This window comes from Dunckerocampus dactyliophorus, chromosome 5 (genome assembly GCF_027744805.1).
Source record: "Dunckerocampus dactyliophorus isolate RoL2022-P2 chromosome 5, RoL_Ddac_1.1, whole genome shotgun sequence".
Lineage (NCBI taxonomy): Eukaryota > Metazoa > Chordata > Actinopteri > Syngnathiformes > Syngnathidae > Dunckerocampus > Dunckerocampus dactyliophorus.
The window spans coordinates 9,683,446-9,755,534 of record NC_072823.1 but is presented as its reverse complement, the minus strand read 5'-3'; positions in this window follow the sequence as shown (position 1 = coordinate 9,755,534).

Genomic DNA, 72,089 nt, shown 5'->3' with positions numbered 1-72,089 from the left:
GGTGGAAAGAGAGCGAGGTTTTTCAAAATCCCAGGTTAATTAGAAAAGTTCCTTAAAAGTTTTCTGCAGTGGAAAAGGGTTATTAAGGACCCAAAACCAATATGACATTCATGCAAAATCAACACACAGTTGTGAATCACAAATCCCAGTGTATTATGCAGCTGTGAACACCCCACCTGTGCAGGTCTGCAGAGGTGAAAGGAAAGTGGTTGGAAAGAGCTGAAAGATGGAAAGTGTAAGGTCGTGAGGAAGAATTTCATGGCCATAAGACAGCTTCTCAATTTTGATGCCCTCCCGCGCAATTTATGTAGCGGTGAAGCGTAGCTTGTCCCACTAATTGTGGTGCCCTTTGTCAGGAGATCCATCAACGCTACACCGTAATCCGTGCAGCGATCCTCCAAAATGACAGCGTCAAATGTCGAATGGTGTCTTTGTCAATGGCAGGCTGTGATCCCCCAAGAATGGGAGCCATTTCCAGTGCTCGACTACATCATACAGTACAGTGGTCCATATACATGCTTCATTTCATCAAACTTCTCTCTTCGTGTGCAGCCTCTCAAGTACAGGAGCATTATGATTGTTCTGCATTCAAATAGCTCCAATATTACACTTTGCATTAGCACCCATAAAAGAGAAACAAATATGAATTCATACCTGCAAATGACCATGTGACCTATAGAGATTATCATAAAGGTGAGAGTCCACAATTGTGACTATTAATGGGTCAGGGAACATCCTTAATAAAACCCCTCATATGTTTGAATCATGTAAAGCTGAGCAGGCCAGCATCCCTCTATTATGACCAAAGAAAGCAAACCGCATGAATACCATGAATACCAACTTATCCAGGTTTGTTGCTTACAGCTCTTGTCCTTCCGTTCATAGATGTGTTTTGCTGCTTCTGACTTTCTCGCTTATGAGAGTTGGACTTGTTTACGTTACCTTTCATTATTCATTTGTTTGCATCTTATTTAATTGGAAAATAAAGTTTGTGGAAGTAAATACACACCTTGGAAGTGAATGGGGGTTGGGATGCCTTATGTCTGGTGACGTGTGGAATGCTTATGTTTTGTTGTTGGAAGCACAAATGAACGTTATGGATGTAAAATGAGTGTCACCCTCGATGTGCTGCTTGATAGACTGTTACGTGGGACGATGTGAATGCATGTATGTGTGTGTGTGTGTGTGCACGCCGCCGATGATTGAGCCTCGCCATCACATTTACATACCTTTTGAAATGACGACGGTCTTCTCTTTAAGCCGTAAAATTCTGAGGTCTTGCACACTTGTCTTGGTACGATCTATCGCCTTTCTCTTTTGTGCAGCCCGTGTGTTTGTTACGTTGTGTATCTCTCTACAACACTAATACAAACGTCCTAAAATGGCACCCATGGCCCACAATGCATTGCGCGATCACGTGCAAGTATCGCAAGATTTCGTCTTGTACGCATGATCCAAGAGGGCGGCGTAAACAAACAACCGGATGGTACAAGCAGGCGAACACAAGCCAAGGCAAAATTTTTGCAAAAATGGTGGTTGTTAACTGAAAAACACACTAACCTGGGCGGACGTTAACCGAGGTACCACTGTATATAGTATTCTCGTCACTAGGTGTCAGTAATGTTACACCGATGAGACATGACATTATATTACATTACCTTCCCACTGCATGGAGTCAGCTGTGGCATGTCCAACATGACATAGCGTTATCCTCTCATTCAGTGTGGAAGTGGTAAGTTTTTGGCTTCTTACTTTGTCCTTTATCCTCCACTCCATTTGAAACCCTTTCTTACGTTTAGAGTAACAATTTGGAGGCTAACTAGTTAACTTGATAGCATGCTATGTTTAAAGTGGTGGCTGTGTCTTGTGTCCCTCCAGTGATCCCGTAGCCTGCGCATTACACTTGGGCAAAGTGGTGTAAACAATGAATAGTAAGAGTAACTATAGATGTGTTATTTCATTTCTACAGGGCGCTAATAATGGTGAAAAATTGGATTTAGAAATTGTACAGATTTTCTATGATCAAACTACAAAAATATGTAATTTATTAATATTGAAACCTACTTTCCAGAAATTCAGTTATCGCGGTTGCGTTGCAACCAATTAACTGCGATAAACGAGGGAGGACTATACAATAAGAATGAAAACAATTCACCCATGGCTCCGTTTACCTTCGGCCATTGTTTGAACAGACTGAGACACACTGAACAGTGTGTCGCTGTGCTTATGCATTGTGCACTTTACTCAGGCGGACAAAAAAAATAGTGCCCACCAACATTCTATCAATTAGACAAAATCTGAATAATTTAGTTTCTTTCCACTGTGTTCCTGTTAATGATATACCTTAACTCAAATGACTGAACTATCAAAAGTATCCATACTTTGATTTGAGGATCGATTTTAGAGTATGAAGACCTGGTATCAGAAGTATCCATATTTGAGTATCAATCCACACATCTCTAGATTCGGTGCAGATAGTAAGAGTTAAAAGCATGGATTTGAAGAGATCGAGCAAACTAACTTGTGAATACAAGAACTCAGGATAAGGGTGAGACAGGGAGAAAGGAAAATTGATCAAAGAGAAACAAAGAAACTAAATTGGTGACTCAGATGGGGGACGCAAGGGCAAGCCTGAAAGTGATCGGTAAGCCACTAAAGGAAGAAGACGGCAGACTCGATAAGACCGAGCAAAACTAATAATCAGACACAAGGGAGCAAACAGAGACAAGGAGCAAAACAGACTAGGGATCATCAACAAAAACAAATCGACCAACAGTCCAACAAAAAAATCAACAATCCTGCCAAAGACTAAAACTATAAACTCTTTTAGCTAAGCTGTATTGAGCAAATGCAAAAACAATTTTCCAGTCACATTATCAGAGTAAGTAATCTTTCAAGATGGAACAAGCAAACACATTGATCTTACTTTCCACATCAGTAGCTTGGCTGTGTTTTCAACCCACAACTGGGATATATGAGAAATTACAAATATGACAACTGTCTGACGCAGGTTAGTTCTGAGGATAGCTCTTTCTGGATCAACGGTGCTTACATCAGTCATCAACTACAATCAATTTTCTAACAAATTAGGCATCTGCTTACGAAATGCCTGATTTGCAAGTGTTACAAAAAGTGTTGCCTTGATCTCTATCTGTCATAAGACTAAAATGCTACAATTACTGGATTTTTCCATTATCTTTCTGTGGGATCTGTAAGTCAGGGTGCAGATGATGAAAGCCTGACAGTATACCTTTTTTACCCTCAATGATAAAAGATATTAAATTGGAATTATAGTGACTTGGATGTCATGGTGATTATTAATTATATATTATATTATTTAGTATTTCCTCACTTCAGGTGAAGCTTTAGGTTGCACTGAACAAAGAGTCGGTTGAATAATGTTGCAGGCAGCAGAACTTTATCCACAGCATCTCCTGAGTCTGGTGTTTTTAGGGCCCTGGTACAAATTGGAGTGTGTTTCTAACAGTCTGGGCAGAAACTTGTACACTAGCAACATGCTGGAGGTCCATTTGTTGCAATTAGAGCTGTTCCCCTTGCACAAAGAGCAGATCACAGTCCTGCGGCTGAGTTGTTGCCCTTTTACAGCAGTCTTCACTTGTCCTTGTTTTTTGGCTCGACTCCCATTATCTCCTCCATGCTCTTGACACTGCACTCGGAGATACTGTAAACCTGGCTGGGACGCATATAGACAATGCCATCCTTAGAAGTTACACTACTAAAACAACTTCTGTGAGCTGCAGATATCACCTTACGCTACCACTATTGGTGGGGGTACTAAAAAATGCAGTATTATCCAGGAATCAATCAGAAAGCATGAGAGGGAAACTGCAAAACTCTTTCTTAATAGAAGCTGTCTAACTGATGCTAATAGCCTTTTTTTTCTTTCCATTCTGTTGAGAATAGGGATGCTCTGATTAGGGGATTATGCTACCGATTCAGATCCTGATCATCCAGGACTGAAATCAGCAATACCAATACCAGTCACATGGATTAATTGTACATTTTTGAAATTTATTTATGACCAGTGCTATTGGCCATATGATATCAAAAAAGGAACCGAAAAAAATCACCTTAATTTAGACAAAATTACATATCACTTACTTTTTGAAGAGAACATTCATCACTCGTGAAAATTACAGAGACGTCTTCTTTAAGGAGACTTTGGATGTGAGTGTATATTGGTGGAGCTCTAGCAGGACTTCCAGGTGAGTGAGAGAGCCGTCGGCGAATCCGGTGTCTTCCATCGCTGAGAAAGGCTGGTCATCTCGTCCGATGAATTCAATTATTTTTGGGTTATTAGCTTAGCCTTCTGACTGTCACACACATACGGGCGAGTGTCCACATGGCTGTGTTAGCTGCCGTTTCACTGATGATCACATTGTGAGCCTCGGAAACTCACCATACTCCGTCAAGTGTTTGTTCTTCAAATGTCCTATTAAATTAAAGCTTTTTAACATGCTACCCCGCGAGATAGTTTTTGTGGCATGTGTTGGCATGTACGTTCCACACAGCAGACATAATGTTTTTGTTTTGGCATGCCTGCGCACTGTGAAGGAAAGTGGGAGGAGGACGCTGCCCAAGACGTTAGTTAGGTAAACACAACACTGCACGCATGGATCGCTGCGGACTGCAATAGTACTAGCCATCGGTGATCGGCTTTTGTGATCAGTGTTGAAACGCATTCATCAGCATATGCCCATCATGTGATTTTTCATGGAAATCGGCCGATACTGATCAGTGGAGGATAGATCGGAACATCCCTAGTCGAGAATAATGCAATAATCAGAGAAAAACAAACCTCAGTTCTCAGTGTCATACAGTACAGCTTGTGTGTATGATACATAATATATTTTCTGCCATTATTGAAGAAATATTTTCCATTTGCACCACAAATGCATGTTTTTGTTATTCACTGACTGTTAAAGAGCCAACCATTGCTTCATTACTCTGAATTACTGGGGAGAATCATAGTGGCAGTAAGGTGTAATCACAAGTCAATGACTTCCCACAAGGCTGCTCCATCCCAGGATCACTGATATTAAGATCACATTGGAGACATAATGAAATTTACTTGCTCCATCAGCTAATGCAACACAAATCCATTTTTGCTCAAACAGGAAGGGCCACATACATTATCTTGATGACCACACAGAGTCAAGGGGGAACGACTAATGAGACCAAATGGAATTACTGCCCACCTCCATTCTGAAAACAAAATAACCCCCCACCCACAGCACTCGAATTCAGAGTTCTGAACACTGGTACAAGAATAAACCTTCACATCACCACTCAGCTCCACAATATGCTTTCCTGTCATTGTTCAGTCTAGCGTTCATGCGCTTCGTCAGGATACACATTAGTTGATGGCTCATCAAACATTCTTCTTTCTGACATGCGTGGACTGATAAGAAACCTGAAAATATAGTACATATTGAGTTACTGACTTTGTGGTACATATATAGTGAAATCTGACATTTTAGAATTCTAGAATTTTAGAATTCTTCCTTGGTTAAAAACTAGGACTGTCAATCGATTAAAATATTTAATCACCATTAATTGCATGTTGTCCATAGTTAACTCATAATTAATCGCAGATAGAAACAGGTTTTTATCTATAATAAGTGTCCTTTTGAAAGATTTAAAGTCTTTAATACACCTATCTAAGAAATACTGGTTAGTTGGGACAGCCGAATGCCAAGGTACCACTGTATAGATGACAATAAAACATACCTGCAGTGCTGCAGTATGGAGTTCTCCAGCTGAGTTCAGCAAGTGGCATTTGAGACTCGATGCACTCCGTGACAACTCAACTCACAGCGACAGTAAATACAAATAACTTTGGTCTTGTTGAGAGAGCCATCTGCCAGAAGCTAAACCTACCATTCAAAATACCCTTTTCTTTGCTCAATATTTGTTCCCATTTGTGGCTCAACGTCAACTGCCACACCGCTGCGGTTTGTCAAACTACGATGTGGGCCGAGGGTCAAACAGGGCGTGTTTACGTTAAATCACGCATCAAAAAAATGGTGGCGTAACAGGGAATTTACGTTAACTCGTTATTAACGCATTAAGTTTGACAGCTCTATTAAAAACGAAAAAAAAAAAAAAACGTGCACTTGGTGACTTTTCTTTTCCTATCATAAAAAGAACAAGTCAAGGCAAAAACAAAAATGAGAAAACAGTCATGATAAATGCACATTACCAAGTATCAAATTCATAACTAATCATATTCAATCGTGTCTATACTTTGACCTCAATAAAAAATACAATTTGGAAAAAAGACTGACACATTGATTTCAGTGAAAAGTCAGCGACCAGTCCAGAGAGTACCCCGCCTCTTGCCCAGCTGGGATAGGCTCCAGCATATCCGCGACTCTGAGGACAAGTGGTATAGAAAATGGATGGATGGATGGATGGGTGGATGAAAAGATGGATGAAAAAACTGCATTTTGCGACTGTAATGATATTATAATACCTTTGGAAGGGTCGCCACAATTTAGTGCAGATTTGTGGAAGGAGTTTGCTTTATGAGTTTAGTTTCAAGTCATTATATAGTGTATGCTACATATGCTGCCATCATTTCAGCATCACTTAATTGTGGTGATCGTGGCTGGTGAGGCACTGACCTCTTGGAGTTTCTACTTTCAATTTCAACCTTTCAACTTTTAAAACTTTTAATTTGTGTGCTTTAATAAATGTTAAAGGAAAACTGCACTTTATGGGGGGGATTTTTCCCACCATCCACATTGTGGCCCACCAGATCCAGCAGGTGGCTCTGCTGTGAAAAAAAAGGACTGGAGTGGAAGAGTAGCGACTGGAAGTTGGAACATGATATTTTTTCAATCAAACGAGTCAGACAGATGTTTGATTGTTCAGCCCCGGTAGAGGTCAGAGGTCCTACTTCTGTCACTATCAAAAGGTCCACAATGAGTGTCATAGTCAGAAATGAGAATTATGAAAAATTGCTGTGTCTAACGGCCAAATCAATATTTCTGCAACGTCTTATCCCTAAGTGTATTGATCATAATGACAAACTAATGGCAGATCAGTAATGACTGCTAGAGCTGACAACTGTCAAAGTGATGGCTTCATTCTTTGAGGCTAGATTTGAGTGGACCGGTGACATTTCACAAATGGCACCCAGATGGACAATCGGGGAGAACAATGATGGCTGTTCTGTTGAAGAACGCCAGCAGTAGGTTCCCCAAAAATATATACACACACACGCACACACTATACCACAGGATTGAGTCTTACATTTACCATTTTGAGTGACAGTTTACAGTGAGAAGTACAGCAAAATGCAGTGCACCATCAGTGCTCAGCTGTTGCACTCAATACGCCCTAAATGGTGACTGCTAGGATAGCAATGGACACAAGATGCAATGAAGTGGCAGACTGCGGGACCAGACAACTTTATATCAAGCTTGTGTCTTTACATTAGACAATGTGCATTGAATGACAGGAAATGACAAGCAATGAAAGGCAACAACAACGAATGACAGTGACAGGTGAATGTCACTAACAGCTACCGATAAGCCAGATACTCGTTGAAGACGAGTATCCGTTACGGATAATGCATTTTTGCCGAGTACAAGCATGATACGAGTACAGCTCGTCATTGTCGGTAAGCGTGATGACGGAAAATCCTCATTATGTATTCACTCTTCACGCTCTGTTTTTGGCCAGTTACATGCACCGACCGCCCCTCCCTAGACATAAACACAAATGCACAGCAACATAGCATCTCAGCTATCAGCAGTACACTAAACACATTGAAATAGCATGCTCACAATATAGTGAATTGGTGGAAATGCTGACGAGGCTAACTTAGCTCAGCAGTTATTGACCAGCTCGGCGACTGGATGCTTAAGGCACACAACACAATACAATATCACGGTGCAAACAGCGTCTAGCACTGAAGGAATGAGTAATAACCAGGTTACTCACACACTACCACAGACGTACACTTTTAGTTGAACATTAAAAACAAGGTCCGCGTTACGACAACTCTCAAAGCTCCGCGGCTGCAAAATTGTTCAGGCAAAACAATTATACAGTTCACTCATACAGCATGACTAAGCTGCTGAACAGGACAGCTAAAAAATGATTATGCTTTAAATCTCATTGTGTACAATGACAAAAAAGGCGTTCTATTCTATTATGTGTTATCCTATCACTGAAAACATGACATGGAAAGCAGGAAGTGAACAACATGTACTGTACAAGAGGTAGATTGGATGGGGGGTAGGATTAAATAAGCTTTGCTTCTTCCTACTCCTTTTGGACATGTGGAACTGTTAAAGAATGATTCATGAGATGTATTCCATTGTAACCTTCATGTTCAAATAAACTAAACCAAACCAAACCAAACCAATTCTTTTTTATTATTCTATTCTGAAAAAGAGAGGAACTAGAGATGTCCGATAATATCGGCCCTCCAGCGCGCAAATGATGACCTCATCAAACCGCCTCTCAAGGTTGTAAACAATCATGGGCAGGTAGTAGCAAGCTAGCTCACGCCTTCCATTCAATCCATTTTTTATAGCGCTCAACCTCACTAGTAGGAAATTTCAATTCCTGAAAGTAAACTACGGTAAAATCTCACACTGTGTGTGCGCGCTTGATTCAAAGAATCCGTGGGGACGTCCGTGAAAATGCTGCGCTTTCATATGATATTGAGTGTATTTTCATTCGTATACATGTTTGTTAGGTAGATTACTTCTTCCTCTTCAATTTCATATCGGATTTATACGGAGTGTTACGACTTACAACAGCTTCGAATGTTAAGCCAACATTAAGCCTTTACAACTCATGGATCGGAGCTTCAGGACAAGATAAAAAGGTATGTAGGATATAAATTCACTTTAATATTTATCTGTAGATGAAATTTCATTCAAATTTGATGGTACAAAATATGTTCATTTTGGAATTACTGTGTACTTGCAATTCGTAGTGTGCCGTGGAAACGAATACAGCATGCACTAAGAGTGCGGGGCATCCATGAAAACGATGATACTTGATTTTCTTCCCTGGATTTTGTGATGATCAAAAAAATGTAAATGGCTACTCTGGTGACTTTTAAAACAAGTGTCACAGCCTGAGCCTAATCACAAGTATTTCTCAGATGTTTTACAATGTTGTACAACGTTGTTTACAGCCACGTTGAGAAGCTAATTGCTGATGTTGTATCCATTATCTTCACAAACGATATGTGTTCATTTCACAACAGGAGATACGTATGTGATGTTTCACATAACGGTATCGGCTGATATCGGTATCGGAGATTGAGAGCTCAAAATATAAATAAAGTGATTATCCAAAGCATTTTCAATACAATATTGATCATTTTTTTAAATTAAATCCTTGTTTCGATGAATTGAGAGGAGAAAGTGGATACTTGTTGAGCATGAATAATTAACAGGCAATGAAAAAAAAACGGAAAAATCTTATCATATCCAACAGCTGCACTGAAACCCTGACACCCCCACACCCGTGACTGGAAAAGAAAACCCCTGTCCATGCAGTTAAGCTGCTTATAAATATTTGTAATTAAAATAGGGAGGGAAAGCAGTGAGAGTGGCATCTTTATCACTGGAGACACTGCTGCTGCAGGTGTCTTTCATGGCTAAAAAGGCAGTTTGATCTGACAGCCCAGGACTGCGCAATCAGTTTGTCGCACCAGGCAGCTCCTTCCCCATCCTTCACTTCCCCTCCACATGCACTCTCACATGTTCAAGAGTTCATCAGCAATTTGTTGAACGTTTTCATCTATTTCTGCCTGGCTTCTTAAACATCATCAGTGCAACCCTGTTAATTATTCATCAACAAATCCCTCATTTATGCCTCAACAAAACTTCAATGCCTTTGTAAGGGTGTCTACATTGCAGACGCTGTCATTTTTCAACATTGCATCAGCATATATTTGGGCTTTTCCAAAGTGACCATATGATGGTTTGAATTGACAGATTTCCATGCAGCTATTGAAATGTGGCGGATAGACCAACAATTTGTTGTTTCTTCAGACATATTGTAATGACTACACTACAATTGTCTTGGAAAACTTCAATTACCAGTTTGATTGACATCATTACACTTTCTTCTTTGCTATTAAATCAAACTCCCTTGGAAGCTCATCACTCTTTCATGATTACAAGTTAAGTATAGCACATCATGCTTGGGCATAATAACACAGTCTTGTGCAATGTCTTTTGCCTGAAGGGGTGTTATCTCAGTGGTGCCACATGAGGCTGCCCATTCTTTGGCTTATTGTATCCTACTTGCAACCTAATTTCGTCTTCTTCTTAAGTCTCATGCCAGTACGGCATTTAGCCCACAAGAGTGATCAGAGATCTCCAGCTCACATGGTCTTGGCAACGGGGGTCTCCTACAGCAATAAGTCTATCTGCTGGAGGTCTTGGTCGGCCAAAAGCACTGCTCCAGCTCACTCGGGTGAGGTGGCCAGTAGGGCAGTGGAGAACGTGTATCAGCCAGCAAAAAGGGAACTGGGCAAGGACATGGAGGATGTTGACCTGGTTTGTTCTGCAACAGTACTCCTCACCGGAGATGTGGTACCACTGCACACCCTTCATGGTTCTGAGGGCACTGAACTCAAAGCCATGGATATGGGAAGCCATGGTCCTGCAGAGTGTTCAGGTCTCTGCCCGATACAGGAGCACTCGCAGGACGGCAGCATTGTAGACCTGGAGCTTGGTGCGACGAGAGATGTCCATAGTGGTCTCCAGCGGCTTTTCATGACACCAGCGTCTGTTCAACTCGGGTAGTATGTCTCCCGTGTTACTGACCTCTGAGCCCAGGTGAACAAACCACAAAATAAATTCAGTGGGCTCGGAGCCAAAGACGATGGTGGATTGGGTCAGGACATGCAGCCCCAACTTCATTGCCTTTTCATTGAACACAAGAAGGGCTCCCTCCAGCTCTGCTTATGAGCAGCAGAACAGGGTGGTGTTGTCTGCGTAGTCCAGGTCGGTTAGGTCATAGTCATAGAGCTTGACTCCAGGGAAGCAGGTGCACACCGTCATCATCACATAGCAAATAACACAGTTAAACAGGTCTGGTGCAGCCACGCAACCCTGGTGGACACCAGCGGTGTTGGGGAACCAGTCGGTCTCGCTGTTGTCTGCACGAACACAGCTCTCAGTGCTGTCCTACACTGGAAGAGACTGATTAGCTTTAGTGGAAGGACGAGGGTGCGGAGGATGTTCCACAGTGTGCTCGGTCAATCGTGTCAGGAGGCGTCTGAGAGCTGAGATGTGGTCGTGGTTGATCTGCTTGGCAATCGTGCCTGCTAGGTCTTGACATGACTGTGGGCAGAGCTCGATTCAGGAGGATCCTGGTGAAGATTAAATCCAGGAAGTTAGGTTCAGGAGGATCAGAATCCCCCTGAACCTTATTAACCTCAACTAATTTGAAATCTACGATAATGACTTCTTAAAACAGTAGAGCACAGTCTGTAACCAAGGAGAACATTCCTAATTTGAACCAGTACCATGCTGTGCATCTTCGCAGACACGCATCTCCCTCATACGCATGGAATTTGCCATTAAAATTAATGCTTTATTTACAAAGCAATTTTAGAACATGTCAATGAATCATGGAAGTTTCTCAGTGCCCAAAGACCCCAAGTGTTGGCCTAAGAACAACACAGGTGTGTAAAATTTTAAAGGGTAAACACACAGCTACGCACGCATATAAGTCTATGTTGATAATCCACGTAGAATCCAATACCAAGCAACTAAAAAAAAAATTAAAAAAAATGTCCAAACTGCTCAAGCCTAACGCAGGATCAAAACCAGAGTTTAGTTTAGTGCTAGTATAGTTCTACCGACAGCTAAAATGCAGATTTAATTTGTAAAGTCTGCCACAAACGCCAATCAAACATCTGACAAAGTTTATGGTAGCTATACGGGAAATAATAACTGTTATTGCTAATATTCATGTGATTTGTAGTGAGGAAACTTCGCAGTCACATTATTAACAGATACCCCTTTCCGGGTACATGTTAGATCTGAATGATTCAGGAAAGGACATACAAACATGGCAGCAACATCATTGCATGTAATTTTGAACACCTGTGCTTATAAAACTGGTTAAAGAATATGATTTAATACTGTGCCCTCTGAACGGTCAAACAAGATGCAAACCATTCAAACTGATCAATGGTTTGAGAAATTATATCTTAATTTACTCCAACCCAGTCACATTTATACTAACTCAGGAGTAATCTCACCAATGCAACCTTAAAATGATGTGAAAATGCACCTCCGAGTTGTTAGATGAATCGATTTCTTTCAGGAGAAGAAATAAGAAAATGTGTGCATGGGTGACAAAAAATTGTCAATCCATAGTTACATCAGAATTTTATGTATATTATATATTTATAATGGTACGTAGTTAGTTATTTATTTATATATACTTTTTTTTTTTAGATGTTTATATTTTTTTCCGCACTTCAGATGGGTATCAAGAAGAAAGGTTGCACCGTGAACACGGTGGCTGTGTATACGGACACAACATTACATCTGTGGGCTCCACTTGACAGGAAAGCTGTGCTGCTTGTCAACTGTGATGAATGTGTACTCCCTCAAAATACATCAGAGAAAGGAAAGAAAAGGTTACAAAATCTACAATTGTGTAGAATAAGGATGTTGCTAGATTCCATATCCCCATCTCTTCTCCATCATTCCTGATGTTTTGTCTTGCAAGAATTATGGGCGCTTTCTCTTACTGGCAAATTGCTTTTATTGCACTCTTATCCCACTCTCGGGATTGTTAGCAGCCATTTGAGTGTGGATGTGGGTGTGTACTATTCCATACAGTAAGCGTGCTAGAAGTGCTGACACCATGACATTCAGCGCCACTCCTCCTGGAGCTGACACAAGCATGTTCTATCACCCGTGCCTTGTCTCTTGTTTTGTTTGACATAACTGTGCACCTGTTCATGTCATTTCATGCTAGGAATTGAAGTGCAAGAAGCAGCTGGTTTGTTTTTTGTCTTATCTGATGACAGTTGTTATTAGCTCTGGTTACGCTTGTGTTGCTTGCCAGTGACACAGCTATGATTGATACTGTCAAGTAAGGCAAACTTTCACACTGCCAAACAAATGGGTGCCCTCCAAAATAAAAGGAAATTGAAGATGAATATCAAGCACTGTTGTGAGGACCCATCGCAGAGGTGCCTTCTATGTGTGACCTGACCTTTCAAGAAAAATGTGTTCCGTAGTTCTCATCACCGTCACCTCCCACCATCTTTTTCTCCAACGTTTTGTTGGATTACATTCTTCCTCTTTTGCTACTGGAGCGTAAACTTGGTGGCAGAGTGATCTTATTGTGAACAACCCAAGGGTATGACCCTGAGGGGATTGATTGAAAGACACAATATTAGAGGCATGAGCTGAAACACAGACCTGAAACGACATGGAGCTCGAGGACTCAGCTGGTGGTGTGGCAGACTTATCATCCAAGGTGCTTCCAGTTGCAGAGGCTAAGGTCTTACACGAAAAAAGGTAAATAATTGTACTGTAAAACCTTGGTTTTCGTAGTCCTTGTTTTTTGTCAAAAACCTTCAAGAAAATGTTGTCTCAGTTTTGTTTCAGTTTTTGTACAATATTGCACTTAACTACTCTGTTTGCCCTGTAGTGTCTTGGTCCACGAAATCGGTGCAGGAGGTCTGAATCAACAATAAGTTCCATGCATTCATCATTCTCAGGGGTGTCAGGTCACGAGATGAGACGATACACGAGATTCGGTCTATGAGAAAGAGACAAGATGAGATTACATAACGGAACTTTTAAGAAAAGTACAATGAAAACATATAAAAATACTTATGACAATATATTGCAGTCTACTGATTTAATTTCTGCTACATTACCTTACATCAGTCCTCACCAGGCTACACGTCTGCATTCTGTGTGTATGCCACTGGCCTCACCTCCATCCACCGAAACTGACAAAAGGGCTCACTTCATTCAAGCCACTGTTCTATGGAAGAAATGCGCCAAGGTGTTCAAACCAATGCACAGAGTTCCTGCCTGTTTGGAGTCGGGAGACGAGGAAAACAGACACGCATGCACATGGCAATATATTAAGGCCAGTGACATTATCAATGTCATTTTTCATTTATTGTGTGAATAATTTATTTATTTATTATTGTTTTGGGCCTAGTGGCCACAAGACAGCTTTTTCTGAACGAGAAATCTTATCACGTTTTAATCTTGTGAGATCTCGTGACACCCCTCGTCATTTCAAATAATTTAGCATTGTTTTCTTCATATAAAACTCTATATTCTCGATAAAATGATTTTTTTGGTGATATTTTTCAGTGTCTGGAAGGAGGTATTACTTGGATTTACATGATTTCACAGGGCTAAAATTGCCTCAGTTTTCGTATATCTTAGTTTTTGTCTGACCTTTTGGAGAATCCACTTTACCTTTAATTATACAATGGTTTGTCACCGGGAAACATTGGAATTGCTGTTTTTATACGTTTTGCATTAGTTTTTGCAGAAAATGATGCCAAAAAAAAAAATTACAAATGACCAATGAATGGAAAACTGAATATTTAATATCACTTTTACCTAGTTTTGTTGGGGAAAAAAACACAAAACCTTCTATAAACAAACACAAAATAAACACATTCGGCTGCAACCACAATTTGAAAAAATGTAAAACATATAAATAGAACCAATAAACATTTACCTTGCCATTTAAGATAGAAAATGAAAAAAAAAAAAATTAAAATGCCAGCGGCAGTGACGTCATGGAAGTGCGCTGGCGAAGATGCCTGGTGACGTGTGCTATGTTTGACTCCGGGTACCGCTAACATACTACAGAAAGTTTGAATGCTTATGCTTTGCTGTGGGTACCAGAAATGAGTGTTTTTTATGTAAAATGAGATAGAAGCACCAAGTGTCACCCTTGAAGCGCCCCCGGGTTGATAGTTTGTAGATGTGTCTTCTCTTTAAGCCGTAAAATTCAGAGGTCTTGCACCCTTGTCTCTTGTACGATCCATCACTTTTCTGTTTTTTCCCTGTATTGTGACATTTATAAGTTATTACCCATTTAGGGTGAATCAGAAATGCAAAACACGGCCTATTTTTTGAAAATATGCAAATGTACATTTTTTTTTTTAAACAAAGATGTGGTACATGAAGGGAAAACCAGTTAAACTTTCTTGGTTATGTCTCAGTGGTGTTCAGAGGATATTGTTGCACTCAAAGAAAATAAGTCATCTATTTTACAATGTAAATGTCCATGTGGTTGATAACCTGTACAGCTACTGTATGTATGTGCATTTAGTTAGTATTGGGCTCTGCTGCAGTGAGCAAAAGAGAGCACATAGAACACGCCACAGGCATCGATATCGATCGCCCTCGTCAAGGTTCAGTGATATAGAGGAGTTACCAAACCACCATTAATTACAAATCACTTCTACCATGAGTCGATGAGAGGAAAATGCAGCAAAAAGTTTGTATCAAACAAAGAAAATTGATTGGCCATGCACATTTCTACCTTTTCACAATGCCATTTGTGTGCCGTTTTTTGATATAAACCATTTTTATAAGCCATGCTTACAGATAAGACAAGTTGTTTGTGATTGTCCATAATTACAAGGGTGATCAAATTAATGGAGATGCATTTGCATGTTTTCATCAGTGAGTACTTAACCAATAAACTGGGACATATGACAAATTATAATGTGTAACGGTGTGCACAGTCAGCATATGTAGCATCATATGGTTATCAAGCACAGAGGCACTATGATGTACTGGTGATCAGATGCATGGTGCTGATAATCCTTGCGCAGGTTCACAGACAGTCTCTGTCAGTGCCACATGAGAGAGTTTGCGCTGTCAAGAGCAGGTTGCAGAGAGGCTGTACTTTGCATTAAAATCCCAACTGCACAACTCATCAGCACATTTCGGCACATTCTGCTTCACAGTCAGTTGCCTTGATTAACAATTTGGGGGGTGGGCGGCACAAAAAGAACAAGGAAGTAGTACAATAGGAATACAAATAGTTGTATCGGAAGTAGGCTTGTTCATAATAAAATACACTTGTCCCTCGCCACATCGCGCTTTCAATTTTGCGGCTCCACTATCATGGTTGAGGGAAAGGCTTCTTGAGGCGTCATCTGTACTTGTGTGAAGAAGGTGTCGGACGTTTCCGCCCACTCTTACTGTATTTAAGGCCTAGGCTACCAGCACTTATTAGTTCGCTGACGAAGCTCTTCGGATGAGGAGCGAAACGTCCGACACCTTCACAGAAGTACAGATGACGTCTCAAGAAGCCTTTCCCTCGATGGACAACTCCTGTACAACTGAGAGCCTACACAGACGCACTATCACGGTTGTTGAAAATATACTGCATCAATCAATTAAACTAAAATATAGCCTAAAGTAACCATTTTCAAGCACAAAAATGACTAAACGAACTAAAATAGAACTACAAGACATTTAAAAGACTCAATGAAAGACACACTGATATTGTATTTTACATTGGTCAGTACAGGTATGTGTCAGTAATGTTACGCTACATCAGCCACGCTAAGAAGTCCAAGTAAAAAAAAAAAGACTACAACAAGGAACTCTCCCAATACTAACATGTGTGAGTCTATATTGACTTATTTTCTATGATTATGTTTACCATACTGGGTAATGCGAGTGGAAAGGTGACTATAGGGGTGTTTTTTCATGTCATTTCATTTATGAACTACTTTGCGGAAATTCACTTATCACGGTGGGGTCTCGAACCGATTAACCACAATAAACGAGAGATGACTAATCAGTAGGTCTAAATAGCCCACTGCAGGACTCATAGACCCATGGAGCCCTACTAGTCCAAAAGGTCAGAATGCACAAATAGTTAACTCACCAACCCAATTAAGCCAATTCATTTACTTATTCTTTGCTGATTAGATTGGAGAACTCGAGCAGTTGTGCTGCCTCAAAAAGGCATGTTCTGGATCAAAGATTGAGCAACCGCTTAAGTTATCAAATATGCTTTCTCGTCGGATAAATGTTTGTTCTACCGCCAATCTGTCTTGCCTTTGTTTTATTTCTTTCCTCTTTGTCTGTTATCTAGCTTCCTCAATAGGTCTGCTTATGTGTATATCCCCTTTTGCTTTTCATTTCAAAAGAGAGACTGCTGTCTGAGATTGCTTAAATTTACAGTCATGCCCCAATTATCAATCTCAACTCATCTGCATAGACCCCTCTTTCTGGGTCTGACAGGAATACCTCAACACACTAAGGTCTGTGTTGTCCTCTAAAGCTATAAAGCTGATCTGAAATTACCACTATTTCATTTGTGATGTAGCACAACGGCATGATGAAAAGCAGGCTAAACAAATCCCCAGCTCTCGCTTTCTCTCCTTCTGTCTCTTCCGCTGAGCCTCCACTTGAGTTGCTTTTTGTTTTATAGTGACAAGACACGGCCTGAATACCAAGGCCATAATTTCTCGACAGTCTCCCTTTATTTGTCTCTTATCGTCCTGATAAGATGATTTTCACTCCCTGGGTTTGCTGCATCTTGGCAGAGAGGGCCTGGTCTCATTTTGTCTTTCCATCAATTGTGGCGCTCCTATCTTGCAGACGGCGCTGTGCACACATTGCTGTTTGTATGAGAGAGTTGGAGAACATAAAATGATTATGGGAAGTTGCCATTCAGCCAAACCCACTTGGAAGACAGTATTAGGATCTAATCGTGTGAGAAAGTTTGATTCTTTTATGAAGTTATACTTCATTACATAATAACAATGAATAAATGTCTGACTTTGTACTTTATTTTGAATTGACCTTTTTCAGGGAACATCAGCAAAGGACTTCTGATGACTTAGTTTTGGCTGTCTTATTGCTGGTGTGTAATGTAATAAATAATTAATATATAGCTCAGACAATTGGCTGTGGTCAGAATATGCATGCAAAATTAACAAGCCGGAGAGCATCTGAGTAGAAACAGAAATATGACTCAAAGGGAGATTAAAATAGGTCAGTAAATATTTGTGCATAAGCCCATATTCAAAGCACTGTTGTATTATGTTGCCATAGAATTCTCTGCATGCACTGTGGGTAGCGCAGTAAAATGCTCCAGCTTAAAAGCACGATCCTTCATTCTGATTAGTGCACACACGCATAAGTCGTTTCTGTCCTTTGTTTGTGATCCAAACAAAGTACATTCTAAATTACTCCGGAGTGATGGATAGAAATCTGAAGCCTACTTGATATATACCCTATATTACTCCGGGGGCTGTTTTCCAGCTGTAAAATACAAACATACACATTGTGTGACAATTAGAAATGTCTATTGTCTCATACTGTTGGTCACGATTTAAACTTATGATGAATGACACTTTATTTCATACTGTTTGCCCCAAGAAAGTTTAAAGAAAGCTAAGGACACTCTCAAAATGTCATAGTTTGTAAATAAACCACCTTTGTACATTGTTACAAAGTCAATAATGGCCACATGATCATTTTCTGGTCGAGTGCAGACCTTAAAAATCAGCCCTTTTAAAACAAAACTACACTTTTTTTTCGTAATTTTGACCATCATCCACGATCCTTATGTGAGACATGAACACACGTCTTTCTTTTTTCTGTGCATTCTAAAAGATCGAGGGAAAGGCTTCTTGAGACGTCATCTGTACTTCTGTGAAGGTGTCGGACGTTTCGCTCCTCATCCGAAGAGCTTCGTCAGCGAACTAATAAGTGCTGGTAGCCTAGGCCTTTTTTGTCAAACAACAGAACCCATCATTGAATCGGAATGGTGGTTTGAGGTTTAATTTGGACCCTGTGTTCAGCAGGTTACTGAGACCAAAACCCACAGCTCTTAGTCTTGCAAATGAGGTGGAGCCAGGGCCGAGCCAGAACAATAGATGCTAACGAACCAGTATCAGAGTCGTTCATACCCAACTAGAGGGTATGAACCTCTACACTTCTACACTTCCCTTTGATCGGAGGTGCTAATGTGAGGACAGGATTAGACCACAACTCCTCCCAGTCTTAGTGTAAGGAACCAATAGAAGGAGGGTGTTGGCACACCAATTCCGCCCACTCTTACTGTATTTAAGGCCTAGGCTACCAGCACTTATTAGTTCGCTGACGAAGCTCTTCGGATGAGAAGCGAAACGTCCGACACCTTCTTCACAGAAGTACAGATGACGTCTCAAGAAGCCTTTCCCTCGATGGACAACTCCTGTATGACTGAGAGCCTACACAGATGCATTCTAAAAGATATAAAAAGAGATAGCTCATTACTGCACGTAATTGGATAATATTGCAGTTTTCCATTAACCCTGCTCTTTGACTGAATTGCACACACATTGAGGTAAATAAGCAACAAAAGAAACAAATTTCACAGAAATGAAGACAAGGGACAGTGTCATAGATAGGTTCCTGGTAAAGGATCAACGATGGTCTCTCAGCTCCCCCTTGTTTGCTTTGGTGATGGACAGATTGACAGATGAGGCCAGACAGTAAGCTGATGTCGTTCACAGATGACATTGCTTTCTGTAGAAAGCAGGTGGAAGAAAACCTGGAGAGGTGAAGAAATGAGCTGGAAAAGAGTGGAATGGAGGTAAATCGTGGCAAGACAGAATGCATATGTCAATGAAAGGGTATCAGGTGGAACTGTGGATGCAAGGAGTTGAGGTGAGGAAGGTGGAAGAGTTGAAGTACTTACGGTCCACTGTTCAGAGCAATGGAGAGTGTGGAAAAGAGCTCTTGAAGCCAAGCGGGCAGGGTGAAGCGGGTCGAAAAGTGAACTGAAGATGGTTAGATTTTGGTCGGGAATGACGAGAATGCACGGGATTAGAAACAAGCAGGTCAGATTGACTATGACCTATTGTTAGTAGGGGTGTCACGAGACCCCTCACTTAAGATACGAGACAATGCACGAGATTGGGTCCACGAGACGAGACATAGTTTTAACAATAACTTCAAGAAAAGTACAATGAAAAAATATGACTGGACTAACAGACTTGTTTATTTAACCAAGTCAAAAAACAATGCAAGTGCGTGAAATGTTTATTATCCCACAAACTGATGCTCAAAAATATTTTCAACATTTTTTTAGACCAAATAAACCACTGCTATAATAATAATAATAAATAATAATAAATAATAATAATAATAATAATAATAATAATAATAATAATAATAATAAATAATAATAATAATACATACAGCTCACTGTTTTTTCTTGTGTCTGTCTATTGACTAGTTAGCTTGGTAGCATTATGTTTTATCAGGCGGCCGTCACTTGTGTCTCTGCAGTGATCCTGTAGCCTGTACATTACAATGTGGTGTAAACAAAGATATGATAATATGAGCGTAAAGGTGACTATAGGGGTGTTATTTCATGTCTACAGGGCTCTAACAATGGTAAAAATTGTATTTAGAAAGTCATAAACAGGGCTTCTATGCTCTTACTACAAAAATATTCAGTTTATTAATATTGAATCGTACTTCGTTGAAATCAACTTATTGTGGTTGGGTCTGGAACCAATTAACCGTGTTAAATGAGGTTTGACTCTATTTCTCAAGCAGGCAAACAGGCATCCCAGTTTAGGACTACAGTATATTATTGTATACTACAAGATTACTAACACAGAAAGTTGGTGAAAAAAGTCAAGCGGTGCAAGAAATGTACATTTCCCTGGAGAAGAGTTATAAAACTCAGCTTTTTAACCAACACAAGTAGTTGTCCACACTTGTTTTGGTTGCGTTGTCTACACCGAACCACACAGGTTTTCATGGATTACTGGCACCGTTTTTACACCCTTTTCAAAAACACAATTATCCACATAGTTTAGACAGATCTCGTGTAGGACGTCTTTAGCTTTTAGAGTTTTTCTTCCTGAACCAAACATTTCACTGCTTCCGAACAATCTTTTATCACCTATAGTAACAACATCAGGGTCTGCACTTGGTAGGGAAACTGACAAGTGGGCACCTGGTGTCCAACACAAACAAATCAGCACTCAGAACAAAAGTATGCATTCACGGTCCAGCTTTGTTCTCTTTCCACAGTCCTGGGACAGGAGTTAATTGTTCCTATGATGGTGTCAGGTGGCAGAATTGATCAGTGTTAAAGGCTCATTCCCTGTGACATTCCACTAGAGAGGGGAAGGCAAACTGTATGAGAGCAGGTACTCTGTTTTGTGACATCTGACAGGCGAAAGGACACGATCTGATTGCTTTTGCTCTGTTGGAATCACAAAATCAATACGGCAGCATTGCTCATACACTCATTAGCCTTCCTATTAAAGCAGATAGCCACTAAATGGATCAACTGCTGCCGCTTCAGGACAGAGTTGACTCCCCTGCCTTTGGTTTTATTTCATGTGATCATACTCTGACAAGGCTCTCAGCTCGAATGTCCATGTTTATATCCAGAAGGTTGTTTCACACCTTTGCACAGAGAACACAGGCAAGGCAAGTTAAGTAATGCCCAATTTCAAAGTAATTCCGGAATCAATCATATTTAAAATTTTAATTAAATTTTACGTAATGTTTCTCGATCTTCCATTGCAGACAACATGTCTACGGCAGCAGCTGATTCTTCCTCTTCTCGTTCCTCTCGTACATCACTTAATTTCATTATTCTGCATGTTGCACTAAGACTTTGTTCAGACTACAGGTAAATCAGATTTGTTTCTCAAATCACATCTCAAACACAGACTTCCACACTGTTATTTGCAAACGGTCAGACCCAATTTGCGTGTTCCGACATCAACAATCAATTGCAGTTGCCGTGATAATGACGTGGGGAGCTATACACACACCAATGACACCAGTTTACAATCATGGCATAGCAGTAGAGCAGCTGCAACAGACAGACAATTTATTTTAGAACCGGCTGGTTTTGTTGACTTCCTCGCTACGTGTGGCAGAAACAGCAATTTTAAAAGACACAAAATGAAAGTGAGTGATACACAAGGGATAGTTTGAATTGTAAAGTCAATGTTCTGTCTTTGTGTTTGTCCTGTGCCTGCTCATACGACACTACAGAATGTAACCAGACAGTGCATGGAAAATATTATGCAACTGCTTGCTTCTCACCTCAGCTGCTTCCCAGTGTCCAGGATACTGTAGTTGTAATTTACGGTGTTCTATGCACTTTTGTCACAATAGATTTTACCACGCAAAAGACACTTTCAAATACATTTTAAGCATCAAGGCCATTTGGACGTCAACCCCATCAGTGGGAATCCGACTAGAATAGCAACTTATAAACATATTCAAAGTGTTTCGGGTCAAACCAAGCTTAATGTGCTTCTGCTGTCTCACAATCATTGGTTCATCATTTCATTTCCCCATGCATTACTGAGGGACTGTGTTTTAGGTTTGATAAGTTAAAATCAAACTTAATGTGCTATCATTGCCTCGCAATAATCTTTTCCCCGTGACTTTTATGAAGAAACGAGATTGATAAAAATAGATTTTGGCAGTGGACATTTTACAACTGCATTAATCTAGCAAGATTATAAATTAAAATATCTCCTAGTAGCCCACACACAATGCAATCCTCTGGTGAGAAGCCCGGCAAAGTTTACAGATGTTACCATCTGCTACAGCCCTGCTTCCTAATGAGAGGAAATCAATCCAACACAGCAAACCTGTGCATTACGTATGTTACTGTAAACAAACTTCATACTGTATTTGACCTTTTGTGATATGAACAAGGTACATTTCTCACAGCAGTTGGGAGGAATAATGAGGAATGAAAATCATACTGCAAATAGGATGTTTGAGAACATTACCATTTAAGTACACAAGGCTTTGTAATACAGAAGTAACAACGTGCTGTAATAATTATGCATTATGCATTCTTTACACTGTACTCTTTACTTGCGTATCTTGCTTGCTGCTGTAACAAGGGAATTTCCCCGCTGTGGGATAAATAAAGTAAAGTACAAATTGATTGGATTTATGTAGTGCCTTTCTAGACACCCAAAGTGCTTTACACCGACAACCCATTATTCATTCACTCCACAGTGACACACACTGGTGGCAGTAAGCTACAATTGGCACCAACCCCTCTCCAACCACCACATTCACATTCATTCACCAGTGTGGGCTGCACGAGAGGCAATGTGGGTGAAGTGTCTTGCCCAAGGACACAACAGCAGTGACTGAGATGGAGGCAGCTGGGTTCAAGCCGCCAACCCTCCAGTTTTGAGACTGGAGGGTTGACTGTTTTTCCTCCTGAGTCACTGCCACCCACCTGCTGTACATGGTTCTTTCTTTGTGGAAAAGTAATGTTACATAGTGGCAAAACAATCCATTTAGCACTGAAATTACATTTCTTACTTTGGCTTTTCCCGACAGGCAATCAGGCCCACCTGCGCAATCGAAGAGAAATTTGATGAGATCCAAGAGCTGTGTCCAACACTGTTCGAGTGAACGTACAGTATGTAGCGTTACTTCAGTTTTGATTTTGAACAGTCACTGCTGGTAGCACAATGAGGCTTTTGTTGCATCTGTTAATAAAAGCGGCACTGGAACAGAGCTTGTGAAAGCCAGATATACGCTGCAGTACCTTCTAGACCTCTTAGAGTGCAGTGTAGCTCTATGGAACAACCAGATTCCATCGGCAGGAGAGGGGAGGTTGAAGACTGAATTCATTCCTTCATTAGGTTCCATGTACCGCCTGATCTCCCTCTTCCTGTATGCTGCCCCAATAAAGCAAATGTATGGTACACCCACAATTCACCTAAGGTGTTTTTAAGAGCGATTGAATTATTGACATGATTGCAACAAGGAAAGAGAAACACTATAGTGGACGGTGCATTTTGGGTCTGTCCGAAAGGTTACTTTGCAGCCATCACACATTTAAGCTGATCACACTTCCAGCGACACTGACAATTCGGGATCATGCTCCAAATCTCTTGACATTCCCTTGCTAATATTATGACAGCTTGTTAGCGTCTTCACTCCGCAACAAGCTATGAGAGTTGGCAGAATGAACAGAACTTTGTAGCTCCTGGCTCTGCCCTTGTCCACGTTGCTCCCTTGTTTGTCAAGGAGACTTAAATCCGCAGTGATGCGCAATCATCTGTGGGGTTAAAATGCAACAAGTGAGGTGACCTTTTGGTTGGCTTTTTCCTTGAAGCTGTCTTTAACCTGTAACCCTAAACTCTATACCTGTATTATAGTTTCATTTCTCTATTGATGTTGTGTGGGCATTTCCATCCATCAATTGTCTATACCGCTTGTCCTCATCAGGGTCACGGGTCACTGGAGCCTATTCAGCCGAGAAGCGGGGTACCAAGCCAAACTTATTTTTTGCACTCACAAATGAATTAAAATAGACGGACAATCATACGTTTGTATTTCGTTAGTCAGTGATACGTACATAACAACAACAGGTCAATAGATAGTATTAGAAATATGTGCGAAAGATCATTCATATCCAACATCTTTAGTAATACTTTATTTAGTAAAGTACGCCTAGAATGTCCATATACAACAATTTATACGCCACTGACATGAAATACAGCAGTTAAAACTAATTCACTACGGAGCAGACAGTTTCTAATTAAATAATGAACTTAATCTACCCCAATGCCGATTTGTTTTGATGCCTCTCGGGAGCACCACAACCACACAAACCAAGGCAGATGTCATTTAAACACCCATTAAAACATTACCGACATCATGAAAGAGCTGTAGAAAGTTATACTAACCCTTAGGCCCGCTGCTTCTACAAGGAAAGCTTCTCAACTAACAGCATGTAGCTTTGTCTTCTTCTACACACAAAAGCAATTAATGACCACAATCGCCCCCTAGTGTCGTCGTAGTGTAGTTCACAGCGAAGAAGTTTGCTTAACTTTCATTTGAAGTTTGTATTATGGTCCTTCAGTTTGTAAAATAGTATACATTTATTCATTTTTACTCCATCCTCTTTCGTTCATTTGTTTTCAACTTATTTGCCCTCCCTGGACTCCCATCACACCTTTTTTCCAGAAAGGGATTTTAGTTGTAGATTTTTATGTTGAAGAAATTGCTGAAACATCTGGATGTTTTTGGTTGTGATATTTTTGTTAAAGTTTATATATTGGGTGATAAATGTATTAATTAAAAAAAATAATTATTTGTACATTAACACAAACGTACTGAAAATGTATATCGTTGATTACCGGTACCGGTATCATATCGGTTCAAATGTGAAAAGGTATTCGTCCCTAACTGCAATACACACAATCATATCAGACCTTTTTGTCAAATTGATATGGTGTCTATTTTTGCGTTTTATAATTAGTTTTTTGTTGCAATCTGTTCCTTGTTGAGCATCCAAATTAAGCATTATAAACCAAAATATCAATTAAAATAAATTTAAGCCCAAAAAATCTGCAGAGCCTTTTGAGAGCTGATAGAGCCTGCTCTTTTTAGGGAACCAAGCCAAAAGAACTGGTTCCACTAAAAGAGCCGAAATTACCATTGGTACAAAACAAATACAAAAACTATGATCTGTTTCGCCATTACGAACTTCAAAATACGTGTATATTGGTGAAATAATTGTAATTCTGTCTTTTAAAAACAGCTGGCCCTGAAAAAAACAAAAATAAAAAAAACAAATCTCATTTTCCAGGCTTATTGTGTTACTGTAAACGGGTAAATCATGCTGCTCCCCATATAACAGCGGTCATCCCGTGCAGTCTGCCCCTCAGAACGGCAACCACACATCCCCACTGATTGAGAGTTAAGTTGAGCAGCGTTAGCCAATAAACTAAAAGCCCTGGGCTCTCAAGTCATTGCACAGCGCAGCTCTTGAGGAGTCGGGGAGTATGCAGCGTACTATTGCACAGCCACACCAGCTGCCATCTTTTACACATGCATGCTTACATTGTCTCAAGTAGATAAAACTACTTTTTGAAGCGTCACCAGAGATGACAAGGGAATATCTAGCATCTGATTAAATGGACCATTTCTTCACTTTTAATAGCTCATTTTACTTAACAGCTCAGCTTCAAATCAAGTAAATGCTGGCAGATATATTGAGATTTTAATTGTTGGGAGTTATTTTCCTGATAGTCCTCCTGCAGGCATGGGAACAAAGAGCTTTGTTGTTCTCCGTCTTTGCCTCCCTTATGGTTGATAATCAATAGAAGGACAGAACTGCCAACTATTGACTGAGGAGTAATGAATGACACTGCTCCCCAAGGATCCATTTGAATTTTGACAGGCAGGATTCAAAAGGTCTTGCCTTCTTTTGATGGTGCCAGGAAGAAGCTTTTCATCGACACAGGGGAGGCAATAGAAAAAAGCTGATGCAAGGATATAAGAAGGCTGAAATACATTAAGCTACAGACTCTGGGAGATCAGGTGTAAGCACTTTAAATCACTACACATACACAATGAAAAAAGACACTTCTGCAGTCTTATTCATGTACTGTATATATCCTTCAAGGGAGCTGCATTGATGAAACTGAACTTGTAAAACACTCTTTGGGAAACTATTGTCCACACAGAAGAAAACTACCCATTCTGCTAAGCAATTGGATGCCAACATTGAATATTGTTGCTCCTCTCATTTCTCGATTCCATTCAAATGTTCTCCCCCCTTAAATTGAGTTTGACCTTTCCAAATGAAAACATACTGTATGTGTGTGCACATGTTGTACTTTACTGACTTATGGAGGACATGACCAGAATTAAGTGGATGCACTGCATTCTGTTCCTCTGTGATGATCCTGTAAGCACTTGCAGATACACCTGCTTGTACTGGATGATCAACTTATTCAGAGCAATCCAACAAAGCCGCCTGTAGACCCAGTAATCCAACATCATTAGCGAGGAATGCAACTGCAGCATGGCGCACGCAGTTGGGATTAAAATGATCTATCCATGACTGAAGGTTTCGCTACCAAGTAAATGGCAAAAAGAATGATAAAGCTAAAACCATGACACAGGAATCTATACCATTTTTGGGAAGAAATTACATCATTATGCCATATGATATTTTAAATAACAAAATTAATAAAAATAATATATTTTAAATAATAAATAAATGAATTATACAGGCAATAGAATTCCTGCCAAAATCGTGTAAAAATGAACGATGACTACATTCATTTTAACTGCACAAAAGAGCACTAACGTAGCACTAAAGAACGGGACTATTTTGGTTTCATTTGGAGCAAATGGGGGGCTCGGTGAACTTTGGTTGACCTATAAAATAAACTGTAGTAACTCAAAAATGAAAGCACCACAAAAGGTTCATTTTAAATTGCACAAAACAGCATAAATGCAGCACAAACAAATGAGACTATTCGACCAGAGTTTTGCGTGGGGTGGAGGGCCAACGTCACTCAATTGATTACGTAATCGCCCAAAACTTAAATCGTTAATATCTCAAAAACGGAAGTATAATATTTTACAAATTGAAGAACTGTAATACAAACTCCAAATGAAAGTGAAGCAAACATCTTTGCTGTGAACTACACTACTGCGAACACTAGGGGGCGATTGTGGTCATTGAATTGCTTTGTGTGTCGAAGAAGACGAAGCTACATGCTATTAGCTGAGAAGCTTTCCTTGGAGAAGCCGTGCGCCTAAGGGATAGTATAACTTTCTATGGCTCTTTCGTGTCGTCGGTAATGTTTTATTGTGACATCTGCTTTGGTTCGTGTGGTTGATATATATTAAATATATTGAAAGACGCATGCAAAACTTTACCTGCTGAATGACAGCACAATTTTTTCAGCTTGTTTTCTCTTCCAGTCCGTAGGGAAATTTGTGCCTATTAAATTGTGCCAATTAAATTTTTAGTTTCATGCCATGTCTGGAAATACCAGCAGAAAAAATTAACAACGCAATCAGTAGATTTACTTAGGATCGGTGACACCTTTGTATATCAAAAGTTGCAAATCGATCCTTCTGTGACAGCCCAACCCACATACAAGATATGTCATATGTTGTACAAAAAAAAAACCCAATAATAAATGATCAAATACTACGGCCAGGAAACAACAAGCCAGGAATGGTGCAACAAGGCAGTCCAGGAAGACATTTGAGAAAAAGGAGTAAAAGGTAGTACTGTCGTCCCTCGTTTATCGCAGTTAATTGGTAAAACCAAACGCACTGCGGGAAAAGGCAAAAACTAGTAAGCAGGACGGCATCACAAGAGGCAAGGAGGATGTGGAACAGACCCTATGGACGGACGCACGCACGCACGCACGCACGCACGCACGCACGCACGCACGCACGCACGCACCCTTAAGGTCAGAAGAACAGCAACAAACTAACCACATGCAGACCAGTAGTAACAATCCCACATCCTCCTCCTGCAGCCAGTTGGCTTAAGAGCCTTTGATGGCAGAGTGGCTACAGGTGTGCCTCGTGGTGCCGCCCACTCAGGGAGTGAAGTAATCTAAAAGGAAGCACAACAGACGTCAAAAGGCGACAACACCAAATGACTGACTTATTGAAATACGAGGCTACAAGAATGTAACCAACAAAAAACAAATGAAGCTCATGACACACTCAAACAAGATTAGTTCTGTTTAAAACCTATGAGAAGATGTTAATTTGTAAATAATGATGAGATAAAAGTTTGATGTGAAAGAGGTGTGAGTTACCTTTTAAGCACCATTTTATTTAATTAGAGATTCATGAATGTCCGTCTATGCCCGAGAGACGATTTGCAGTTAAAAGCAAACACAGCAGTTTATTTACAAATTTAATTAAGCATGAACAACAAGCAGCCAAGCTGTTGAGGACCCTCCTTCCTCTTTAACTGATATTGACTTTGTGACAGAAACACATTTTCAAGGGTTACCTTAAAGCTCTCACAAATTACCCCATGGTTGCTGTTCATTTAAATAATTGATAACATGCTAAACTTAACTTAAACTTTCATCGAGCGTAGGTAGTCTCCCTTTCCATCGGAATGACTCCTACAATATTTACTGGTGAAAGACAAAGCAACTATATATTTTGATATACTGTGGTGTGTGGTGTCAGAACCACTTTCCGTCTCTCAGTGCGCTTCAGCTTGGGATTGCCACTGATAAATACAATTTACTAACTCACTCATGCCTTTGTCGCTGCCAAAACAGGCCTTAACTCCATGGGAAGTGACATAGTGTTCCTGAGGAGCTGTCCTCGACTGAATCCTGTCTGCCGGATCCCGAGTACTACAGTGCAACCTCGGTTAGTGTACGTCTCAGTTAATGAGTTTTTTGGTTTGCATGCAAAAATGTATGCCTCGGTTTGTGTATTTTTCCCGGTTAGTATACAATATGTTGCATGCCTTGTTGTGTTGTTACTGTAAATTCTGGACTGTTGAGCGCACCTGAATACAAGCCACACCCACCAAATTTAAAGACAAAAAAACATTTGTACATGTATAGGCCGCATTTGTCTATAACCTGCAGGTGTCCACATTGTAAGACGGGATGTTTACACAGAAACACACTATAGACGCACTATAAACCTTGTACTTATACTCAGTGTTCCCAGAGTAATTTGTTAGCTCCAATGAGTGAGACATGAGATGCTTTTTTCCATCGCAGTTCAACAGCTGCCACTGTCCAAGCAGCATAAGTCAAAGCTGTAGTAATTCTACACTTGATCAAACTTACTTAGGATTTGTCAGATCAAAACACAATTTCTGCATAACATTTTAAAACGTGACCACTTCGCTACTCCAATTCACAACTTCCTGAATCTGCACTCTGTGCATCATAGACAAAGTAGTTCTTTTAGCCATAAATGAGCCAGATCATTGTTTAAGCCGCAGGGTTCAAACGGCTTAACAGCTATTTACGGTAAAACACCGTGTTCAGCTGTGTTCGTGGCGTATCCCCATTACAAACCATTAGCTTGTTAGCATGCTCTCAAAATGGAAACTGAAACTGGAAGTTATTGTCCTTCAGCTCCATCGCCGTCTGTGTCATCATGAGCGGTTGCCTCTGTAGTTCTGTGCTAACTAACATAGTTACGCCAGATGTCTCTGCAGTTCTTATTTATCACAACTGCAAAATAATCCACACTATAACCAAAGAACGTCGCAAGTGCCAACACTTTGATAAAGAAGGTAAGAAACAACTCATGGCAAACTATGAAGGTGTCATTCATGTAGGCATCTCCTCCTCCCTCCTGCTCGTCATTGCCGTCTTTGTCAACAATGAGGTCTTCAATCAATGAAAAGTGACATTAAATATTCATTTAAATCTTTCATTTGTCTTTTATCTGCATTTCGTATTGTTTTCTGCATGTAAAACTAGTATTGTTCTATATGGAATGTGTTTTTTGTTAACATTTTTGGGTGTCCGGAACTTATTATTTCTTGTGGGAAAAATGTATTTGGGTTAGTGGAGGTTTCAGTTTGAATCGGACCTTACAGAACGGTTTAATGATGCCAACCGAGGTTCCACTGTATGTGAAATGACCACAACCATCTGAAAACTGACATCTTGTGTTATGTCTCACATGATAATGTTTTGAGGTATGTGAGGCATATTTGTCCACAAAACATGATTAAATATCAAATTGTATGACCTTGGAAGATCCGCTGTTCTGTATTTCTGTAGCGCTTCCCTATATCCTCCTCTGTAATGCACATCAACAACAACACAAGGGTGGACAATAATGGTCATCAAATATTTGTAAATGCAAGTCTGAACATTTCTTTAAACATTTCTTGCAGTAATCCTAATCGGGTTTGTCACCTACGCGCAGTAGTTGACTAATATTTGAATAGTGTTGCAAACCCTGTCCAAGACATGTTGGTGTGCTTAGCATTGTAGACAATAGGGCAAGATACCAGAGCTAAATGTCTTTGATGGGTGAAGGAAACAATATCGTAGAGTGCATATTTTTCCCTGGAGCAGTATGTGTCCTCTGCTTGTTGTTTTTATGGCAGTTTGTGACAATGCGAGAGGCGTAATCATGCTGCACCGTGTTATTTCTCAAGCTTGAGTGAGTAAGAATTCAGAGCTGCTGCCAGACACTTTGTTCCAAATCCCACAACTTGGTAAGCCATTTTGAAAGATGAGGTCTGCACTATTTTTACAACAATTTTACTGTCGGCCATGCAAGTGGCAAATAGCCATTAGTCATACTCCATAGTTCATACCGGATGGGCCAAAAAGAGCATGCATGCACAAAATAGCTTGTACACTATGCCAGGTTCCAGTCGGCACTATATATTAAAATAAAATTCAACACAGAAACACTTATAAACCATATAAATGTTACTAAACATTTAGTGCATTGAAAAAAGAATAAAACAATAAAAAAATGAGTTTTTTGAGCTCAAGATTTCCAGTTGTCTTTTACTGCACACACGCCAAGATGATTATTCTGTGATGATCCATTTCAAGGGAAATAATTATGTAGCTAATGAAATTTAATCCGTGCCCTTGCATCCCCCTCGGAAGAAGAGGCATGTGCCAGCTGACAGGAAGACGGGGCTTCTGCCTTTTTGCCTGCAATGAGCGTTGCGTTAATAGGGTTAGGGGAGCAGAAAGCAATACCTAGAAGCAAAGACTGGAACCAGATTTGGGGCCGATTCAGCCCTTGCAACTGGGGTTACTGATGGAGTAACTGTCAACAAAAATGCATTTGAGTGCACATTATCTGTACTGTGAAGGTTTTTTTTTTTTTTTTCCTGACACGTGATGCTGTTAGACATGATTCCTGGTCTTCTTTGTTGTGACACATTTATTGTTTGTTTGGTGAGGGCATGCATTGTGCTGAGAGGCTGAACCTTAATGATGGTTGTCATGCCCTACTTTTTCAATCCAATGCTACACACAGTAGAACCTTGGATAACGTCATTAATATGTTCCAGAAGGTCCAACTATCAATTAACCCTCGCGGTTCCAGACCCTACCGCAAAAAATGAATTTCTGCAAAGTAGGATTCAATATTAATAAATGGAATATTTTCGTGACTGGTGAGCAGTCCGGAGTGTACCCCGCCTCTCGCCCAAAGTCAGCTGGGATAGGCTCCAGCACACCCCCGCAACGCTAGTGAGGATAAGTGGCATAGAAGATGGATGGATATTTTTGTAGAGCGCAGAAAGCCTGTTTGGCTTTCTAAATATGATTTTTACCATGATTAGAGCCCTGTAGAAATGAAATAACACCTTTTGAGTCACCTCTACACTCCTATTGTTCTTTGTTTACACCACATTGCTAATGCGGCCACGCCTTTAAGCATAGCATGCTAGTGAGCTAACTAGTTAGCCTCCAATTTATCTATTGTAAACTTAAATCGTTTAAAAAAGGAGTGGGGAAGAAGGACAAAGTAAGAAGCCAAATACTTCCATACTATTGAAGCAAATTATACATATTCTTCACCTAAATTAAGCATTTTCAAGTATAAAAAATGTTCTAAACTAAAACGTAAAGACAGTTTTAGGTAATACAAGACGTTTATGAACTGTAGTCCATACTGGCCACTAGGTGTCACTAGTAACCGACAAACTAAACTGGGGGGTCTGACTCGCTATCAGGCTTTTTTAAAATTTTTATTTTGTATTGAAAATGTGATGGCCACACCCAACATTGCAGAAGAGCTGAGGGCAACCTGCACTCTCATAACACCCGAGGAGTGCCACAGACTGATCAACTCCATGCCACGCCGTATCGCTGCAGTAATTCAGGCAAAAGGAGCCCCGACCAAGTACTGAGTGCTGTACATGTTCATACTTTCCAGTTGGCCAACATGTCTAAAATCCTTTTTTCCTTTTTTTTCTTGTTCGTAAGTAATTTAGAGATTCATAAGATTTTCATTAGTTTTCAGTTACAGTCATCAAAATCAAAAGAAATAAACATTTGAAACATATCAGTCTGTGTGTAATGAATGCGTATAATTACAAGTTTCCGTTTTGGAATGAAATTACTGAAATAAATCCACTTTTTGGTCAATTTATTGAGCAGGACCTGTATGCTTGTCCTTATCTTCCAATTATTTTATTTAACCAGTCATTCAGACCTCTCCCTTTATAGCTATGACCCTGTGAGAAATATCATTGCTGATAATATAATTGAGCCTGAGAAGATCAAAGGTGAATGCTTTTTGAACCACTACCAGTGATGAACGTAGAATTTAAATTGTGAAAGAAACATGACCTATGTAGCGTGACCTTCAGCTACAGCTCCTCAAAGCTGACATCACAAGAGAGAAATAAAAAAATCCTTCTGGAAATCACAACAGAGTGATTAGAGCATTGACTTCTGATGATATAGAAAGTAATATGACTTTGTAGTACTGCTCTCTGTAGTGTGTTTGAATGGGTCTGTGCATGCCTGTCTGTGCAGAGGTTAAAAAGTGAATAATAGTTGTCTCTGTTGTGGCTTCTGATTGTTGATTACTACTGCAATTACACTGTCGTGTGTTGAAAGTACAAGTAACTGAATAAAGCATGAGCTCATTTTCGAGTGGGAGTGGATACAAGGAAGTGCTGCAGTCTCCAAACCTTTTAATGAGAAGGAAATGTTGCTGAAGACAGGGCTTTGTTAATAGAATTTTAACTTGATTATGGGATCGGAGACACTGTGAGGAGTTCTTTCCTCAGAGTCCTGATCTATTTACAGTTCTTATCATCGAGGCACTGGCAGTGGCTACAACCATTCAAATGAAGCTTGAGGTTCATTATCTGAGAGAAACCTAATGATATGAACGATATGGGACCTTCAATTAAAAATTCAGCAAAATGTCTTTAAGCCAATATCAGAAATATCATAAGAAACATGCTTGATAGTTGAGTCCCAAATATTCACTGTCAAATAAAATAACCGTGGGGTGATTTACAAAATAGTCAAGCTAATATACAACAGAAAAAACAGAAGACAAAATCACACAACATATGTGAAAATTTTGTTTTAAATAATAAAAAAAATAAAATAATAAAACCATTAAAATACATGATTAACTATTAAGAACTACTATGACAATGAAAAGTTCATTCACAATTCAATCAATGAATGTTACGTTCTGTTCTACTTGCTGGTCTGTTATTTTGTACTTCTATAATTTTGGCACTAGTGTTTTGTGTTTCTGTTTTAAGGCCCTGTCACACCTTGGCGATTTAGCCAGCTTACGCTAATGTATAAAAAATTTGGCCAATACGCTGGCGTACGTCCAATAAGTTATGGGTAAGTTTTGTATAAGTTAAGAGCACGCTGAAGCACGCCGGCATACGTCGTAGTACGTCCAAGTCGTCCAAAAATTTTGTGCATGCACAAAACTTTTTGACGTATGTCAACGTATGATTCATATGTCCTGCATACGCGGGCAATAAGTTATGCGATCGTTGACGCCCGTTCACACACGCTATTTGTAAGTTACGCACAAGTCGTAATACGTCAACGTACCTTGAGACAGAACTGTGTCTTCTTGGCTCTCTTCTTGGTAAGGGTTGGCTCAGAGGAGAAGAGGGGGAGGCTGTGGATGGTGATGGATCCCTCCGTCACTGCCCTGATACTTCTTGGCAGCGGTCTTCGAAATTTGCTTCGGCATGATGGTGATGTTGACACTGCGATGTCTAGTGAGGTGAGTCATCAAGGGGCAGCCTTTTTATAGGCTACGGCACATGATCGTCAGCCATACGCTGCCGTGCGGTTTGCATAAGTTAGACTGGTGACGCCGGCAACACGCTACGCATTCGTTGGTATAAGTTGTCTATAAGTTATAGAAAAGTTCTATATAAGTACGTCATGTATACGTTGAACTCGTTATGAATTAGATCTTCTGGTTTCCAGTCGTGGGCAAAGTGACAACCAACTGCAGCCACTCGACAATAATTAGCCCTATTGTTAAATTTCGTGGCGTGGCTTTGTTGAAGGAGCGGTGTTAGGTTTTTCACTTTTCTCCCGAGTTCCACCTGATGACACTACCTCCCTTGTTCGTAGCTTAGTTTGCTGAGTTTTCCTGATGTCCTGCGCCAGCTAATTCCCGAGCCAGTCTTATTGCTATGTTAAGCTCCCCTTCTGATTCGCTCTTGCTCGGAGATGCAACTTTTATCTATATTATTTTGATTACAAAAATCTGTGTTTTCTACACGTCCGATTCTTAAACTGTTATTTCATGATGAAATGGAAAATGTGTCCATTGCTGAAACCTTTTTAATGTGTTGCCTTGACTTCGGCTGCATTGTCTTTCGCATAATCATTTTCAATTCTGGTATATTGGTAATGTTTGATACCAAACGCTAACTGGATGTAATACATGAACTCTGTGTCCTCACGAATGTTACGTAGCTATTTTGACTGACATACTGTATTTGCGGTACTCAGGTTCTGTACACAACTACTGAGGAATTACGCGTAATTATATTTATTGCCATATTAAATATAATTGTGATATCAACTACTTTGATTCCCTTTAAACTTTGAAAATGTGAATATGAAATACTTATCATTAATATTTACAATAGTATTTCAAAGTTTAGCGGTTTACAGAAAAAGCAAAAAGAAAGGAAAAAGGTTAAGTCCATCATTAATTCTGAATACGAGGAACAGGACACTTGTGGAGGACTGTATTTGTGTCTTTGAGGTGTACTTCCACAACACAACATCTTTTAACATTAATTTTATACCTCTGTCAGTGAACATGAACATTTGCTTTGTGCCGTAACCGCCTTTGTTTGTCGTGATGAATGCATCCCGGAGCATTTTTGGCACATTTACTGTATATTCTCTAGGCATTTTAAGAGAAGTGCAATCACATATTTCAAAGTCTGAGTTTACTAATATATCACATCACTGTGCTCCACTATAAGTGGCTTGGGATTGTGGGAATGTATTTGGGACAGGGTTAATATAATTGATAATCAACATGGTGTGTGTTGACAATCAACTAAACTTGGTGTTGTACTGCAGTCAATGGGTTCCAAAAAAAACATACTTTCACTGAGTTTGTATGTATACTGGAGAGAAAATTATATAAAAACAGGTTAAAGAATTTATTAAATATGCATGGCGCTAGGTTTTCAAGGTGACTAAGACAGGAAAAATCCATCACTGTAGTGTAAAAAGCAGAAATACCATTAATGTATACTTTGTGCCAGGTTGTGGCAAAAGCAGAACCAAGAAAATATGACTTTGATATTTTGTTACAATACTTCATACATTTCGACATTCCTTTCTATCTTGTTCAGCGTCCCACGTGATCTGGAGCGGATCACAATTGACGGTGGGTACACATAGACAAACAAGCTTTCATTGTGACATTCACAACTACTGTATTGTCAAGTTGGAGTGTCAAATTAACATGTTTGTTGGGATGTGGGGCTCTGAAGATGGATGCTATTTTGTTTCATATGCAACCCAAATATTTCAACTCTCACCGTGCGGGTTACACTTGAGTTTGAGATAATTATTATTACTGTCTTCCTTGCTAAAATCACCATTACGGCAGGACAGTCTTGATTAGGCTTTATTCATGCTAAACTCGACTTTCTACAGCCTGTCTTTAATGTAAGTGTGACATCATTATTCTTGCTAATCGGACAATATACAGTAATACACAAAAATGTCATACAGGAAGTACACACCTCATCCTGAAGGGAGCAGGGTTGTGAGTGAGCTGGAAGGCGCTTGTCACTGCTGTCCTTAGAGAGGAAAAGCAGCCAACATTTTTTTTAAAGCAACAGCACCAGCTGGAGAGCAGCGGTTAAGATGCATTACAAATATTTGTATGCTTTGCTGATTGAATGAATTTGTCAAGATGGAGGGTTATACAGGGTCAGGCAAAATGATCTGACACATTTGTAGGTTAAATAAAAAGCAAATAAAGTAAAGAAACAAGAAAGTGTTTTTATTTTTGAAAAGTACATATAATGCCAGTTTTAAAAATTAAATCAGTCAAATGGGATCCATTATTGTCCACACACTCAATGCAGATCCAGTAGCTCCGAAGTTGGTAACCCATAACAAGATGGTGTTTCGAGCTACCAAGATTGAAGTGCAAACGGAACGCTCGTTGCGTTCCACTTACAGATTCGTTTGTTTTGATAAACGTTTCCACAATGAAAGCGCGATGCTCACCAGTCCAATTCATGGCAGCAACTGAAAAAGAAACGGAAAACAATGGCATTATAAAGAAACAAAGCAAAATGGCACTATACGGAAAAAATGGCATTATATGTACTTTTCGAAAATAAAAACACTTTTTTGTTTCTTTACTTTATTTGCCTTTTATTTAACCTACAAATGTGTCAGATCATTTTGCCTGACCCTGTATATCCAAACTCAGCAGAAGGTGATCAGAAATTGTGATCAACATATCAGAACTTTTTTCCTGGAGAAAGATAGGGGGAATGTACTTCATATACAGATAAAAGGTAATCTCACAAATGTTTTTGAAGAAGTACTGGAAAACAAGTTTTTAACAAAAGTGAATTATTGTCTTCTTTTTGTTTTTATCCTGTTAATGAGCAACCTGTATTCGTATGGAAAAAAAAAAAGACTATAAAAGAGGCTGTGCCTCACCCGCCATGAACCTCACCACATGTCACTTAGTCTTGCTCTTAGTCTTGCAAATGAGGTGACGCCAGGGCCGAGCCAGAACAATAGATGCTAACGAGCCAGTATCAGAGTCGTTCATACCCACCTCAGGGAGCGACACTTCCCTTTTATCGGAGGTGTTAATAGCAGGAAAGGATTATACCACTACTCCGCCCAGGTTTAGTGTAAGGAACCAATAGGAGGAGGGTGTTGGCACACCAATTCCGCCCACTCTTACTGTATTTAAGGTCTAGGCTACCAGCACTTATTAGTTCGCTGACAAAGCTCTTCGGATGAGGAGCGAAACGTCCGACACCTTCTTCACAGAAGTACAGATGACGTCTCAAGAAGCCTTTTCCTCGATGGACAACTCCTGTACGACTGAGAGCCTACACAGACGCACATGTCACTTAGTTACACATAGTGACATAGGATTTCAAAGGTTCAAAAATTGAGAATTGTAAAAGCTGAGGTAAAATAAATTCAGTGTTCGGGGAACTTGTTTTGAGAGCGGTTGCAACTGGCTTGTCAATGATAAAATGGTGCGTCTTTGTTCATAACACGTAACATTTGTATTCAGAGCGGTCTCGTGCAAATTAATGTACCAGGGGAATTGTGGGTGCATTAAATCATTGATACACAATGCATTTCGATATCGTCACTGCAAATTAATATATTTTTCCCCATGCAGTACTCATGTTAGCGAACCAAATGTGTAAAGTTAGTGCATTTTTTTCTCTCCTGATGTTGTCTACCCTGAAGCTCCCTGGCATCCCCCTCAGGGGCAAGGAAGCTGGTGAATGAAGACTGGTGTGATGACTTGAAGGTACTGTGCAAGAAGTCAGCAACAAATGTTAGCAAATTTATTTTGGAGCAGACTCGGAACAACCGTGTTTACAAATACTCAATTAGAGAGATTAGTCAACCTCTCCAAGGTCAACAAAACAAAGGCACTCTCATGTTGTATAATCCCTCTAATTCAGCTATTAATTACTTCATGAGTGTCAGAGGACTAAGTGGCTGTGCCATGGGGTATAGCATGAGGAAATGTCATGAGACTTGCAAAAAAACAAATATTTCATGTCGCTTGGCACAATGGTGGTTGTTCAACACAACTAACAAAAGTACCGACGCTGTGAGCTTGCCAGTGAGTTGTGTTGTTGTGAGCGGGGAGCCCTTACTGGTGCACATCGTGACTGTCACTGGGTTATGTGAGTGGGACAGGAGGGTGCATTTGCAGAGAGGAGACAGAAAATGAGCCACCTTCGCCATCGCCTGAGAGCTGTCCCTGAGTGATGCTGCTTCACCCTGAGTAGCTACCTGTCAAGTCCAAATGAGAGATTTCAGACATCCGGTGAGGTAGCACACGGCAATGGCAATGTTTTCACACCGTGTCCGTGTCCTCTCTCAGACAATAACTTTCAAAGTTATTTGGCTGACCTTCACAATGGACAAAAGATAATGGAATCCATTCATCTCAAGGCATGTGTTATGTTGATTGGTAAAAATGTATGCTGCCTCAAGAAGGAAACCCTTCTACTGTATGTTAGAAAGTTAAAGTATCAATGCTTTATGTATATATATACAGTATATATATATATATATATATATATATATATATATATATATATATATATATATATATATATACATTCTCTGTACTGTTATTGTAAATGGCTGCTAAGTTACATGTTTAGGGCTCACCGTTAGTAGTGTCTTGTCTGTTGTTCTCTACCAGCCAAATTATAAGCAAGCAGACGAAAAAAAAAACCCGGCAGTGACTGACGCACGAGCCGTATACAGCTGTATGGTGAAATGCACCACATATGTTACGAAACAAGTTTAAGATTGAAACGTGCATACTGCACTGTATTCAGAGATAATATTTTATACTGATTATGACAAAAGGTACTCGTTTCATGCTCGTATTCGGCAAAAATGAATTATCCGTAGTAGATACCCATTTATAACAAGTATCCGGCTCATCCCTAGTAAGAATGATAAGTGATTTTACCCCCATGTTGGTAAAAAACCCATACGGACATTAGCCGATATCACATTTTTTTGCCAATATCGGGCCAATAATTGTCGATGGACAATATTATCGGACAACCCTAGATATAATTTAGGTATAAGATCCGCTTTAAACCAAAACTTGACTTACATCACAGTTTAGAAACAGAACTTGTAACTGCAGGGTGACTGATGAAATTATTGCTACCTCTTTGTAAATTAAACCAAAAATAATCACACACTCAAAAGTCCTGTTTATGTGCATTGCAGATGTCCACTGCAGATGCAACAGTCACCGCTTTGTGTCTTCTATGGTACTCCTTTCCAAAGAATGCACTGCTGAATGTGTCCTGTTCATCCAATTCCTTTTCACAACTCTGACAGTTTAGATGGGAATCGGATGTGAACAGCCATCTTCAAGTCCCTCCACTGATTTTTTAACAGAGTGTGTGTGAGCCCGGCCATTCAAGGACAAAGTTTTTCCCTGAAGCCACTGCAGCTTTGTATTTGCGGTATGCTTCTGGCTGTTGTCATACTGTAAGGTGACCTGTTTCCGTCGTCTCTGGGTGCATTTACTCTGAAGCTGGATTTCTCTCTTTCAGTTTTCCTATGCCTGGTCTGAGAAGCATGGCACCTGCCAACACAATGCTCCACTGTGCGGCCTGATGATCACCAGACAGAGAGCTCAGCCCAATCAATTAACTGTTGGTCTCAGTGCAAAGTTAAACATTTTCCTGGTGATTTTCACAATGTGGGCTTCCGTCTTTAAATAAATTTGATGATATACTTTCCTGTAGGTGCAAACCCTGGGAGACTGCAGGAATAAGAAGGAAAGAGCCAAAAAAGTTCACAAAGCACCATTAAATACATTCGGCCTTTGCAGTTAATTGGTTCCAAACCCTATCGTATTCAATGCTGTGCTTCAACCTAAGGTGTTTAAAAAATATAACAAACAGCATCTTCAGCTTCACACATGCATCTGTTTACGATTGGCCATTGTTTCAACAGCCTGACTGGCTGAGCAGTGTGCCACTGTGCAGGCAGAAGAAAAAGTAGTTCCCAACAAGATCTCAATAATTTAGTTACTTTTCACTGTGTTCCTGTTAACCTATAAGTTACCTCAAATGACTGAAGTATTCAAAGTATCAATATTTTGCTTTCAGAATCGATCGTACAGCACAAAGATCTGGTATTGGAAGTACCGGTGTTTCATTACTGAGCCGCACATCACTAGAAGGCATGACCCATGGGAGAAACCAGAAAAGGTTGGGTACAGATCCAGGAAGACTAGTTCAGTTTTGTTGTCTTTTTTTCTGTCTTCAAGCTGCGTTTGTCTTCAGCCGTGTTTGTCTCAAGCAGTAACATATCTCAAGAACATGTTAACACATTTCTATGAGATTACATCCTGAAACTTAGCCCTGGTGGAGACCTGTGCACCAAGTAAAGTTGTTTTTTTGTTGTTACAATATTATAGTTATGAGGCAAACATACTGATGTTCTTGGTAGGGTAAAGATTTGATCAACCTAACTGATATTTTTCCTCATTGTTTTGAAAAGACACAATCACACAGCATTCACAACACTTAATGTGTGCAGCTCATTATGTGCAAGTGACAATTAACATTTTGTCTTCCAATTACACAGAGAAATTTGATAACTTCTGGCAATGAGTTAATTAGTTGATCTTGCTCAGGAGACTTTGTACCCCATGGTGGAATTAATGTGACATTAATTTACACTGTGAGTGAGATTAAACACATTTTATAAGACTTCAGTGTTTAAGAGGGTCAGCTTTCCAAAATGATACCAACAGGCATACAGTGGAGGGCAAAGTTGTTTTGTGGAATGCCTGCAGCATGTAGGGTTTATGTTTGAAGTAGAATTCCATAGAATTATTATTTCATTGCACTTCAGTAACTTTAGAAAGGCGATTCTCCATGTGTGTGCAATCAACACTTGAAGCCTAAACTGAGATTGGAAAGCTCAGAGCAAAATGCCATGCATGTGTATTCACTTACATTTTCTGTAAATGGAAAATATTTTTCACATGGGCTCTCCTGTACAAGGACGGAAAAAAAACAGAAGCAGTAACAAGCCCTTGTTGAGTATTCAATAAAAAGAACAAAAATGAGACTCACAATGATGCAACCATAGTCTTATGAAAAGGTAATTTATACTGATTATAACAGTTTCTTCAAGGCAATTATTCTTATCGACCGTAAAAGGTAAATTAATTAACCTCTTGACGTGTACTGAATGAATCTATTGAAAGGATAGGTGCGACAGAGCCTGGAACTGCAACCATCTGATGAAAAAAGGATTAGACGATAGTTTCAGTTTGTGCTGTTGGCACCACAGAAGCAGGTAAATTGAATTTTTGTATTAATTAATTCATTTTATTTTCTAACACTTATCCTGGTCATGATCACTGGAGCCTGCAGCTAACTTTAGCGTCAACTCCGGACTGGTTGAAAGTCAATTGCATGTTACATTCACACCTGTGATCAGTTTCAGTCTTCAATTAACAGGACATCCAGTTCATGTTTATAGACTGGAGGATGAAACCCACACAGCCCCGGCGAGAACATGCCAACTCCACACAGAGGCTCACTGTTGCCAACTCCTCAGTAAGAAAAGTAGCTATTGGCTGTCCTAGAAGTCGGTAGATGATGTCATTGGCTAATTTACATATTATTTGCATATGCTGTTGTAAGAAATGCTGTTGGAAAAAAGCATAACCTCGTAGGAGAGACAAAAAAGTGACTAAAAACACCATAATTATGTTTAGAACTACAAATAAATTTTATGTTAGTTGATAGTTTGTTAATTTTAAATTGGCTATCACTTCATAGAAATTAAATAATTTTAATATTTTATGTCGGCCAGCACCTCTCGTAATAATTACATCCGGGCTCGCTACAGCCTCCACCTCTTGTAGTTAGGACTACGTTGAACTTATCACACATCATTCTTCCATCATACGTTCTGACACACTGATGGGTAAGTGACTGGGTCTCAATGAGGCTTGACGGGAATAAGTAGCAATTTAATTAAGATCAAGAAACCTTTAAGTTTTAGATCCTGCCCTGTAAAATAGGGCGTAAAATCGCACCTCAAGCATGCATGATTCATAGATGCGTGGAGCTCCACTATGCTCTTAGTGTGCCACCGGAGCTGACAGCCTGTGACTGCTTTCGGGCGGGGCAGATGTCTCAGTAGCACCCCCTGCTGCTCAGTGAGAACAGAAACTGCAGATCAATATGTGCTTTCACTTTTAAGTCCCCAAATACCAGAAAACTCTCCAACGACACAATTTTCTTTTGTGGGAATTCTCACCACCTGAACCAAGCTCCAGCAGCCATTACATTTTAAGACAAGTTCAAGAAACCTAAAATCCCCACTAGTTAAGCACTTACAAACTATAATTAGGTATTTATACTCTGATAGGCCTACATTTGGAGAAATGGAAATACTGTTAGCATTTATACATTATAGAGACTAAATGAAAACAGCCATTCACAAGCAACTTGTTGTACACATAAGTTACAGACTTTGCATTCTTTAGGACTCTCTGGGAAGAAGTGCATGTGTGGGCTAGACCAAAGGGCTTGACTTTAAATGAGAGCAAAGCACAAACAGTGCTGTTGTTTAATGGCATCCTATTTTCTCTAACAGTGTTTTTTGGCAGGGATGCCTTTTCTGTCTTCGTGTCCATCCATCTCTCCCTCGTGATGTTGAGTTGATTTAAAATAAATCACGTCACATGTGACTCGTGCATAATCAGGCTTTTGCATTGCCTGTCAAAAGCCCCACATCATGTTTGACACCTGCAATACCTTGTCCTGAAGGTTAAAATACGAGATTTACAGGAAACTATTGAAAAGGGCAAAATATGGTGGTTTCCCAGGGAAACGCGAGTCTTGACTGCTATAGATTCAAGCCGAGATTTTAACCAAAAGCCTCCTTGCTGAAGCAGATGGCTCATTGTGCTGCAAACTTGCATTCCTGGAGGTCTCCCATCCAAGTATTAACTGGACAAGGCCCCGCTTTGTTTTAAATGAGACTGTCAATCACTCCTTTTACTTTTTTACCAGGTAAAAATCATGTTTTGGATAAACATGTGAGTAGGACAACTGTTTGCGGATGTAATAAAACATGTGACAAAAATGGAAGATGTTCTCAATAGCTGCAGCTCAATGTAGGCTCAGTCCAGTCCAGTTGCGATCGATTCAGTGCTCTGAGAATAGGCTTGCCTACAAGGTCATCCATCAACCAAACACTTTGCTGGGAATATTTCATAAAAAATATATTTCAAAGCAGGTATAAAGGTATACACTGAATGTATACAGCAACAAGCTTACTCACTAAAGGAAAACAAATTCCACCTTTTGCCTAAAAAACATGCGGTACAATCTTTAAGAGATCCAAGCAATCCCAGATAATATAACTGAGGCAGGTAGGTACAGTTTATGTAAGATTTTATAATATACTTCCACTACCTTTTGACTGCATGTGTTTGTCAATATGACTAGTTTCAGTGTGGTAAAAATGAGTGTGCAGGTATTGCATGCAGCAACTTTGGTAAATTGTTTGAGTCAACATTTTCCTGTCACTGGACTATCAAACACTGGCTGACTCATGAAACATCTTCCAGGATTGGGTGATTTTACAGTCTGTGTCTGTATGAGGGACCAAGCTGTAAACTATGATAATCTCGGTCTCATTTGCTGATGTGCCAAGAACTCAATTGCCTTCAGCAACAGAGCATTATCAAGTTACACTCCTTGCATACTGTATACTGCTTACTGTTTGCAAATCACTGTGGCCCCCAGGAAAATGACACCTCCAATAGAAAGGCTACTATCCTGATTGGCCAGTATGGCATTTTGGGTATGTACAGTATGTGGCTTAGTGAAAGGTCAATTTCTTGTCTATCTATCATGTCTACTGCAGTTCAACAAAGAATGTATCAACAGAAAAAACTACAAAATGCATACAATTTGACTCCTTATTTGATCCCAATTATTAGTTGCGGTCTACAGAATATTGGTCCACACCTTTTAATTGGCTTTGGAAATTAGCACAAACTGGGACCTGCAGTCACACTGCTCCAAAGCATCCAAAACACACACAAATATAACTAAGGTAAAAATCCAAGTTGGAATCGTTTCCAGAAATACTGATCCTTGCAATGTACCGGTAATACTCTTTATGATCATGCTGCAACGTTAGTACATGATGGTAGAAGAAAGGAGGAAAACACCTAAAGATCTCATTACAATATATCCGCACATATACTTTCCTACCTCTTTAGTGTCCAATATCTTGTTGCCTGGCCACAACTACTGGTATAACACAGATACATTTATTTATTAATTTTATGAGCTTCATGACTCAGTTGTCCACACATCTGCATTAGTTTCATAGTAAAAAGTGAATGAGATCAAGGAGCAAGAGAGGAGGCTATTACAGAGAAAAGACAATATCTCCTGGAAGATGTGATTGCTGAGATGGCGTAAATGTGAGAACAATGGCAGCCCTTCTGTAGTTTCATTACTGTAATGGCTGGTTCTATCAAGGCCTACAGAAAACCCCCAACGACATTACTTGCCTTCCAGGCTATTCAACATCAACCATCCAAAGGATGACAAAAAAGGAAGAAGGAATCAAGCAGAAGCCATTGTTGCTTAGTTTAGTTTGCTCATGTTTCACAAGTAGATTTGTGCATCTTGCGGACTATTAAGGTCTTTATTGGGGTCTTGAATTTCCTGTCTAAGTCAATAGTGGTGGATGGAGGCTGCGCTGAGAGGATTACAACTACGTGCTTCTGGTGAAGACTGGTCTCATTGGTATGGATGCTGGTGCTGAAACTGCTATCTTGTTTGCAAAAGAGCTGTAAAGAGTATGAAAGAGAGTTTCAAGGGCCGATTTCATGTCATCCTGTTATGCAGATAACATGCTAGTGTTATTGTTAGTGGAAACTATCTTTAATGGCAAGGTCAATTTGTTCTAAAATATGAGTACACTGCATATTAAAAATACAAAACTTGCTTCTACAGCTTACAATGTAGTGTCTGGGTGCTTTAAAGAATGGTCGGAACTCATCTGCCAGATAACTTGTTACTTGCTCATTTGAGCAACATGTTTAAAAATGTTGGACAGACAAAAAGTGTATTGTTATTGTAAGACAGTATGTCTTGTTCAAGGCCAAACAACGATTTTTGTGCTACCAGTGTAATTTTTCATCGTTTCCTGCAACCAAGGACAAGTTGTTTAGGTCTTAAGGGAGTGGATATTACCACAAACATAAGACCGAGACAATACCTGCAAAAAAGTTCCAGGCAAGTATCGGTACATATTTGTTCTGAATTTTCAGAACGTTCTGTGAATTGTTTTGTCAGTATTCTCAATAACTCAACTCAAACAAAAAATAACATAAGGTGCTCGTATGTTCATGGTTGTATTTATCTGCTGCTGTAAAAGTACATTTGAAGAATGGATAACATAGGCTGATTACATCTCTCCCCATTCTCTGTTGCTCCCTACTCTTGTCCTCTTGACTCTAGCATTTCCATACTGTGTTGGCGTTCCTTACAGTGCGGCATCATCATCAATAGTCATTTAGAAGAGAGCTGCTTTCCACACCACCGGATACAATGAAGATTCATTGCCACAATTTCTAAGGGTTGGAGATGTACAGAATGAGGATGACAATTGGATATTGTGCACACACACTGCTGGCTATTGGCTATGTGGCCTTGCATGTCCACCGAGGTAAATGCAACACGCATCTGATGATGAATGCCTTTAACTGTAAATGAGAAGCAATCTTCAGCAGACAGGGAAAGGGAGATAATATGAAGCATCTACTCTACAAATGCATATTACGCACACAAGCTAGAGAGGAAATAGTTGATTTTCAGTCAACTGTCATTAATAAGACAACACCCATTAAAACACATAACACATGCTTTGAGAATCCATGTCAAGCAAAACTAAGCATTATTATCTTTGTAAAAGCTGAAAATACATATGATTAGGGTTGATCATCCAGCATCGATGGGAACCGAGACTGACGTTCAGATTCTCTCGGAATCGATTTACTACTTTCGGTGATCAACCAGCCTGCCAACCAGAAAAAATGGCCGCACAACACCAACAAAGAGGAAACCGGCGAACACCAACGAAGGGGAAGCGTCAGGAAGCATTTGTTTTCATCCATTTCAACCATGGACAGTTTGCGACGGCTCTCAAAAGTTTGGCTGAAATTCTGCAAAAAAAATGAACGGTCGGCGCAGTGCAACATTTGCAACGGCATCATATCATGCGAAGGAGGGTGCACAACTAACATGATTAAACAACTCCGGATGCATGGTGTACAGATTGCCTTATTCTTGACGTGCTAAGCCGGAATTCTTCCAACCAGTCACGTTAAGTAAAACAATAAATTATGTCAATGTTATGCCAACATTGAAACAGCAAACAAACATACTTTATACTGCTAGTACGGTGGCCAAATCAAATATCCGGCTAACGGAAGATGTGTAATTTTTCATAGACAAACAACCTGACGTTAACGCGAGCCCTAGCCAGGAAGTTGACAAGACCACGCATTAAGTATTACTCCATTCACCGTACTTGTTTCATATTCTGCACGCAGGTTAACAGGAACTCAGTAACATGGTTAAGTTACACTTTGTCTATTCTACATCATAAGGCACTCTCCAACATATTAACAACAGGATATGTGTAAAAATAAAAATAATTGGTAAACTCCTATGTAAAAGAGACTTCAAAACATGTGTGTTTAAGTTCAGTGGTTTGTTATTTACAGTATATACTGGTTGAAAATAGACCTGTGAGAAATTCATAGTGAAGTAATTCATAAAAAGTTCATATAGTAAAAGTAAAAAAAAAAATCATGGACACATTCAGACATTTCAGCCAGGAAATTTGTTTAACACCCTCATTTTAACTATGCAAACTTTTATTACCCTACATTTGAAAAGAATTGGCCTCGAGAACCTTTAGGAACCTTGATGTCTTTCAAGGTATATTATACAGATGCAAAGATCACTTCCAGAGCTCTGAGACCCTCTTAATTCACTGGTTCCAGCTTTCTTAAAAATCCGTCAGTGAGTCAACACTGCAACACAACATGGCCTCATTTGGCTCTTTGCTTTGGCTGTATGACTGGTTGCATGTTAAAGTGTTAGATGCTAAATAAGGCCAGCAGTTGACTTATTTCCGTAACAATGTGACTCTCTATGAAGATAAAATCATACATTGCCTATAATAGTCGTAGACACAGCTAGTTTTCATTGTGGGAGCACAGTGTATGACTGCTTTTCATCTGGAACTAGGCTATATTATGGCCATCTGTAGTGCTGATACTATTTGCCGCACCATGGAGAAATGTGCAGGCTTTACCTTTGACCTACATGATTTGATTTTTGTAAAGTGTGATCGCTTATCCTGCTGAGACGAGACCAGATTTTCATCCCGGTTATCTTGTTTGAGTCGGTGAATAAAGGATGCAAAAGAGCAATACAGTGGTCGCTAAAATTTTGAGCTTGTGTTATTTCATGCCGACCATATATATCATGATACATACATATACATACTGTATCTATATAGACCTTTTTGCAGTAAGTTTCTGCTTTAAAATATTTCCATGTTCTGCCTGTGCGTGCATGGATTTTCTCCAGGTGCTCAGTCTTCCTCCCACATTCCAAAACTATGCATGGCATGTTAATTGCAGACTCTCCACAGTTCATAGGTGTGAATGTGAGTGTGAATGGTTGTTTGTCTATATGTGCCCTGTGATGGATGGATGGACAACAACTTCATCAAACCAAGAAACAAATTTATCATTGCTATAATCTCAGCATTTAGCAGGAAATGTGCTGAAAATCATATTCTAATCCTTCTTATATCTCTCTGTTTCACCTCATTTCTTTGCATTTTAGTTGAAATGTCACAGAAATTGCCTCGACTAAGCTCTTATATGCATGGAGCTAAATGTGAAAGGGCCTGATGAGACAGATGTAGGAGAGCAAGAGCGACTCTGGTAAAGGATTTGTCTCTGGCACAGATCAATATGGAGCAACTGTAGAGAGCCCGGACCTCATTTGTTACAAAGCAGCATATAAGAACATCACTTTCTCAGCGTGGCTATAGTTTCATTCCTAAAAGGAGTCAGAAAAAGGAAGATGAAGACAGATCTAACACAGAGATAAAGGTGGTGACTAGGAAGAAGGCAGGTGTCTGTGAAGTCGACTTACTTTTATAACTCAGCTTTTGGGACTCCAATGCCCCTGTGCAGCATTATATCCCATTTCACACTAAATTTTCTCCACCAAGTTATTTAAACCTTTTGAGGCCGCTGCGTCAGAGGTTGAAGAAAAATTGGGGGTGGGGGGATATTAGAGTTTTCAGAGGGAGAGTAAACAAACAAAATTGGTTCTCAGTGGGCAAATTTAACCTTTTTGTTTTATTGTATTTATCCTTTATCATTTTTTAAAACATTGTTCAATGGCAAACATGTAATCTACTCGTTTCATGCTCGTACTCAGCAAAAATGCATTATCCGTAACGGATACTGGTTTAAAATGAGTATCTGGCTCATCCCTAGTATTTATTCAGCATTAATGATTTCCTGGGCGCAGTGATTTCACAGAATCCACAACAATGACCACTGCTTCGGTCATCAACAGCAGCATACAAAGTGCATTTGCTACTACTAATCATGGCAGGTGTTGTGAGAGCCACAACCAACCATTACTTTTTACTTTTACTCCCCCCAGTCAGACAATAACGTTGCTGGGTGCTAGGCAGATCCAGCTATCGTGAAACATTAAGCCGTTCTCATAGTGTTATCATGTAACACACGTACAAAATGACTACACCTGTTAAGCTGGTCAATTCAGCATAGTCCTCTGGTAATAAATGCTGAGCGCAAACAAGCATCTATATGAGACTTCCTGGCGATGTCTTTGGGTCTAAGTTGAGAGCCAGTATCCACTGCTTCAGTCATTCCGGTTATTTAGTTGGTAGCATGTGAAATATCGAAGTTGAGCAGCTTTTCGGTTTATTTCCACAACCTTCTACTATACACATGTGATGCATGATTTACTTAGCATTACCTAGCATAGATAACCTAGCATTAACTTTTCCAAACTCAGATGTGAAGCAGCAGCAGCAACTCCAGTAGCTTGTTACTTCTCATTCGTGGCCTGAGGCACTGTGAGTATGCCAGAAAAGTAGTTCCTCGGTGTTAGCTCCTACAATAACAATGTCGCTGTAGCTGGGTTAATATGTAGGTCACGTTATGTAAATGAAGCATTGTTGGTGGTTTTTGGAGGGTTTTTTTAGAAGGCTTATTAATAGGCGCATTATCCCCATACGTGCATTGTTAGCTGCCTTGTGCTAGCTGTTTTTCTTTCTTTATATGCAATACCAATCATTTCCTTTGCGATCAAATACGGAGTAAAATTCAGGCTGGTATTGGTGATACGGATCTGATACTTACTTTGGTCAGCTAATGTAAATAATCTAAATACAACTAATGTGTCTGGTAATATCTAAAGAGTAGTGTATATCAAATCATAGCATAGCACATAACATAAACAATACAAGACATCAGAGTAATTGAATTATTTATTGCGTGATTTACAATATAGTCAAGCTAAAATCAGAGAACAAATTCATATAACATAAGTGTTTTAAAGAATAAAAAAGGAAAATATGTAAAATAACAAAAACAATTTAAATGATTAATTTTTAAGAATTAAGAACAACTATCCATCCATCTATTTTCAATGCCACCTATCCTCACTAGGGTGGTGGGCATGCTGGAGCCTATCCCAGCTGACTTCGGGCGAGAAGCGGGGTACACCCTGGACTGGTCGCCAGTCAATCTCAGGGCACATATAGACAAACAACCATTCACACTCACATTCATACCTATGGACAATTTAGAGTCGCCAATTAACCTAACATGCATGTTTTTGGAATTTGGGAAATGAAGACACATGAAGACCATGCAAACTCCACAAAGAGATGCCCAACCGAGATTCAAACCCAGATGTTCCCAATCTCCTGACTGTGTGGCCAACATGCTAACCACTTGGCCACCGCCTCCATATAGACGATGGAATATATAGAAGAAATAGTCGCCTGCACCATGGACTACATCTACTTCTGTGTGGATGTTCTTGTGCTATTAAGGACTGTATGCTGCTTTGTTAACAACGAGCCCTGGATAACGAGTGACAACAAAGACCTTCTGAACCTGAAGAAGAAGACCTTCAAAGACAGTGACACACAAGCACTTAAGTGTGTACTGTAGGAACTATGTGTTCAGAAGGGCAGCAAAGGAGCAGTACAGAAGGAAAATAGCGAGAATGCAGAACAATGCCATATAGGAGGTGTGGCAGGGAATGAAGACCATCACAGGCAAACTAGTGAAACCAATTTTTTAACAGGTTTGACCAGCCGATCCCACACACAGCTGCCCCCACACAAGTCACCTGCACAAATAGTGGACACCTCTCCTCACTTTCCCCCCCTCACACAACCCACAATAACAGCAGCTCAAGTACGTGCGGAGCTAAGGAGGCTGCGCCCCAGCAAAGCAGCAGGTCTGGATGGAGTATCACCTTTACTTCTGAAAGCCTGCGCGTGGGAGCTGGAGACCCTCTACAGCGCATCTTCAACCTGAGCTTGGGGTTGGGGAGGCTTCTGTTTGGACTGCTCGGACTGCCAACCGTCGCTGTTCTAACTGTTTGATTTAGCGTAACTTGATTAGTCATGCCTGGAAAGTGGGGCACATGGATTACGTCATTAAAAGGCAACTGTTTTGCTACTCTGTGATTAGGTGTTGTGTTGAATAAACGGGGCCAGTATGTCAACTCCAAAAGAGTACAAGTTTGTGAGTTTTTGTCTTGTCAAAGAGCGACTTTAGATGCCCTACCCCTCAGATGCTATGCTATCAACAACGGGTTTCAAAAGGCTGGACTACTGCGTGATGAAGAGGACAGCTCAAGCCAATGGGCTAATTTGCCTTGAGACAAAAGACGCCGAGAGTGACAACAAAAGAGAGAGAGAGAGAGAGACTGACAAAGTGTGTGATGAAGGAATTATGAGGACATTCAATTGTGAAGAAGAGGACAACTTTAGTGGTTTTAGTTCCCAGGAGGAGGAGGACGTTGATGAATGACCTTTCTGGTAGGCTACTGTTTAATTAGCTGTACTACACGCACCGTTCGGTTCAGTTCTGTTTGGAAAAAAGCATTTATTTAATCAAAGGTTTTAAAAAATCTTTCTGTGTAAATTACGGTAGTTTAGTAAATCACAGCTGGATGAAAAACAAAGTAACAAAGGAGATCATACAATAAGAAAAGTGTTACTTTTTAATTCTTTCCTTTGTATGCAAATGTGAATGTCTGCAACAGACTTGGCCTCGAAATCTCACGCCAGCGAGTGGTTGAGAATCACTGCTTTATTGATTAGCTTCTGTAGAGATGCACCATCCCATATCCATATGAGATGTAATATTATCCAGAAACATTAATCATCCCGACAGAAACAAATTGTTGCAAGGCACCCTCAACTTAGAAAAACAAAAAATGTTGTCTGAGTGCACTATTTATTGGAGGAGCAGTGTAAAATACCTGCATCGTCCGGTTTGGTCAGATCTCGACAGAAGCTGTCACGTCCAACCTTCAGTGTCCGAACCCTGTCAACGCCTGTGCTGAAAATGTATATTGTGCTGCCAGCCGCACACTTTGTCCATCTGTTAAATCTGTGTAAAGTCATAAAAATGAATGTAATGAGTGTAATCATTATGTTCTTTCTGATACCCTGCTTTAATACTTTCAATTCAATTCAAATATATTTATATAGCACCAAATCACAAAAGTTATCTCATGGCACTTTACACATGAAGGTCACGCTCATACAGTACAAAAAACAGAGAACCAACTGAAACCCCACATTGAACAGAACCCAAACTCCTTGGGGCGGCCGTCTGTCTCAACCAGTTGGGTTGAGATAGAAAAATACAGTCGAGGGATAATAAACAAGTTTTTATCTTAGTCCAAGGAACATAGAGGGGTGTCTCTGATACATATCGGCGTATCGGGGGTCAACTCTAACTTGAGAAAAAAGGGTTTTGAGTTTACTTTTAAATAGTCAGAGTGTGTCTGACCCCCGGATTGAGTCGTGGAGATGGTTCCATAACAGAGGAGCCTTATAACTCAATGCTGTACCTGCCATTCTACTTCTAAAAATTCTAAGAGTGGCAAGTAAGTGTAAATTCTGGGAGCACAGTGTTCTACTTGGTTGGTACTAGGAGCTCTTTATATGTATGAGTGCTTTATTTATGTATTATTTATTATATGAGTGCTTTATATGTAAGAAGGATCATTTTAAACTCAGTTCTAAATTTTATCGGTAACCAGTGCAGTGAGGCAGTGAAATATGGGTGAAACATGACCTCTTCTTCTGGTTCTGTTTAAGACTCGTGCATCAGTATTTTGGACGAACTGAAGGGTCTTTAAAGATTTCTTAGCGCAGCTTATGAACAGAGTTACAATAATCAAACCTGGAGGTCACAAAAGCATGAGCAAGTTTTTTGGCATCTGGTGGTGGCAGGAATTTTCTGGGTTTTTTTTTTATGTTTCGTAAATTGAAAAATGCTGTTCTTGTTCTTTTTGTTGCTTGTTGATTCTCAAGCTAATGAACAATTGAAGTCAGAAGAAATCTGCAAACATGCCTCCTAGTGAGGCCAAAAAGTAAAAAATAAAAAAAATAGTTTGCTTTGCTTTTTCTTTACTTACTATAATAGTAACAATCAAATGTAAAAGGCTTTAATTTAAAATGTAATTGTTGGATATGATGCTGGGTCATTTGTATTGTAGAGGTTCATATAGGTTACGAGGTGCCTTCCCACATAGCTGGCCAAGGCACAATTCCCAGTCATTGCCTTGTAATTGACTGGCAATCAGTTCAAGGTGTGCCCTGCCTCTGACCATTCCCAGTGACAATGATGCAGCATAGTAGGTGGATAGATTAAAGGGATGAGCCGGATACTCCTTTAAGACGAGTTATCTTGTCCTGAAGCACCGATCTATGAGTTTGAAAGGCTTAAAGTTGGACTTAACTTTTCTGTATATGAATGAAAATACACCCGGTATCATATGCACGCACCCAAAGTGTTTGATTTTTGCAGCGCTAAAATACAGGGATTGTATTTGTGACATTCCTACATACGTGTTTTGACCTGGACAAGCATCACTGCTACTGGACCGTAAACTACCATCCAGAGGCATACAAATCGTCCCTACTTTGCATATTGTCCCCATTAATGTAACTTAAAGAGTTTCAAATGAGGTCAGATGAGTTAAATATGAATACTGAATGAAGTGAATGAACTGATCAAAAGAAGAAGAAGTGAATGAACTGTATTTCACAGGTCAACTACAACTCCCATGACCACCACATACCCGGAAGACAATGACACCGACAGGCAGACTGTAACGTTTAACGTCTTTATCATTAAAAGTGCTAAAAAAAAGCACATCTATATAAAGCCTGCCGTGCTTAAATCGGATTCTTCATTTCCTAGCATCAATTCAATCGATTGATTACCTTTTAAACGATGTTAGATCGATATACTGTATATGTACTGTATGTTTGGACAACCCACCACGTCCCTTCCTGCTACCCCGATCTCGGTTCAGCAAAGCATCGGCTCAAATATGCTGCGTGTGGACTGTCATGGCAAGTGCACAAGGGGCTTGAGAGTCTATCAACTTGTAAACTTTGCACAAATGCCCACAAATGTTGCTCAGATTGAAGTTACAGATGTCCGCCATCTCCTGGTGTGAAGTCTTATACACGAGGCACCATATTTGTGAAATGGCTTGTTAAATTCAGCAATGTTGCTTGTCGTAATTTTGTCTTTGACGCTTAAGAAAATGACTAACTAGGTCATAGGCTAACCTGTCAACCCCCACGGTCGAGTCAACTAGCAGTCAAGGCTAAACCAAAGCATTTTCTCACAATTCCCTCGTTTTTATTTAACATTTTTTATAGTGGAATAACTTATGTTTGAGACTCTTGGCCTGCGAAATATTCAATATCACACAATATTAAAAATGAAATATATTTGATTTTTGAGCCATTACTGTTGTAATTTACTTTTTTACATTGTAATTACCTGAGCGGTGAACTCACCCCCTCACTGCCCGGGTTGGTTTGATCCACTACAACGTCTGAGCAGCATCGGGGCGCTAGTAGTGGGTGCCCATCTGACACGTATCCTGACTTGATGGGCAAATGAGCACAAATAAATAGGATTTTTTTTTCTTTCACCGTCATCCTTGCAGCACCCCCTAGAGCACATGTGTCAATGGAGGGCCGAAAATACATTTGCCACATATTTAAATTTAGGTTGAACTTCTAAATGACTGGATTAACTTCTTATGTGGTGCATTTGCACAGCATTATGCATTACAGTAATTGCCAAAGTAAAGTCTCTGCTGAAGTGGCTCATGCCCTTCCCTCTCGAAAAGTGGTCGCTCACCAAGGGTGTATCTGCTACTTTGGTGTGCACTTGTGTGAGTCTCAGGTAATTACAGCATCTGTTAAGAGCAAACAGAGATTGTTTTTCATCTCCACATGGTTGCCACTCCAGAAAACCAATTACCCAGGGGAATACTATAGTAAATCACAATGACTGATTTGTTATTCTGCCTCGAAAGACACAGTAACACACAAACTTGGACCAGTAAGACAACGTGTATTGTTTGTCCACATACAGTTTAAACACAACAACATAGGATAACTGTCTATAGGTTGTCTTTTTAAGGTTTTTGGCTTGCAGTTAACATGCTTGAACCTTTGACAATGCAAATCTGTAAGATCCTAGGCAAGAATAACAAAGGCAATCATGGGAGACGTAATTGTAATTGGCGCATCCGGAAACGCAAGCAGAAAACAACCCTATTAAATAGGTCGTACTAGTAGACCTAGTTTCTGTGTTCAAAATGCATGCTGCTATTTTAGGGATCAGGACTTGCGCGTGTGGTTGACTCAGAAGCAAAAAAAGTACAGTACAGTGGATTCATCACTTAGAGCACTGCTGTTACTCATGTTTAGCAGATGCCCATATCCTGGCTGCTACGGGCTGTTGTCCTTTCCCAAAATGTCAGTGTTGCGTAGATGAATGTCTTCAGTAATGTGGCATGATCCAACCAAATTATTTAGATGAATATGTGTTGTGATTTGCATTAAATGTTGATTAAGTGTTTCAATTTATTGTATCCCTCCCCCTTTCCCTGACCTCAATCTTCCCTGTCTTTTGAATTCACTGTGATGACTTGGAGTTCTATTTTCTTGACTCTGGCGCCTCTTTTGCTCCAACTGCAGTGCTTTAGTGAAAATCTTTAAGCCGATTGAAGTATATGTTTAGGGAACAAAATCACAGTAAGAAAAGGGAGAAGCTTTATTTTCCTGAAACAGTGCCACATTGCCTTTACAGCAATGCCTGAACTCTTTTTATATTGCCAGTTCTTTAAACTACCGTGTCTAATTGCAATGGCATTTTTAATTAAAAGTCAAGGATATGTGGTTGTTTGTGAAGGGAGACTAATCTGTTCTTCCCTCCACCTCCCCTTATGCAAGCTATCTTCCATCTATCTGAGTAATGAGCAAACAGAGAAGGTGTGACACTAGACTTGTTGATATTTGTCTTTCGTGAAGCAGAAATTTGTGATTTTACGATTAGCAACCAAACCTCGGACAAGCTCTATTGCTTTAAGACTTTGTACATTAATTAAACTAACAATAAACTGTCTTCTTCAAGCTATTTACAGCACATTCTAGCAGATTCACCAACCCATTGATCACGATCAACCAGTCGATCTTTGGGACTTGCCAGGTCGATCACAGTTGTAAATTCCTTAATTATACGTTTATATTTAGTGCAGGCATGGTTCGGGGCAGACTTCATGTTTTTATGCCAGGTCACCTTGTAGGACAGCTAAGGGTCCTTCTTAGGACCAGTGGCACATTCGAGCAGCTGCAGCTGCTGTTGAAATGCGCGTATATGTTTATGTGTTGGTGATAAAACATACCCAACAATACATCAGACATATCAATGTCAAATCAGCCAGCTGGATGAAAACGCTCCATTGCATCTGGCTCCCTGACCGGAGTGGCTGTGTGAAGTAGGTGCTCCAGGGAATCAGCAAAATCACTAAATCAATCGCAAAAATATTAAGAAAAGTTATTGCATTATCACATCAGCATTATCCCAGAGAGTGACCAACACACACACATTTTGACCAATGAAAACGTCGCCACTCTTGCAAGAAATTACATTTTGCAATGCTGGAGCTTAAGTGTCACAACGCAAAACGAAGAAATGAGAGTGAGAAATATGTCTGCAATTTATCGCATACAACCATTAAACTGAAATGGGCTGTTCACCAGCTGATCAAAAATTTAAGGCCATAGCTTAAAAAAAACAATCCCCCTATAATAGAAGGAACTTTTTTTTTAAGAAAAGGCATCAGCAATGAGTAATAATAATAATAATGGATTGATTTTATATAGTACCTCTTTACAAGGTACCCACAGCATTTCACAGTGGAGTGAACCCATTATTCATTCATTCCTCACTCACACACTGGTTTTGGTAAACTACATTTGTAGCTGCCAGCTGCCCTGGAGTAGACTGACAGAAACATGGCTCCCCGTTCGTGCCTATGGCCTCTCCGACCACCACCAAACTTTCATTCACATTCATACACCGGTGTGGGCCGCAATGGAGGCAAGGTGGGCGAAGTGTCTTTCCCAGGGTCACAACAGAGAGAGAGGATCGAACCGCCAACCATCTAGTTCCTTGACAATCTGCTCTACCTCCTGAGCCACTGCTACCCTAGTAGCAGTATTTGTACCATTCTAGCTGCACCGTTGTTGTTTATCACCTCAAAAATTAGTTTGAGCATGCTTGATGCCAGTGTTTCCAGAAGGCCAGTGGGAATGTTGCTCCAGATGGCTTCAATGGGGTCGTCTACTGTTGGGAAATGATGTCAATTTATGTAAACTTCCTATACCATCCATCCCCAAATGTTCTCATTTGGATTTGCATTAGGGGAGCACGCAGGATGGTTCAAAAGGGTGACATTATGGTGGGCATGGTAAACTGCAGCGTTGTCCTGTTGAAGAACCGAGTCATTACCACACAGACGAGGGCCTTCCGTCGTAAGGGATGCTCCCTGCAACATCTTCACATAGCCATCTGCAGTTTGATGCCCCTGCACAACCTGAAGCTCCATTGTGCCATCAAAGATTATGATGGCACCCCCTCCACTGTGCAATGTGGAAAACATCTTGTCATGGACGAGTATCCGTTACAGATAATGCATTTTTGCTCGAGTACGAGCATGAGACGAGTACAGCTCGTCATTATCCGTAATCGTGAAGAAGGAAAATCCTAATTGGGTAACTATTTATGTATTCACTTTTCACACTCTGTGATTGGCTAATCAGACACCGCCCCTCCCTAGACAGACTCCCTACAGCCTTAGAGAGGAGTATGCGGTGCATTTGACAAGACAGAGCTGTAAACGGCTCGTGTTGCATTGGTCACTGACAGTTTTTCTTGTTTTTTTTCACCTGCTTGCTTCTAATTTGGCTAGTGATATAAAGTCAGTTGGAAAACGTTCCTCAAAGGACTGGATGCAGTGCTTTTGAAAAAACTACGGTGAACAAGGCTGACAGATTATTTCCCTGTTTGCTGTCACTGGATGTCTGCATGAATCACCAACTTCACACAGATCATTAAAAAATAATTAAATAATTAGTCTTAACTTATTAACTTAAAATAAGTTAATAACCTACTTATAACGGAGCACATTTAAGTGTTTCTTGCATCATGGATTTATTCAGTAATTAAGTACAAGCCATCAACAAAGATAATGTGAAGGAGTGAGCTCCATAACAGCGTGCGATGCACATCTGAAAGCTGGAAAAATCCTTCCACAATGCAAGCCAGCCCTTGACCAACAGATCCAAGAAGGCAGAGTTTGTTTGTCCAGTCATATGTTTTCCTTTCAATTTTATTATAATTAATTTTAAAATCTTGTCTCGGCTCATTCTCGTGGACCCAATCTCATGCACCATCTCTTCTGGTGAATTGGGTGTTCGGGACACCCCTAGAAATAGGCCTTTAGTATACATACTATAGAAAAGATTTGAGATCTTTCAGTTTCAAAAACAGTGTTGAGTTTATGTTTGTCGAGTATGTTTTCAGAATTTTTGCAATGGCATTGCCGAATGGGCAGTGAAAATACTGGATAAGAACTAACATAACGCAGAAGGCATTTTCAGAAGTTTCCTTTCAGTGCTGAAGATAGTAACAATAATTTACCTAATAAGAACAAACAAGTTAGTAGACATACATTAGCTTGCCTCTGTGTAAGAACATTTCCTAAGACAAACGTGTCTCTCTATTTTAAATTTATTTTCCAAAATATTTCACTCAATACATTCTTTCTCAAAGGAAACAGGGAATATCAATAACATTAACCTTCCCATATCACATAATTCATGTTTCAGCTGATGGCTGCAGGGGTAGCATGTAATCCCATGCTGTGCACATCACAGAGCTTTAGGAACTTTATCTTGTTATAGTTGGGATCGACAGAGAAGGGGAATTGTACTTGCTGCTTCGTGTAGAGGACCCAGTGACCAAACTTATAGCTGTGAAATCAAAGCCTTGCCTGTAGCCAAGCAAACTCCCAGAGGTGGCCCAAAATTGCAGCAAAAAATCCAGTTGATTCCAGGTCACACAACCTTCCGGTGGAGAACAGACTCTGGTGGGCTTTAAAATTGCTGTCTTTTCAACACCTAAGGGAAAATGGCAGCTGGCATTCTATTGAGCAAAGATTGAAGATTGAAAGAAAGAGACTTTTCCCTCATTAGTCCCTTTTATTACATTTAAACAAGAAATCAATCAAACATAATTTATACCGTAATACTACAGAGGTAATCATTAAACAATGCAGTATATAATAGATGAAGACTAGTTCTCGTGATACAGCTTTTCTCCAAACGAGAAATCTTGTCATGTTTTAATCAACATTAATATAAATGCAATTTCGGATTCCGAATAAAAAACATTTTTACAGGGCTTCTTTGGTGGCACACTGTCATTCACCGAAGAACGTCAAACATTTACCAAAATATGCTGCTAATTATTAAAAGTCAACAATAAACAGACCAATACAGGGACCTGCATCAGTGATTTTTCTGCTTAAATTCTATCAATCCTATCAATCCTATCAATACTCTAACATCCGTAATGTACACATATAAAAAAAATAATATAAAACTTTTATAAATTCACATTAACATGAAGAGCTGTTTAGTTATGAGGACAGATAATTTTTACGATTTTTCTTTTGTTTCCCCACCCGTACAACCTTAAACAAGGACAGGGTAATGACGACAATTGACTTATTTTAGTAAATCATCTTGCTGGTTGGAATAACACAAGAAAAGCAGAGGACACCCTTCATCTCCCAGTAACATTTTTTTTAATTCTATCATGATAGATTGCAAACATAGTGGTTATGGTGTTGTTGTTCTTCTTGTTTTTACAACTTTTACAACATTTTTTTTGTGACCTCACTACGTTTTGCAACATGTTGTAGACAAGTAATGTCTAATATCATTCATTTTTATTTCATTTCAATGTACATTTGTGTTTATGGCCTTAGTCGTTGACCCAAATTTCATCTCTCTTGGATAAATTGAAGTGAAAAAAAATCCTCTATAACTCATAATTATGCAGCTGTTTTACGACTAAAAGTACAATTTTGTTGATGGCATTGAAGAGCTCACAAATACTGTAGGCCACCCAAGGAATGGTAAAACAATATTGTAACCTTAACAAGAAATTTAATCATAGCTCATAGCTCATAGAAATCATAGCTCAGTTAAATACACATCCTTAGGTGGGGATCAGATTTTGTTTTTGGGGTATTAGTTCACGAAGGGAGAACATACTGGAAAAGTTGAGCCAAAACCCCTCAAGTGACAAAATAATGAACAACATCCAAATCTCTTTGACCTCAGTAATGTTAATTTTGCACCGTTTGGATATGCCGTGCTATCACAGTAGAATAATGTGTTCTGTCTGCCACTTGCTCCAGAGAGGATGAATCAGCTAGAATGACTACAGCACTGTGTAACAGTGGATGTGTGCGGAAGTGATGGGAGCGTAGGGTTCAGAGGGAAAATTTACAGCAGTGGGGCCTGTCCTTACTTGGACTTCCAGAATGCTGTATATTTTAGTGCTGACCAAGAGGTTAGTAGTGTAAATTTGTCAGATTGATTCATCTGCTTTGTGCTTTTTGGCAACGAGAGCAGGATCAGGTGTCAGCTCTCAGCAAATGGCTTTGATGCCACTTTGAATATGGAATTCAGATTTGGGAATAAACCAATTTGTGTGTATTTAACAGCTAGTGATAAATAGAAACCTTCCAAAGGTGGCTATAATAACTGTTAAAGTAACTGGTGTGATGTAGTGAAAAAAACATTTTAATTTAACACACTGAAATGCTGTAATTATATAAATGATTCTGTTCATTGTTTTAAACTGTGATAATGTACATGAAACTTACATGATTGCAAAACCTACAGTGTATGTTGTCCCCAGGAAGGAGGTCTTCCCAGTAAAATCACCTACAACAGACCCATACCTTACTGTACTGTAGAAGAGCACCAATATAGCCATAATCCATCCATCCATCCATCCATCCATCCACCCATCCATCCATCCATCCATCCATCCATTCATTCATCCATCCATTCATCCATCCATCTATCCATCCATCCATCCACTTCCACTTATCCAAGGTCAGGTTGCGGGGGCAGCAGCCTAAGCAGCGAAACCAAGACTTCTCTCTTGGCGGCTACTTCATCGAGCTCCTCCCGGGCGTTCCCGATGGTCTGCCAGACCAGTTGAGAGACATCTCCAATGTGTCCTAGGTCTTCCCCGAGGTCTACCCAGGGAGGCATTTGGGAGGCATCCTGACCAGATGCTTTTGCCACTTCATTTGGCTTCTCTCAGTGGGAAGGAGCAGCTCTACAGTACAGTTCTACTCTGAGCTCCTGCCAGATGACAGAACATCTCACCCTGCCACTCTACAGAGGAAACTCATTTCGGCCACTTGTAACTACGATATTGTCACCCAAAGGTGAGGGTAGGAACATAAATCGACTGGTAAATTGAGGACCTCATAATGAAAAATCTAAATTCCCTAACACTAAAACACTAAAACTTAAAAATATGAAAGCAGTGGCCAATATTGTGGGTAATGTACCCGTGAAATAAAATAGCCTTGACATTTCAAAACCCACAACTGCTCTCACAAGAAAAAAACGCTGGCAACTGCTGCACTAGACTATCACATGTTTTGACAGAAGTCATATACAGCGATTGTGTTTTGATTTGACAAATCTTAAGTAACTTTGATCAAATGTAGAATTACTACAACTTCGGCTTGGACAATTAATACAAGGGCAGCTGTTGAATTCCGACAAAAAAACAGTCACACGTTGCGAGCGTTGATGCAGGAAACACGAGTAGTAGGTAGTATAGCTAAGATTATAGCGTGTGTAAAACACTTAATGTGCACTTCCAATAATACCTGGCGCACTGCCACTTTCATATTAGCGTATGCTAATCACAGTAACGATGCCATAGCTCGGGCCACACCGTGGCCTAGTGGTTAGCATGTTGGCCACACAGTCAGGAGTGTGGGTTTGAATCTCTGTTGGGCATCTCTATGTGGAGTTTGCATGTTTTCCCCTTGCATGGGTTTTCTCCGAGTACTCCGGTTTCCTCCCACATTAGAAAAACAGGCATGTTAGGTTAATTGGGAGACTCTAAATTGTCCATAGGTATGAATGTGAGTGTGAATGGTTGTTTGTCTATATGTGCCCTGTGATTGACTGGCGACAGTCCAGAGTGTACCCCGCCTCTCGCCCGAAGTGAGCTGGGAAAGGCTCCAGCATTCCCGGCGACCCTAGTGAGGATAAGCGGCTGGATGGATGGATGCCATAGCTCAGAGTCTGACAGACGTCTGGCTGCCCTGTTCCCACGAGATAGCTTTTCTCTAAATGAAAAATATCATCATGTTTTGATCACGAGATATATATCAAGATATATCAAGAGATTTGTTATGACAGCTCTCGACACCCCTACCATACATGTACTTGTATCTCCTACTTACAAACACGTCTCTAATCAGCTCATCCTGGGAACAACACTTCCTCATTGTCATGACAGCGACATGCATTCACCGACACTCCAAAAATCACAACTGTCTTTATTATGCGTGTATGTGTGTAGTCTAAATAAACAGAAAGACAAATTAAAACAGTAAGTGGATGTCCCAGAAAATACATCTACACTCAAAACTTCCTTCATGGCTCATAATAATGCGGTTAAAGTATGATTCAAATGTTGTGCTACTATTAAAGAAACTAGCGTTAGGCAAATAGATTTTCAGACATGTGTGGTATCTTTTAGCTCGATTTAAATATTTACTTAATTTGGAGCTGTTAACACATACAAATATGTATAATTGTGTCCTGTCCTTATCTTTCTGTTCATGAAATACAGCAAAAATTGACATATTTCACACAGTGTCAAATGGTGATTAATCATGATTAATTAATTTGAAAACTGTGATTAATTGGATTAAAATGTTAATTCTATGTGCTTTTAGTAGCACATACAATCTTAGCAACCAATGTTAGATCAGCACTCTCCTTGCCCTAACAATGGTCAACAGATTCCCCCCCTAGAATGTGAGAAAACGCTTAGCATCTAAATGAGGCTTGTTATGTCATAGGTCAACACCATGCTGTTGCTAATAATGAGTAGAAAAGGTGAATTCCTTATTGGAGGATTTGGCTTTGTGCTGTGTGCACCTAGGCCACATTGCCCTTGAAAGAGAAATTCTCATTATGGGGAGTCAGAATGCAGGAGGATCACATTGAAAATTAAATATGCTTATTAAAGGTGATGTCTAAATGGATTATGTTTTAATTGGTATGTTATTATAAGTGGTTGCTTGGATTGTCCTTCGCAGACTATTGATCTTGGGGCTGAGGTTGATGAAGAAGTGCAAAGAATTACTGAGTTTCAAAGTGCAAAGAGATTATATATTGACGTCATTAAAGTCTAATTTTAGTATAATTAATACATACTTTCATTAATACATACAGTACTTTGACCACGCCTCCTTGAAAATACTTGCAATATATATATTTTAGTATGTACAAAACAATGAGATCCCACAACTTGTCAAAATAATATTTAATTTTTAAATTTGTACTTTTTTTTTTTAATGTGGGGTACACAGATGTTGGCTCCATACAGGTGGGGGCTGGGTGTTCCACCTCTGCCGCCCGGGCCTTATTGGGCGGGGCGGTCCCGTTTCGGGGACCGGGTGTGGGGTGGCCAGGGGCCGGCCAGGCCCCACTCCCTGGAGGTGGACTGGCTCTCCCGGTCGTGGGTGGGCTTCTGACCTGCTGGCGGGGGAGACTCTGGGGCTGCGAGTGTGTGGCCCCCGGTGCCCATCTGCCCTTGTGGGGTGTGGTCTCTTGTCGGTCTGTCCTCTGGCCTGCCGGCACACTGTTTTTGGTCGGGGTTGCCTCTCTGCGGCCCCTTGCTGATCTCCCGGGGAGAAATATAACTCACTGATTTATTCATGGTATTTTGTATTATTCATGGTTTTTAATTATGGTGATGTCGGCAGTAAGATTAGTTACTGTCAGTTGTATCATTATTATGGTTAATATTTTCATTACTACTGTCACCACTAATAAATACAACTGTCTCAATACAGCATTATCACTGTGGTTGTTGATATTATTTTGTTATTTCTATTATGGCTGTCATCGACATTTGCTTATGTTGCAATTGTTGCTGCTGTTGTTGTTGTCTCTCCCTGTATTGTTGCCCCTCTTGTCCCCGCACTCCTCCCTCTGTCTTATTTTCTCTTCTTCTCTATCCCCTCCTGCTCCGGTCCGGCCTCTCCACATTACTTTTGCAAGTAATCACTTTAAAATATAGTTATTTTTGTAACTATAATTTCACTGCATCATGAAGCCCCATGGTAGACCTAGGACAAGCTGGAGGGATTATGTTTCATAGCTGGCCTGGGAGTGCCTAAGGAAAAAACTGGAAGAGGTGGCAGGAGACTAGGAAGTCTGGGCTTCCCTATAGACTCCCTATAGAAGAAAATGGATGGATGGACCCCCTTACAGGAATATACGGGCCCCCTTATAATAAACATAATTAAAAAAATCTAGATGCCAGTACTATAGTTAGGAAATATTTATATTTCAAACATTTGAACCTAAATACACAAAATAAATCTGAAAGCATACACAAAATGAACAGTAACAATGCTGGAACAGTCCAAATGAATCAAAAACAGTTTAAAGCATACTTATTTGGTTCGACTTCAACATAATAATAACAATGCTATGACAGTGTTAAGCCTTGGCTTCATAGATTCATTTGCTAACACCTGAAAGCACGACATATACCCTTTGCCGGTTTGGGTTTTACATCCCTTGATGAAGTGGATGGACATAAATATTTGTCCATTGTGCTATTTAGATCAGCAACAGGAGTTGCACACTTAGTGTGTCTCGAGCAAGGGGCCCATTTACCTGGTGTGTCACAGTAATGTCAGCGTTTTAAATTCACGAGCCTCGTGCTTCCTATTCTCAGTTATGCACTTTTTAACAATACGCCACAACTTAATTTAGTGAAAAAAAAAAAAAAAACAGTTTGAGAATCCTTGATGTAGAACACAACAAAAATAATGGTGATGTGCATGACAACACCATTTTCTTGCATAATATACCAAACTGAATTGTAAAATGGAATAGAGGGAAAAAACAAAGGTCATTGAGCTCTATTTAGAGATGATGGAGAGTAGATGCTACCTGAATGTTCCCTGCAGAGCAGTGTGCTGAGGCGATGTACCAGAATGACCTGCTGCTTTGGTGTACTGCTGACTATTCCATTTACAGACATTGAGGTCAGAGGAGGGACAAAGCTTGGACTCTGCAAGAATTCATTTCTCCAACCCCATTACCTTGAATAGGAGATTAAGTCCCCAGAAAGGGTGGAATTAAAAGAGCTGAGAGTAATGTGCTAGCTTCAAAAGCATAACCACATTTGGGCTGCCAAAGGTTAACTCTTAACATTTTCCCAGTGGCTGCTGCAGCATCAAGGCATGCACGATGCCAATCTGTAAGGAGGCACAATGCATTCTTCATGATGTCAGTGACTGGGGAAATTACAATTATTATTATCTATCCTTCTTTCCTTTTTCTTTATGTTGCTCTCACTCCCTGACTGTCAGCTTCCTGGCATTGTGAATATGCCTAGCTTGTTAATTGGGAGACTAACAGACTGTTCACTGTGGTATGGACCCATTGTGTGAAAGCAAGCAATGAGTTAAAGATGATAATGTTGAAAGATTATAAGTGGAAGTGGTCCACTTAAGAAAAAAAAAATGTTTTTCTCCAGAACTATTTGGAGAATGACAAGTTCTTCTCCAAAGGCCACAATTTTTTAAAATCTTTAATCTTACTCAGATTAATGAAGAAAACTGCAGGATGACGTGATGAAGGCTGATACAAGTGCTTCAGTAGAAACACAAAACCTACGCAGAATACACTTCAAATCTAAGATTATAAATCTATATATAATCTAATCCACTATCATTATTATTAATATGGATAAGACTATAGAGTTTTGGCAGACAGTTCTAAGTTTTTGGACATATGGACCAGCAGTATGTCTGCCATGCAAACGGCCAGGCATATGAAGAGAAGAATACCAATCCCATTGTCAAACATGACAATAGAAATACCTGGCAATCCTGTTGGCAAATTAAACACTGGTGATCACTGATCATCTTTTCAGTATAACATTGATTCCAAACACACCTCCAAGTCTACCAAAACTCAGCTGAGAAAATGATCCCGGACCCTGGCCTTCTCAATCACCAGAAAGAAGGCAGTTGCAGCACAGAAGTCATGAAACGTCACTGAGCTAGAGACATCAAAGTTACGTCTCAACTCAGATACTGTATGTACTGTATGCAATTAGTATTTGAGTTCCTGCAAATTTTATAAGTCTACCCTATTACAAAGATATGAAGAATCCAAAAAGTTTGTGGTAGGTTTAAAAGTCCAGAAAAAATAACATTGAGTGACGGTTACCAATAAACTTGTCTTTGTAAATATGTATCTGCAAAACTTGACTCAGTACTTAGTGGAGAAACCCTTGTTGGCAGACATTTCTTGCATTTGGTCACCAGGGTTGGATTTTGGTCAGAGAAAAACCCCAAAGTAGAATGTTTCCACCTCCATTTTTGACAGTAGTGACGGTGTTGTTCAGCCCAAATTTGGGTCACATGTGACCACACTCGCAAGCCTTATCTGAGTCATTCAGCCTTTTCCCAGTTAGATTTTGTTGTTTAAATTAATTTCTACATTGTGGCATGGGGCAATAAAAAACAAGCTGTGGGCTGCAAATGGCCCACAGGTCGCACTTTGGACACCCCTGGCCTACAGCGTTGTACATTATAATATTGACACTATTGTACTATTGTTTTTTGCACCGTAAAACTGCAACCAAACTCTAATACAAATAAACATGAATCTTGAAATACAAATTAATTCATAACCTTTATTTAATGTTTTTCTGGACTTCTTTTTTTGCATTCTGTCATTCTCGGCATATTACTCCCCCATATTACTGTATTTTGAAGTGAGGGGATTGAATATTTCTGATTTGCGCTGTGACTGATTTCTCTCACATACTGTACTAGGGTAGCACCTGGGATAACATAAAAAAATGGTACAGGTCGATGAATTAATTTTCACTCTTTGCTGATTGTCCAAAGTGGGGCAATCATCCACCAGATCTAGCAGATGGCGCTGCGGTGTACAAGGTTTGCGGTGTGTGGCAAATGGCAAAATACATTCTTGCCACCTGCAAGACTGGAGTGGAGCTGCCATTATTTACGAACCAAACAAGTCAGACTGTGATTATTAGTTCCATTTATCCTAGGTAGAGATCTGCTCTTAAATGAATGTGATTTAAATTAAAGTTTCAACTGCCAATTATAAAGACGTTTCTAAAATGTGAATGCAATACATATTAAGAGCGAGCGGATAATCACTCAGACTCTGTTGATATCAATAATCTTATTGATTAAATTTCTTCAAAAAATCCTGTAACTAAGCATTTCTTAAAATACAGTAAATGTGCTTGGGGTGGTGAAGGGCTGAGTATGTTCAATACTGGAGATTTAAAAGGGACTAAAGGGAGTGTGACTGGCCCATGGGTTTGGCAGCACAATACATGTCTTGCCCTTGGCTCTGGCAACCAACAATATGCCACTGCATATATCCAGAATTATGTTTAGCTCTGTATGTGGGAAATTCAGACACATCTAAAGCAAAACAAATAACTCAGTTGCTCATGTTTGTTTTATCCATACCTGTACATTAATGCTGTCAACATGTTTCATGTGTTTTTCTTTCCCACAAGGAGTTTATTTCTTGTGTGCATATTTCAGGGTGCATTGACTTCCACATTTTCTCAGACAGCTACTGCTTGCCCTGAAAAAGTTTCTACAAACAGCTCCCATGTCGGGTGTTTAAGCTTATGTATGAAAAGGCAAAACGTGCCTGTTTCTTTGAGACAAGAGTAGAACAGACCATGCAATCCCCCTCAAAACTATACATGGTCAGTAGAACCTGCAAAGTCTAACGCCCCGCAAGTCGTACGATTTGGAGTTCTAAAGTCCACCTAAACTTGCTTTTCAAACCAACGTCATGTGTGACATCAGTAAATCTCATGAGACTTCAACTGACTAAGCACATAAAGAATTACCTGTCTTGCTTTTCCTATAAGAGTATTTCTTAAACCCAGGCTATTTTCTTTACATTATTATACCATTCAAATAGTTATGTTTGCAGTATGCCCAATAAAGGTTAGGTGTGTAGATTTGAATAAGCAAAGATGTTTCAAGGGATTGACCATAGCTCCGTCCTGGCAATATCATTTCTGTCAGCCATGCATAGTTTATTTAGCTGAGCAACCATTACATACAACTTTGCTTTATTTCATTGAACCCCTCATCTCTTCCCACTCTACACTGTGCGCTCTGGGGGTAGGAGAACAGGGGAGATGTGTGCATTAATAATGCAGTGCTGCCTGGAAACCAAACACGCTGCAGCAGAGTGCTGTGTAGAATTCTAAAGAGGTATTTGTTTGTATGTGGATCACCCAACTACCCCCACTCCTCATCGTTGCCTTTTCATCTTTACGCCTCCACCCCCACTTCAACAGCCATCCAGATATCAGTGTATATCTCTTTGGTTAGACTGATGAAGCGCTCAGGAATAGTTGCTTTTGAATTGTTGCTATGATCACAGCTATGTTTCAAGTGCGTCCACTGAATCTGCTGATGGCATACAACTTTTTCATGGTTGCACGACGTAATGTCAAGACAGAGACTTGATTTGCCAGCTTAGGTGGTGGGATCACTGCAGCACTACGGTATGGAAGTACTGTATTTAGCTCAAACAAAGACACAGATGAGCCTGATGAGGAGGTCAGCAGTGATGATACTGTTCCCGCTGACAGATTTCAATCCAAAAATTGGAAGCTCTGGCGGAGGTCAGCACCTCATGATGTACATGACAGGGTCATCAAAATGACCCAATGGCCCCTGGAATCACAGGGTTTGCTGTGACGAGAGTCAGCGACATCAAAACATGTTTTGAGCTATTTATGCTGTTGTCACTGTAGGCGACAGGTTAAAAGTTTGTGTGGCTGCACGGGTGTAGAGAGGCGTGGACACGTGGGCACAGGTGGGTGTGCGTGCTTATGCACACAGAAGCCATAAACGGTGTGCACTTGCTTGTGCAGGGGAGGAGGAGAGAGGAAAGGCCGGGAAGCCTTAATTTTTGTTGACCATTTTGTCACACATTTACATTTACATTTGCGTTTTTTATGTATTCTTTTTTTTATGTATTCATTTTCCATACACTGCTGCACGCCATCTGTCATTATTTCACATGCAAAGTATCTGCTGTCCCGGTTTGGCCTCATCATTATCAAAGCTTATTATAATAAACCCACCACACCACGGTATCCTGTTCAGTGTCTCTGTTAAGCACGTCATCAAGAAAGAGGACCCATTACGACCCTCTTAGTGGCAAAAGGTACAACGAGGTCACAAAAAATAATAATCATTGCGACAACAAATATTGAAGGAAAAAAGTCCATGGTGACACATGGCAGCGAATGACCAGGAGCTGGCCAATGGTTGTGTTTTGCAACATCCTCGATGTGTCTGCATGTAATGCATTTGTGTTGTGGACACACATCGATCAACCATAAAAAACAAGCGGAGAATGTTTCGTGAGGAGTTGGGCAATTCCCTTGTCAAACCCCACATTGAGCGAAAGGAATGGGTGCCCTGAGAGCCAGATGCTGCAGCCTTGGTCAGACAGCAACAGTGCTCACCTAGCTCTGTGTCATCAACAACACAAAGAGCACCCATCCAAGCATCCTCCTTAGCTAGCCCTGGCCCGCTAAGGCCACCTGATGCAAAAGGCAGTGAGGTCAAGTCTTGTCTGTGCTTCACCTGCAAAAAACATATCTCCAAAGAACACACAAAAAGTGTGTAAAACACACACATGCATATTCTTGCACACAGAGACTTTCCCTATGATGTTTTTATTTTTTTTGTTTTACTATATTTGTAAATAAGTGATTGATTTTGTATTGGTCTGATTTGACGGTTGATTGTTGTTTGTTTGACCTGGTAAATCTATGTTAACTTTTTTCTTGCTCTGCTTTTCATTTTGTGTTTGTAAAATACTGTTGTGTTGCTGAAAATATACTTTTTTGCTCTTTTCTTGAAGAAAAGATATATATCAGTCGAAATTCACCCGAAACAACATAGAGTCGAATGTTGTTGTTTTTTGTTTTTTTTAAAGAGCACTGCTAATGGCCATCCCTACAAATAAACAGATCTCATTTGCGACTCTTTCCACCTTAAAGAAAAAGATTAACACACTCAGATAAACAAATAAACATGGCAGGTGTGCAACAACAGAACCTTTATTAATTTAGTGACACAGAAAACAGTTCACATAGATGCACAGTCCTCCGCCTTTGGTCTTGCCAGTTTCAGTGGCTGTTCTGTCTGCCCGAAGTGTGTGGCGGTCAAGTAGCTCAATAGCATTGTCCGCTATTCTGGAGATCTCAGGAACGAGTCTAAGATCAGTGATAAAAACGTTGGCGCCGAAAATCCAATATCTACAAGGCAATATCTAAAACCTCTTGTTGAGCTTGTCGAGAAACCAGACCTGATATGAGAACAATAATAACTACAAAACTGCAAATCTGGAAGAGATGCTTGGCTTCATCTTGAGTAAGTAAGGTCCTCTGTTAAACACACACACATTTCATTAAGCAATCTTCATTAACACAAAGGACACAAATATTTGTAACAAAAGCACATTCTGTGTAAAAATGTATCTGCTCAGCCGAAGCCGTGGACACCCTCATGTAGTCAGAATGGTGCAATCTGGATCACATGATATTTTCATATGATTTGACTGTGAGATTGATAGTCGAATCAGACTCCTCCGAAATGAATTGTCAAATAGTCGACAGATTCCCTTCAGGTTATTATTATTTTTTTTTTTTTACATGTGTTTTGTATTTAAATTGTGGGGATATTGATAAAAAAGGCCCACAGGTCTCCACTAGAAATATTAAAACCAATATTTTCATTGATAAGGAATCCTAACAAGGCAACCAAGAGATGAGAAACTAGTTGGATTATAGATAATAGTTTTTAGTGTATTTTGTAGCTGATTTAACACACGGGGCAAAACCAACCCGTTAACAAAAGAGGCGCAGAAAGTTAATCCAAGACGAAGGTCAATAACAAAAACTGAGGTACCACTGTACTTTTCCCCAAAAGCTATCACTACAATCTTGAAATCTGCTGCATGCAAAGGTTATAAATATCATCTGAGTTATTTAAATGTCCCGAAGTTACTTTGATTCAAATATGAATCAATGAAGACATGGATTGCTTTCTCAAGGTCTTTAAATGACATGACCTACTTTAAGCAATGTCTCACATTTGTTTGAGTCATTAAGGTATATTAAATCAACTTTTGTCGGTGAGAGGAGTCCTTAATTATTCACTTTCAACCATCCCCATTATTCCAAATTCTGCTTGTACAAGGCTCTAAGCACTGAACATTAATGTGTCCTTACCATGTTAACATTTTAACAGCACGCTGTCTTTCATCTTTTTTGCCTCCTGATTAAGTTACTATGGAAATCTCACATGTGGTCCTGAAGAATACTGTGCTATCTGAACTGCCTGGTCAACTTCTCTGGCCTGTTTTTGTGTTTCCT